The 53,516-nt window shown below is 42.8% G+C and overlaps 2 protein-coding genes across 4 annotated transcripts; one reads left to right on the forward strand and one right to left on the reverse strand.

Moving 5' to 3' along the window:
• Positions 1-1,463: 1,463 nt before the first annotated feature.
• On the forward strand, positions 1,464-28,412 carry LOC106565442 (transmembrane protein 198). Of its 3 annotated transcripts, XM_045691604.1 has the most exons (6): positions 2,680-3,253; positions 6,704-6,799; positions 22,845-23,115; positions 24,655-25,230; positions 25,569-25,717; positions 26,163-28,412. In XM_045691604.1, the coding sequence occupies exons 3-6, from the start codon at positions 22,974-22,976 to the stop codon at positions 26,310-26,312; spliced, it is 1,017 nt and encodes a 338-aa protein (XP_045547560.1). In that variant the 5' UTR covers positions 2,680-3,253; positions 6,704-6,799; positions 22,845-22,973; the 3' UTR covers positions 26,313-28,412. The 3 variants fall into 3 exon arrangements, with proteins under 3 accessions (XP_013988061.1, XP_045547560.1, XP_013988059.1); XM_014132586.2 differs by lacking the exons at positions 2,680-3,253; positions 6,704-6,799 and adding an exon at positions 1,464-1,700; XM_014132584.2 differs by lacking the exon at positions 6,704-6,799 and having other exon boundaries at positions 2,682-3,253.
• LOC106565443 (matrix metalloproteinase-19) lies at positions 28,399-33,439 on the reverse strand. The gene is made up of 9 exons (XM_014132587.2): positions 32,715-33,439; positions 32,305-32,393; positions 31,861-31,991; positions 31,509-31,721; positions 30,881-31,126; positions 30,610-30,729; positions 30,180-30,344; positions 29,842-29,969; positions 28,399-29,609 (listed from the first exon to the last, which is right to left on the reverse strand). The coding sequence occupies exons 1-9, from the start codon at positions 32,808-32,810 to the stop codon at positions 29,379-29,381; spliced, it is 1,419 nt and encodes a 472-aa protein (XP_013988062.1). The 5' UTR covers positions 32,811-33,439; the 3' UTR covers positions 28,399-29,378.
• Between the last annotated feature and the right edge of the window lie 20,077 nt (positions 33,440-53,516).

Below are 53,516 nucleotides of genomic sequence, written 5' to 3' on the forward strand. Positions count from 1 at the left end.
GCAGGGGGACCTTGCGGGCGCTGCAGGATTTCAGTCCTTCACGGCGTAGTGTGTTACCAATTGTTTTCTTGGTGACTATGGTCCCAGCTGCCTCAAAATCATTGACAAGATCCTCCCGTGTAGTTCTGGGCTGATTCCTCACCGTTCTCATGATCATTGCAACTCCACGGGGTGAGATCTTGCATGGAGCCCCAGGCTGAGGGATATTGACAGTTCTTTTGTGTTTCTTCCATTTGCGAATAATCGCACCAAATGTCACCTTCTCACCAAGCTGCTTGGCGATGGTCTTGTAGCCCATTCCAGCCTTGTGTAGGTCTACAATCTTGTCCCTGGCATCCTTGGAGAGCTCTTTGGTCTTGGCTATGGTGGAGAGTTTGGAATCTGATTGATTGATTGCTTCTGTGGACAGGTGTCTTTTTTACAGGTAACAAGCTGCGATCCTAATCTCAGCTCGTTACCTGTATAAAAGACACCTGGGAGCCAGAAATCTTTCTGATTGAGAGGGGGTCAAATACTTATTTCCCTCATTAAAATGCAAATCATTTTATAACATTTCTGGCATGCATTTTTCTGGATTTTTTTGTTGTTGTTATTCTGTCTCTCACTGTTCAAATAAACCTACCATTAAAATTATAGACTGATCCTTTCTTTGTCAGTGGGCAAACGTACAAAATCAGCAGGGGATCAAATACTTTTTTCCCCCACTGTATCTGTGATACCTACTGCAAGCAACCTTCATCCTCCACATACAACACCCGTTCTGCCAGTTACATTCTGTTAAAGATCCCCAAAGCACACACATTCCTGGGCCGCTCCTCTTTTCAGTTCGCTGCAGCTAGCGACTGGGACAAGCTGCAAAAAAACATTCAAACTGGACAGTTTTATCTCCATCTCTACATTCAGACTCAATCATGGACACTCTTAATTACACTTGTGGCTGCTTCACGTGATGTGTTGTCTCTACCTATTTGCACTTTGTTAGGCACAGACAGCACAATGTTTGTACCATGTTTGTGCTGCTACCATGTTGTTTCTACCGTGTTGTCATGTTGTGTTGCTCCCATGTGGCGGTGTTGTCTTAGGTCTCTCTTTATGTAGTGTTATGGTGTCGTGATGTGTGTTTTGTCATACATTTTTATTTTTAATCCCAGCCCCCGTCCCCGCAGGAGGCCTTTTGCCTCTTGGCAGGCTGTCATTGTAGATAAAAATGTGTTCTTAATTGACTTGCCTAGTTAAATAACGTTTTTTTTTTCATGTGTGTATGTCAACCGGTGTCTATAAGAATGTGTAAAGTTATAAAATAGGATATTTTCAAGAAGTCGGGATGTTATCTAGCTGTTTTCTTTCTAGAAGTGTTCTGTTCCCTCATGATCTCATTTACTCTTCAAGTTTACTGAACTTCCCACCTCCCCGTGCAGTACAGAAAAGCTGTTGTTTTATAGGCAGTTCAAAGCCTTTGTACCTCCAGTCAAACAGAATGTCTTGTAAATATGAGCATCAAATCCCCCTTCTTGTGTACCCATATGTGTGCCATGTGTGTAGGCTACAGTACAGAACACCAACCTACTGCTCCAACGTATCGACCCACCATAGACTCTACGTCTGGCCATGCTGCCTGTCTGTAATGGCACTGGAACCCCAGGACTGTACCGCGCTGAGAGAGAAGAATGCAGAATGACATAGCTTCAAGTCAAACCCAGGTGAAGTAAATCCAGCCACAGACCTTTATAAACATTGCAGAACAGAGAGATGAGGGTTTAATATTACAATGACAACACCTACACTGCAATCAAATACTGATCACAGAATGATACTGTACTTCAGCTTCTTGAACAATACGGTACGTCATTGTGTGCAGATGTCCTCTTGAGTTTGATGTTTTATTTAGGAAAATGTAGAAATGACTCAAGGAAATGCGATGTTCTAGGTTTACTTATATTTGTCTTAAAATTGGTTGTGTATAAAGACAATTCAGTTTAAATTATATTGTGTCCTTGAACACTGCTCCCCTAAAAACAAGATAAATATATAGAATCAGAGGACATTTTGGAAAGCAAAAGTTGTAAGGCTTTGTTTCAGTGGGGTGACTGATTTCTAATCAGTTGGTTTTCAGACAGATCAACCCCAGGTCATGAGAAAGGGGTTAAGGGTTAGAGTTCTCAATGTAATAAAGGTACTGGTGATAAGGCTGCTATGGCCAGGTGTAGTAGGAGGGTGGTGGTGGTGGTATAGTTTGGAACAGGGTTGAGGTTTGTCATGAAAAGTGTTAAATTATCTGTTTATTTTTGATGGTTGGGAGGTGGGGTATTTTGCCAATATCTCCCCCCATCCCCACATGTGCAAGCAGGATCCCCTGCCTGTTCCTAATTTATTGTCTTGTCGCTTACATTGTTTGTGTTCAAATCACCCTATTAGAAAATCGGCTCTATTGAAAACGTCCCTCTTACACACACACACACACACACACACACACACACACACACAGTGCAGTAGGTCTACTGTAAATTATTACACATTTATTATATATTATAGCCTATCTATAATCGTTTCTATATTTTCTATAATCTATTCTTTATAATTATTGTTATTATTGTAGAAGACAAACTCAATCCCATCTAAGCCTAGCCTGCCTCCACTTCCCCCTTCGAGTCCCACATTTGAATGCAACAGGCAATTCCAGATGGTCTGTTGGCGTTGGCCGTTGGAGGGGGGAGAGAGCCACTCTCTCGTGGAGAAAAATACTATTTTAAAATAAAGTAGATTAGAGCTCGAGAGAACTAGATCCCCTTGGGTATCGATATACAGTCCACGTCACGTCAGAGAGGGGGAAAGAGGAGGTGTGTAAAGGAAAAGGGGTAAAGGGAGAGACATTTGGCTCGCTGTAGCTAACTTTTTACAGACGTGACTAGCTCGCCAACTGACAAACAGATTGTTAATACAATGCCATGGAATTTATGAATAAACATGATCAACCAAGAGCTCAAGTTCACGCAAGCTCATCCGTTGAGAGTGTAAATAACGCCCGACCGATTTAATTTTGGACACAGTTTTCGAAGAAGACGAGAACGTGGCTGATTCCTTTTGAATAGCCGACTTTTGTTGTAAAAACAGTGAAGTGGGACTTTTTTTTTGTGCTCACTGTATGTGCATAGGAACCTGTTTTTCCACTGCTGCTTCGATGTTCTGTTGTTTTCCGTTGTGTTTATGCCTGACAATTCTCACGGAAACAGACCCACATAACCGTTCGCAGTCGGTAAGTGTTATTTTGTACAGCATAAATAAATTATTGGAAATTACAGCCCATTATTCTTCCACCGCAGACAAGTCAATATATTAACTTTAGGCTCCTTCAAACAGCAGGAGAAAGATCCAATGTAACAGAATCCTACTGTGAAATGTAAGTGTAGTTCCTGTAGAAGAGCTCCTTCTGTTACATTGGATATTTTCCCTGCTGTTTGAAGAAGTCTGCTGGGGGATGCGTATAAACTTGTTTTAGTGACTATACACCCTTCTTAATAAGGTAACAACATGATTTTAATAATTAATTCTATAGAGTAAGTATAGGCTAAACTTGCATTTTTGTTTTATTCATTCAGTAATTTATCATATCCTTTTGATGTCACTCTCCAGTAAATTTATGTCTGGGCTCTGTCTCAAGATAATTTCAGTAGAACCTATTGGGCTATCAGACAGAAGATAACAATGTAAACAACTTGGGCAGTTAGCCTTTGTATGGAGAAAAGCCTGAAATTGATTGCTTGTTATCTTAACCAACTGTTATCATGATCAGATGTGCATTCCTGATCTTATTGACCAGATAAGCATTGTTATGTATTTTCTCCTTGTTAGCTATAGTTACACCTTGCTTTTTTGGGGGGGGTCCCTCGGTGGCAGAGGAGTCACACAGCGTCTCTAGTTACACCCCCCTCAATGCTCTCTCCCACATCCCCCAGCTAGCCCCCCCCTAAAAAAAAAGCCAGTCGACTAGCTAGGGCCAGATGGCTTTGCCTCAACCACTCTGGGAAAATGCAGAGATGGGGCCCTTCCCAGCTCTGGAGAGAGAAAGAGAGAGAGGCAGATCAAAGAGAGGAGGAAAGAGCAGACGGTAAATGTTGGGGTGTGTTACTTAACTCCTAGTCCTTGAAGGCCTGTAGTGTTCTGTGGATGAGCTGTTTTTCCACTCTTACCTTTTAATTAGCGCTGAAGCACTCATCACTCTCTGGGTCCCCCAACCAGCAGCCTAGGGCTTGACCTCAGGAGGGGCCCGTCTCAGCCTCAGCCACCAGGGATGTCCTAATTCTGTCTGGCTAGAAAGAAGACCAAGATGTTCTGAACTACTTTAATTTCCTGATTGTCTACTTTCACTCACCACCACTGATTTGAGAGTACATAGGTGAGATGTATAGCGACTGGAAATCCATCCATGGTTTTCTCCAATAGCCATTTTCACACTGGCATTTTTATCCCAGGGTGAACAGGTTGACAATATTTTCAACCTGCATGGCGTCAGCCCTGCTTAAGGACCAGGGTTGAAACAGGGTCAGATTGGAAAGGAGAGGTAAGAGGAGAGACAAACTTGTCTGGCCTTATTGTAGCCCTGACTCAGTGAAGGCTATGTTATTCATCATAGTCACTGGTCAGTCAGGCCTTATTGTGGAAACTCTTCTACTGGTGGTGTCCATGTGAAGTAAAAAAGTCCTCTACTCTACTGTCTTTACTGACTGTCCACTCCACACCCCCATTATAGACCATCAGCTGTGGTAGCAGAGGTCAACCCTGCCGAGGCTCGTTTGTTCCGGCCAACTACATGAACCGTCAGAGAGTTGAAAGGTCTCAACGTTAGCTTAGCGTCTCTTCATCTGTAGGAGGAGTGAGGAGAGGTGAGGGGGTGGGGAGAGGTCGTGTTTAAATAAGACTGCTGTTGCAAAGCCTGGGAAAGTGGTATACCATCAGGGAGGGGGTTGGAGAGTGCAGCATCCGAGGCACACTCCCTGTCCTGTTGATCTGTAACGCTGTTGGATATCCTGGCCCTTTATGTATGTATGTATGGTTGGCAGTTTTTTATATATATGTATTTTGTACTTTTACCCCTTTTTCACCAGAATATCCAATTGGTAGTTGTCTTATCGCTGCAACTCCCCTACGGATGCGGGAGAGGCGAAGGTCGAGGGTCATGCGTCCTCAGAAACATGACCCTGCCAAGCCGCACTGCTTCTTGACACAATGCTCGCTTAACCCGGAAGCCAGCCGCACCAATGTGTCGGAGGAAACACCGTCCAGCTGGCGACCAAAGTCCGCGTCCCTCCCCTAACCATGACAACGCTGGGCCAATTGTGCGCCGGCTCATGGGTCTCCTGGTCACGGCCGGCTGTGGGATAGAACCCGGGTCTGTAGTGACATCTCAAGCACCGTGATGCAGTGCCTTAGACCACTGCTTCACTCGGGAGGACCTGCCGAGTTGGCAGTTTTGAGATAATGTAGAACTGAAAGTTTGTTGAAGTTGAACTTTCCATGGTCTGACAAGCCTGTTTGTTCTCAGCATCTGGCTATTTCAGGGCTGTGATTGATAGATCCTCTAACTTTTTGTTTCTTATCATGTACAGGGACCTCTCTTCATAGACGTGTTCTGGGTCTGGATACCCCAGTGTTTTGTATCTATATCCGCATTGTAAAATTGGTTACGGTAAAACTGGAAGTAATGACTGCACAGAGCAGACGTCCTTGAATATGCAGACAAGGGCAGTCTCTCACATGATAATGTTTATCACCAGATGCATTTAATTGATTATAATGCCAAGTAACATTCTAAACCGTGTCTCAAGAATCCCAACACTCTCTACTCCTCAATCCGTCTCACTGTCTAGTTTCTTTGTGTCACAGACCTTCAAGTAGCTAGGTCACTGGACAAGAGCTTAGAAAAACAAGGCTAGCTCTGTTTGAAAGCGCAGGCCTTCATAGTACAGTAATATCCTGTCACTGGGCAATGACTTGATCCATGTCTCCATCCTCTGAACCCTTGAATAAAACCCAGATTAGCATTCCTACTCTGGCTGGCCACACGTCTCTGTCTCCTGCTGTTCTACCTCAGTACCTCAGAAGTGTCTGGGATTACCCTTAATTCCTGGTTTAACCCCTCCGCTCGCTCCTTTCACTTTAACCCCTTGCAATTCAGAGAGGGGACACAGTAGTACTGTAATGTGGATTTCAGCTACTTTATCGGCTTGAGTTCTGATAGAGAAAAGCTTCAGTGATACAGTATTTAAGCTAGCAGTCGAGGCTGCAGTGTTCTTGTATGTTATCACACTCTATATGAAGTGTTGACTCCCAGTCACAGTAGGGGAGAGTGGGGTATTTTAAGCAATTTTTTACATTCAGCATCAATGGAAATATATAGTCATCAATATAGTAATCAATGGAAATATAGTGTTCTGGTCACACTTTATTTGGAGAGTCCGGGTTGTCTATCTGTAGATGGTCATACTATCAACAAACTCTCTGTTGATAAGCAACTGCTTGCTAAGGTTATGGTTAGTTTTAGAATAAGGCTAGGGTAAGGGTTAAGTTTAGGGTCAGGTTAGGGCTAGGTTTAGGGTTAGTAGATAGTTGAAATGTTACTGATAGTCTGTAGAGTATCTACAGATGGACTATCCAAATAAAGTGTTACCAGTATTCTTTCTAACAAAGATATCTACATATATTTCAGGATGTTGTGTATCCCTGGAAATAATCACAATTCATGTGAACGTAACAGTTTTGAAAACATAGCTCGTCTCTTGGCACAACTCACTCCGGGAATGGGGTAAGTTAAGCCACCTACACATTTCTTTACTGAATGAAATATTACCGCTACCTTTTTTAAAACCATGTGTATCTTTATTTCCCAAACACAATTCAACAAAATCACAATTGCTTTTTTGTCTTTTAATAATTTTAAGCATCTTTTAACACAGGCTTAAAAACCTAACAAACACTTAGTACTTTTTAAAACACCTTTAACATAGGCCCAGGCCTTGTTGTTACCTCATATTCCAGCGATAATGCCTTGCATTATGCCTGGGAAGAAAACACTTCAATTTGCTCAACTTGCCGTTGGCTCAACCATTGGCTCAACTTACCCCAAGGCAACCATTTTGACTATATTAGCCCACACAGCTACAAGGATGCCTTTTCATGCTAGGTTAAGGACCTCATATTGAAGCTTATCGAGACCCCAACAGATGTATAGAACAATCTTTAAATGATTTACTTTGGTTTAGATACAAGCATCATGAAACCTCTATAAATTCATTTGAGTTGGTGAAAATTGTTTTTTTGGACCTAACTTGCCCCACTTTTTTCATGTTTTTTTTCTTCCTTCGAAGAGTCCATGAAATGATGACCTCTTCCTAAAAATATGGTCAAATTATGAATTTTGTTTGTCCTAATCAAAAATAATTTTAGCAGCAGCATAGTCGTCTAATACAACATAGTCTTCAAATACTGAATGAGTTACAGTCCTGATTTTTGTCATATCCCATGGTTGTGAGGCATTGCTCTACAAGCCAAGGCAATTTTTTATTTTACCTTCATTTAACTAGGCAAGTCAGTTAAGAACAAATTCTTATTTTCAATGACGGCCTAGGAACAGTGCCTTGTTCAGGGGCAGAACGACAGATTTTTACCTTGTCAGCTCATTGATTCGATCTTGCAACCTTCCGGTTACTAGTCCAATGCTCTAACCACTAGGCTACCTGCCTCCCCAGCCAAGGCAAGCCAAAGCCTGGTTTAGGCAATATACTGCCCTGGAGTAGCCTATACTCTACTGTACTGGACTGTGTTGGTTCTGCACTGGCAGAGTGTATTTCTACACTGACCACACTAGGATCTCCCACAAATGAGCCTCTACAGTTAAGAAAGCCTGGAAATAGAGGCTATGTTGAACCCTGTTGGCAGGAGGAGATGCTTGTTGTGGGTTAGGCCGGGAGATGGACAGAGTCTTGTCCTGTAGCGTTAGCCTAGGAGGGGCGGTGGAGAAGTATTTGGGTTTGGAAGAGACCTGTTGTCTCATTAACCGAGCCGACTACCTAAAAGAGGGGTAGCACTGGTTTTTGGAGTCTTGGAGTTCCACTCACACCCATTCATAGACTCAAAGTATTGGGTGATGTTGTTTTCTTTTGGCTAAGAGGATGCCAGAGAAACTTTGTAGTGTACACGAAGGAGGGGTTATGGGAGATATTTTAGGACGGGAGAGACCATAAGGAGGTACAATTATACCCTAGCACCAGACAAACAGACGTTGGGTGGAATAGAAGAGCAGTTCTGCGCTGCTGTAAGTGGCAGAGACCAGAGATACAGAGACGCTTTGTGGGATAGTGAACACTTCAAGGCCCATCACTCCAACTCCACGCTACAGTAGATAAAGTCTAGCTGTTACCGCAAGTAATATGTACACTGAGTGTACCAAATATAAGGAACTCCTGCTCTTTTCATGAGATAGACTGTCCAGGTGAATCAAGGTGAAAGCTATGATCCTTATTGATGTTGCCTATCAAATCCACTTCAATCAGTGTAGATGAAGGGGAGGAAACAGGTTAAAGAAGGATTTTTAAGCCTTGAGACAATTGAGATATGGATTGTGTATGAGTGCCATTCAGAGGGTGAATGGGCAAGACAAAATATTTAAGTGCCTTTGAGCGGGGTATGGTTGTATGTGCCAGGCACACTGGTTTGAGTGTGTCAAGAACTGCAACGCTGCTGGGTTTTTCATGCTCAATATTTTCCCATGTGTATCAAGAATGGTCCACCACCCAAAGGACATCCAGTCAATTTGACACAACTGTGGGTGGTATTGGAGTCAGAATGGGCCAGCATCCCTGTGGAACGCTTTCGACTCCATGTAGAGTCCATGCCCCAACAAATTGAGGCAGTTCTGAGGGCAAAAGGAGTTGCAACTCAGTATCATTTTGATTAAACTCTCAACTCAGATACATTTATACAAGGACCATTCAACTGTTACTTACAGATAGTAGCTTAACAAGCAGGCTAACATTTACAGTGCTGTTAGATTTGAACATTACCTCAGCAGAATATTGTGGACTTGTCCAGACACTTGACAGTTAAAGAGATATATGCAATATTTGAGATGAGCTATTACAATTTAACATTCAAACCTGTGCCTCCCGAGTGGCGCAGTGGTCTAAGGCTGTCCCACTAGAGATTCTGGGTTCGAGTCCAGGCTCTGTCACAGCTGGCTGCGACCTGGAGACCCATGGGGCAACACACAATTGGCCCAGTGTCGTCTGGGTTAAGGGAGGGTTTGGCCGGTAGGGATGTTCTTGTCCCATCGTGCACTAGCGACTCCTGTGGCTGGCCGGGTGCAGTGTGCGCTGACACGGTCGCCAGGTGTACCTCCGATGCATTGGTACGGCTGACTTCCGGGTTAGTTGGGCATTGTGTCAAGAAGCAGTGTGGCTTGGTTGGGTTGTGTTTCGGAGGACGAACGGCTCTCGACCTTTGCCTCTCCCGAATCCGTACGGGAGTTGCAGCGATGAGACAAGACTGTAACTACCATGAAAAAGGGGTGAAAAAATGTTTTTGTAAAAACATTGGAACCTGACTGACCTCAACATTTAGGTGAATATTTTCCACTTGCTGTTGCTAGGCATCCACTCAATGGTTTTTGTGTTCATAGTGACTCCCTCGTACTCCACCTAATCTGGCCTTGTAATGACTCTCTATATCATTATGTCTAAATCCTTTCTAGTCTCGTTGCTGTGTAAACTGTGTGACGTGGAGACCTAATTGTTATGTTGGATGTTTGCTCTCACAAAGACCCCACATCACCCTTTTACTTTAATGATAAGTACACTACATTTACTATCCAAATAATCAGATATTGTTATTATAGCCTATTTCACTTGTAGGCTATTTAACAACTGATTGGAATTATAATGGAGATGGAGGGAATATCTGGCTCTGCTCTACATTCACATTGCCAGTCTGTGGAAAAAGGCTTCCCAGTTTGTATAAACATGGAATTCTTGATGCGCATGGGTGGGGATAATTAGAATATGTGGATTGGAGTTTGTATATTTGCGTGAGTGTGTGGGTGTGTGATGTGTGGGTCTGTTGATGCATATTTTGTGTGTGCGTGTGTGTGCGCGTGTGCGTGCGCCTGCGCCTTGAATCTGCAAGTCTGTCTGGGTGTTAGTGAGAGTTGTGTTGGAACGTGCGTGGAAGTAGGGGTGTGTCTTCTTGTGTGTCCGCGTGTATCATACACACGTGACTCTGCCTCTCGAAAAGGCCTCTCATTGTTTCTCTGTTACTCCTCTTACTGTACGCTTTCCCCCTATTTTATCAGGAGCTCTCTAAGATCAGAGTTGAAAGGCCTTCATTGTCTGGGCTTTTCTCAAAGGCAAGCGTGGAGTGGACGGGCTTGATGGAAAATAGGAACTCTCTCTGAGACTGTTAAACTATTTGAATATTTAAAGGGCTATACAGTATGTTAGACTGTGTTAGACCATGTGTTAAACAGTGGGTTTCCTGGAAACTCATTCAGACGTAGTATAAAAGATGTGTACACCATCAGAGACAGTTTTCACAGGTACTGGCTTGTCTGGAAGTGAAGAAATGTATATGTTACATAGAAGTTGAAAAGTAGATACTTTCTAATTGATGTAGTTCTGTTCTTGTTTATTCATGTTCTGTATTAGGTCATGTTTTATGTTTTTGTGTGGACCCCAGGAAGAATAGCTGCTGCTTTCGCGACAGCTAATGGGGATCCTAATACCAAATGGTTTGGGGTGTTGGATAGTGATGTATGATCTTTTATCATGACTTTACAGAGGTTTGTTATTTTGGAACATCTGCACATGTTTGAAAGGTCAGTGTGTATGGTCTTAGAGTGCATGTCAGTGTTAGGCCTTGTTGTAAACTTACTGCCCCTCAAATGACTTTCTATACATTCTCACTCTGTAATTACTACTTTCTGAAGGGTTTACAGCCTACATTCTCTCGCTCTCTCGTGCTCTCGCTCTCTCTCTCTCTTTGGCGAGCACTATAGGGTCCAGAAAACAGTGGGGACATTCATGGGGAGAGCTCTCTGCTCTCGGCCAAGCCTGGCTGAATGAAGGCTGGAGGCATGTAGGAAGGGGTGCCACGGTGCCAAAATCACTGCAAGGCCCCCCTCTGCCTCATTTACTCTTGAGGAACAAAGTGTTGTTTGAGAGGCACTGGTCAGAGATTTAGGGAGAAGAGAGACAGAGACAGTCTGAGAGAGAGAACGATGGCGAGCTCTCGCTTTATCACCAACTTCAGGAAAAAAAGTCAATGCGAGGATGTGAAAGGAGGTCCTTAGGACTAGTAGGTCATTCATTCCATTCTCGTTTCATGTTCAGATGAATCATTTCCTTCCTTAGTCAGCGTGGATGAGTAAAGGTTATCATAGATCTGTGCTTTACCGTAGGGGTCATCTCATGATACATTTCTGGGGGGGGTGAAAATTCACTTAATAACTTGTAACTTTGGTATTTATATTCCTCCTCAATACAACATAGTATCCATTCTTTGCCTTATAAGAGATAAAAGCGACGCTGTCTGTGGTTGTCTCCCAGTAGACCACTGTCAAACACTGTCAGATCTCATGTGGAGTGCATCTCATTTTCTCCTTGTTTTGGAGATGGAATGATGAACGAGTTTTGTCCCTCCATTTCCTGTCAAATGAGCTCCCAAATGGAACAGCCTGATTAAAAAGCGGGATTTTCATGTTTTCATTCTCTGCTCAAAACAGCTGTTCCACTTGTCAGGACTGCCTCAAGCATTCCTCAAGAACGACAAGATCAATTTAGCCACGACGAGGTCTATTTTGTGCGGCAATTTGACTTTATGAGAACAAAATGGAAGAGGTCTTGGTGCATCATGGATCAACATGTCTTTCATTAGTGGAATTGATTTAATTAAAAATAATTAGTGACCATGTTTCAACATGAAAGTAAAGGTTCGGACAGGTCAGCGAGAGGGGTTATTCAAACTCAGGAGGATTTGTTCATCTACCCAGCGAGCGTATTTTACCTATTTGACCACATAAAAAAAAAAAGGAGGGGACTTTGTTTGTACACAAGTTGTGTTCAAGTTGCGAGCCAGAGAACATTCTCTCATTGTTTCTGCCACTAGGCTGTGAATGTTGATATCAAAGTGTGTCTCAGACATTAGAGCATGAGTGAGTGCATCTGGATCCATGGATGAAAGGCCCATATAAACACAATCATTATCATCAGTTCTGAGATCATTTTGAACATGTGGAGTGTTTTTATTTCAATTGTTTAGAGAACCGACAAATGCAGCTGAACCCATGGTCGACGTGTTGTAATAGCCAAGGCATTCAAAACACTATCGCAGAACTACTATGTGAGTCTGTTATGCTGTGATCCTATTGGAGCTATACCCTATAACCTATTGGATCTACGTTTCTAACCAGCTTCTATCTGCTGGCCGTGGCTAACAACTACTGCTCTCCCTCTCCCACAGACTATCCACACTTGACTTTATGTCCATCCACAGGTCTTTACCCACTCAGACACAACCTACGCTGCTGCTTAAGTGATTATTGATTACATTTATTTCTCCATTACGCTGCTGCCCATTGATTATTGATTGCCAATAACATTATTTATCCTGCTACTGGTCACAATTACTCCTGTATATACAGTATTACCATTAGTATATTATAGAGTGAAAAAGGTGCTATCTAGAACCTAAAAGGGTTCTTCGGGCTATCCCTGTAGTAGAAGCCTTTGAAGAACCCATTTTGGTTCCAGTCAGAACCCGTTCCACAGAGAGTTATACGTCGAACCCAAAATAGTTATCTTATGGGGACAGCCGAAGAACCCGTTCCACAGAGAGTTATACGTCGAACCCAAAATAGTTATCTTATGGGGACAGCCGAAGAACCCGTTCCACAGAGAGTTATACGTCGAACCCAAAATAGTTATCTTATGGGGACAGCCGAAGAACCCGTTTGGAACCCTTTTTTGTTAGTGTATCATAAGTTTTTATATATTCCTGCTACTAGTCACTTTTGGCTGGGCGATTTATCAAATTAATTAATTAATTCATATTTTAGAGGAGTATTCCAAATGCCTTTATGGTAAGATTTTTATTTTTATATATATATATATTATATAAGTAAAAGAGCGTTTATGTCCGCTTGTTCTCATGTCTATTTGGGCTCGTCTCCTTCGCCCCTTCTGCTGTGACTGCACCTTCCCATTTACACACACACACACACACACACACACACACACACACACACACACACACACACACACACACACATCACCAAGCCCCTCGCCCTGCCAACAACAAAGATGAGAGATCACTTCTTCCTCTCTGACAAGCGGTCATATGGACACTGAAAGACATTATTTTACTGTAACAGAGGAGAAGATGCCCTTTCTAACTATACCCTTTTTATGTCTCAACTTCTCAAATTACACGCAGAGCAGACTTCTAAAACAGGAGTATCCATGAACATTGATTCTGGAAAATGAATGCTCAGTTTGTCACCTAGCGCTAGCAGCATTTTAGCCACAGACTGCTATGCTAGCTTTCTAGTCTGTGTTTTATACATGTGCAATAAGCATAAAACACAATTATCTAAGTAATTGTCAACTTGTTCTCCTTCTGAGAAATAAGGTAGGCCACTTGATTTCAGCATCTGAAAAAGGTGGACAGGCATGCTGTTCAAACAGTTGGAGACACACAGAAGGGTGAAATATAAAGATTAGCTGGCTACTCACTAGCAGGGGGCTTTTGTTTGAGGGATTGTTTATGAGACCTGTTATTTATCTATAGTGTCTGCTACCAGAAGTTAGTCAGTATTAGTGGATGTGCATTGTGCGTGGGTCTGGTTACATTTGTAACAAAAAGGACATTTCATAGACGTACTTGAAAGCCAGATCAGGGATTATTGGTTGTGGCCTAGGTATAATTTCACAAGCCCTGAATTCATGAGATTATTGCTGACTGTTTGAAATACAGTGAATTTGACCTTTAATTGTACAACCAAATTTATTTAGAGAAAAAAATCTAGATACTGTATACATCGGGATTTGCCCATAAATTAGAAACAAATTGAGGTAAGACTAAAATAAGTGTGCTTCAGTCAAAACATTGTACATTTAAAAGTCTTGACAGTGGATATCTTTGGCCCTACTATCAGTCACCTTTTATGTATAAACCCTCCTCAACCACTCCAGTAACCCTACACATTGAATAAGGTACTGGTACTGACCTGTATATACAACCACTCCAGTACCCCTACACATTGAATAAGGTACTGGTACTGACCTGTATATACAACCACTCCAGTAACCTTACACATTGAATAAGGTACTGGTACTGACCTGTATATACAACCACTCCAGTAACCCTACACATTGAATACGGTACTGGTACTGACCTGTATATACAACCACTCCAGTAACCCTGCACATTGATTAAGGTACTGGTACTGACCTGTATATACAACCACTCCAGTAACCCTACACATTGAATAAGGTACTGGTACTGACCTGTATATACAACCACTCCAGTACCCCTACACATTGAATAAGGTACTGGTACTGACCTGTATATACAACCACTCCAGTACCCCTACACATTGAATAAGGTACTGGTACTGATATACAACCACTCCAGTACCCCTACACATTGAATAAGGTACTGGTACTGACCTGTATATACAACCACTCCAGTAACCCTGCACATTGAATAAGGTACTGGTACTGACCTGTATATACAACCACTCCAGTACCCCTACACATTGAATAAGGTACTGGTACTGATATACAACCACTCCAGTACCCCTACACATTGAATAAGGTACTGGTACTGACCTGTATATACAACCACTCCAGTACCCCTACACATTGAATAAGGTACTGGTACTGACCTGTATATACAACCACTCCAGTACCCCTACACATTGAATAAGGTACTGGTACTGACCTGTATATACAACCACTCCAGTAACCCTACACATTGAATAAGGTACTGGTACTGACCTGTATATACAACCGCTCCAGTAACCCTACACATTGAATAAGGTACTGGTACTGACCTGTATATACAACCACTCCAGTAACCCTACACATTGACTAAGGTACTGGTACTGACCTGTATATACAACCACTCCAGTACCCCTACACATTGAATAAGGTACTGGTACTGACCTGTATATACAACCACTCCAGTAACCCTGCACATTGAATAAGGTACTGGTACTGACCTGTATATACAACCACTCCAGTAACCCTGCACATTGATTAAGGTACTGGTACTGACCTGTATATACAACCACTCCAGTAACCCTACACATTGAATAAGGTACTGGTACTGACCTGTATATACAACCACTCCAGTACCCCTGCACATTGAATAAGGTACTGGTACTGACCTGTATATACAACCACTCCAGTACCCCTACACATTGAATAAGGTACTGGTACTGATATACAACCACTCCAGTAACCCTGCACATTGGATAAGGTACTGGTACTGACCTGTATATACAACCACTCCAGTAACCCTGCACATTGAATAAGGTACTGGTACTGACCTGTATATACAACCACTCCAGTACCCCTACACATTGAATAAGGTACTGGTACTGATATACAACCACTCCAGTACCCCTACACATTGAATAAGGTACTGGTACTGACCTGTATATACAACCACTCCAGTACCCCTACACATTGAATAAGGTACTGGTACTGACCTGTATATACAACCACTCCAGTACCCCTACACATTGAATAAGGTACTGGTACTGACCTGTATATACAACCACTCCAGTACCCCTACACATTGAATAAGGTACTGGTACTGACCTGTATATACAACCACTCCAGTACCTCTACACATTGAATAAGGTACTGGTACTGACCTGTATATACAGCCACTCCAGTAACCCTACACATTGACTAAGGTACTGGTACTGACCTGTATATACAACCACTCCAGTACCCCTACACATTGAATAAGGTACTGGTACTGACCTGTATATACAACCACTCCAGTAACCCTGCACATTGAATAAGGTACTGGTACTGACCTGTATATACAACCACTCCAGTAACCCTGCACATTGAATAAGGTACTGGTACTGACCTGTATATACAACCACTCCAGTAACCCTACACATTGAATAAGGTACTGGTACTGATATACAACCACTCCAGTAACCCTGCACATTGAATAAGGTACTGGTACTGATATACAACCACTCCAGTAACCCTGCACATTGGATAAGGTACTGGTACTGACCTGTATATACAACCACTCCAGTAACCCTACACATTGAATAAGGTACTGGTACTGACCTGTATATACAACCACTCCAGTAACCCTACACATTGAATAAGGTACTGGTACTGATATACAACCACTCCAGTACCCCTACACATTGAATAAGGTACTGGTACTGACCTGTATATACAACCACTCCAGTAACCCTACACATTGAATAAGGTACTGGTACTGACCTGTATATACAACCACTCCAGTAACCCTACACATTGAATAAGGTACTGGTACTGACCTGTATATACAACCACTCCAGTAACCCTGCACATTGAATAAGGTACTGGTACTGACCTGTATATACAACCACTCCAGTACCCCTACACATTGAATAAGGTACTGGTACTGACCTGTATATACAACCACTCCAGTAACCCTACACATTGAATAAGGTACTGGTACTGACCTGTATATACAACCACTCCAGTAACCCTGCACATTGAATAAGGTACTGGTACTGACCTGTATATACAACCACTCCAGTAACCCTACACATTGAATAAGGTACTGGTACTGACCTGTATATACAACCACTCCAGTACCCCTGCACATTGAATAAGGTACTGGTACTGACCTGTATATACAACCACTCCAGTAACCCTGCACATTGAATAAGGTACTGGTACTGACCTGTATATACAACCACTCCAGTAACCCTGCACATTGAATAAGGTACTGGTACTGACCTGTATATACTTGCATTCTCCTGTTTCTTTAACTCACATCGTAGTTCTTGTGTGGTTTTTATTTTAATTGTAATGTTTTATTCTATTTTCTATAATTATCTTCTATATTATTATTATCACTGCATTGTTGGGAAAGAGCTCTCAAGGTAATCATTTCACTGTACTGTTTTACGGCGAATAAACTTTGAAACTTGAAACTAGATTTAACTAGTCAGATAAGCAGTGTTGGTGTTGACGCTCCAGCCTCCAAATCCAACTCTGCTCTTCCTGCTCTGCTTCCTGCCCTCAGGGAAGGGTCACCTCCAAAACAGCCCTGCCACTGATCTCCACTTCCTCTTCTGGGCTACAGCTTCCTGCCAATGAGAGAGCAGAGGGGGAAGTGGGGTTAGGGGTCAGAGGTTTGAGGTTAAAGTTTCCGGCCTTGTGGGTGGAGGGTCAGGAAACCCAATAACCTAGTCTGGAAAACATATGCATTTATCTATGTTATTTGTTCTTATGGTTTGCTTTAGGGGGCAGCCATGGTCAGGACAATATTCCAACCATGTTAACAAGTATTTATGAATCCATGCATGTTTCTCTACGGCAACCACAGTTGGTACAAGATGGATGCCATGAAGTGTGTTGCTCCCATCATGTCCAGACTGTTCTCCAGTCTTTGGGCAGGACACGGTGGGCACGGTTTTTGGCATTAGTGGTCATGGAGGATTACGTTTATAGCTGCAGCTGTAAAGGGGGGTAGCTGTAGACCCACGGGCATCATGCCCAGTCAGGGGGAGACCATGGCACAGTCACACATACCCCCCCTGTGCCAACCTGTGCCTCCAAACAGCTGGGCTCTAATGTTGAATTCTCAGCTGTTCCCCTGCCTTAAAGCCAGAGCACCTTGGAATCCCCGACCTTTCTCACACCCCAGCAAACCCCTCAGTGGGTAATTAAACACACCCAATTAGCTATGTGGGGAACCCGGGCATGGTCTTGTCTGTCTCTCAGCTGTTGTGGCTTGAGCTAACCCCGTCCCACCCTCCCTCCGTCCCACCCTCCGTCCCTCCCTCCCTGGTGTTTGTCAGACAACATTCTAAAGTAATTTGTTCCAAGGTTATTTCATACCAACATGCTCAGTCATCTATAAGTGTGACTGTGAGGCTTACCGCTAAAACATTTGCTTTTTGTTTATCTCTGTACTCATACAGCACTAGCAGCAAGTCAGTTAAGAACAAATTCTTATTTACAATGACGGCCTAACCCGGCCAACCCCTAACGATGCTGAGCCAATTGTGCGCTGCCCTATGGGACTCCAAATCACGGCCGGTTGTGATACAGCCTGGAATCAAACCAGGGTCTATAGTGACGTCTCTAGCACTGAGATGCAGTGCTAGAGATCAGCAGAGTAGATGAGTTGTATAGCAGCAATACAATAACTAGAATAGGTGGCATCTTATGCGACTGAATGCAATGTAAATAATAGATTTTTTGTTTTTATTTTAAGTACAAAATATACAAGTGATGCTAGATCTTATGTTTTACAAGTAGAAATTTAAAGTTTAAAGTTGTCATGACAATGCCGAGAAATGTTATATTCTAATGAGGTCATTCAATATGTACTTCATCAAAATGTATCGAAGAGAGTATTTCTCAACTTCTACTTCTGCGCCTTGGCCCCCAAGAGCTCCAAGACTAGACATGGAGCCACGTCACTTCCTCCTTATTTTGTGAGAATGGGTGACAATATCAGCAGTCTGGACAGTTACCAGCTAGACCCCATCTACTCCCTTCAACCACCCACATGCTCAATGGAAAACACACACACGTACACACACAGGTACACACACACGTACACACACACACCGCCTCCTTTCCCTTGGTTGCCTCCATCTCTATGTTGTCTGCCCCTCTCTCCCAGCATGCTTTGCTGTGTGTGCCTGTAGAGGTCACGGCTGGGGTCTCGGAGCCTTTGTGCCGCCCCATAATGGCTCCATTATCCCTGAGAGGCAAGGACTCCAGGCCTCTCACACTGGCCACCATTGTGACTCACACAGGGACAGACACACGGACGTGGGAAAGAGTTGGTGTGTGTGTGAATACGAACGTGTGAGGGAATTTGTGTGTGTGAGTGTGTGTATGGTCGGATGCACAAGTCGTTTGTCTTGATTGATTACCCACAACAATCACTTTTGTGACCAGTTATCTCAGTCTCCCCTTGCGTTTAAAACCGTCTCCTACTGTACTCCTTGTTTTGGTCCAGCTGAGAACAGCTTTCCACATGTTTGATTTGAGTTGAGTGGAGTCTAGTGATTAGAGCGTTGGGCCAGTAACCAAAAGGTTGCAAGTTTGAATCCACGACCCGACTAGGTGAATCATCTGTCAATCTGCCCTTGAGCAAAGCACTTAACCCTAATTGCTCCAGGGTTGCAGTCAATAATGGCTGGTCCCTGGCCGTGATCCCACTCTGAGGGTGTTTTGACCTTTTTGGACTATAATCAGATATGGAGATAGAAATTTTGCAAACTATGAAAGATTTCCATCTTTTGACTTGTGCACAGTCAGTGGATGTTTGTTTCGGCTTTATATTTGACATTGTAATAGTGCCATTTCATGGTATAGCATTTAAACCTGGACTAGGGCAGGTTTAAGGTAATGCCATGAAATCTATACGTATTGCCATAACTGAACATGATGAAGAGAAGTCCATAAAAGCCTCAAGGTGAAATGCCCTCATGCTTCCCAATATGGGCGATACTGCACAGCACATTATTTGCTGAACATATTCTCTGTATCATATTTCTGTCTCACTCTAAAGCATTCATAATACTGTCCACGCCCTTTCAGGAGTGCCGCAGACCAGTGGGACTGTGGAACTCTCAGCTGGCCAGATCATTTGTCTTTCCTTTTCCTCTGGCCTTTAGAAAACAAGTGAGACAGAACAGATAGGACTATCTGGCAGAGACAGAGGGGCAGACACGTGAATGCAGCAAGAACTCTCCCTCCAGCTCTGGAAAAAGAGAAGGGACAAGAGAGCTGGGACCTCATTCTTTCCATGTCAAGTCATGGCCAGGTCATAATGTATAGCCATGTGTCTCAGAGACAGAGGGAGATGGGAGGAGGGGTTTAAAAGTAGAAGGAACATTTGGGAGAATGGAGGGAGGGAGATGGTGACACAGAAGACAGATGAGGGGAAAGAGGGGGGAGACTGAGAAGAGAGAGAGAGCAGATGAGGAGAGCAGGCAGCCAGCTGCGTGACTGTTTTTTGTGCTGAGCCTGAGAACGTGAGTTTGCTGTAATCGGATCGGAACTGGGGTGAGATCATAAAGAAGGCCAGGCAGCAGCCCCAGAGAGAGCGGCCCACCCTGAGCCATGAGACCCTACACCTCCTCCCCAATCCCCCGCAACAGGCAGTTTGAGAGGGGGGTTGGGCTGCCTGATTAACCCCTCACTAGCACCACTCGATGTCCGTCGCCCCACCTTTAATGAAGTAATTTACTTTCACCCAGACATTTTTACTACATAGCCTAGTTTAAATGTATGACACTGTCACCTCAAGCCCAATTTAGGAGAGTTGGAGATAAACAATGAAAACATTTACATACATTTACATTTAAGTCATTTAGCAGACGCTCTTATCCAGAGCGACTTACAAAATGGTGCATTCACCTTATGATATCCAGTGGAACAACCACTTTACAATAGTGCATCTAAATCTTTTAAGGGGGGGTTAGAAGGATTACTTTATCCTATCCTAGGTATTCCTTAAAGAGGTGGGGTTTCAGGTGTCTCCGGAAGGTGGTGATTGACTCCGCTGTCCTGGCGTCGTGAGGGAGCTTGTTCCACCATTGGGGTGCCAGAGCAGCGAACAGAAAACAACGCCAACCCCATTAAACTTGAGTGGGTATTTGGTGCTGATATGATATCAGTGCTGAATATGCTCACAGAAAATGAGTCAAGTGTATGCTAAATTGGATGGTAAGTAGATGCCAAACTGGAGTGGACACTGGACATCTGCTGCTATGTAGATTAGAATTGTCATAATTACATGCAGTAGATCAGACAAACACACAGCAATGCCGGCACTCTGCAAAAAGCTATTCTATAAGATGTGCCGATAGTCAGTACTGATGGATTTATGTTGGTACTTTTGGTATTTTTTCCCCCCAGCAAGGTACTACAGGAAGTCCCTGGAGTATTTGGCTGTTCATGTTTATGTGATTCAACCAGACCGTAGTCATGGCAACGGGGTGTATGTGTGGTGGTATACAGTACTGTGTGTTATCATGGGAGGCTTGCAGAGTGTCTGGCAGGCCCCAAATGCATAGCCACCAGGGAGAAGTCACAGTTGGCCGGCAGATTTCACACTTCTCCTGAAGCCTGGAAGAACAGCGGTCTGAAGCAGGGGTGGTGGGGGTGAGGAGGAGGGGGGGTTCTGGAGTGCTCCACGTGCAACATGTTAAACGTTTGAGTCATTCAGCATGAATGGACTCCCGCTGCAACTAACCACTATATAATCCCTGTGTAAGGTCATCTAAGGCAGTGTTTGTAGGTTTACAAAGTTACGTTGAGAGGTCTGCTCTGTTCTCTTTGCCGATTCTCTTTCTCTAGTCCTAACAGAGAGTCCTAACAATAAAGTAATGATCACTTTAACGCATTGTGATGCTCTGTGATGATCTACACTACGTGACCAAAAGTATGTGGACACCTGCTTGGCGAACATCTCATTCCAAAATCATGACCATTTGTATGGAGCTGGTCCCCCCTTTGCTGCTATAACAACCTCCACTAGATGTGGAACACTGCTGCAGGGCCTTGCTTCCATTCAGCCACAAGAGCATTAGTGAGGTTGGGCACTGATGTTGGGTGATTAGGCCTGGCTCACAGCCGGTGTTCCAATTCATCCCAAAGGTGTTCTTCCGCACTGATCTTGACAAACCATATCTGTGTGGACATCACCTTGTGCGCAGGGGCATTGTCATTCTGAAACAGGAAAGGGCTTTCCCCAAACTGTTGCCACAAATTTGGAAGCACGGAATCATCTCGAATATCATTGTATGCTGTAGCGTTAAGATTTCCCTTCACTGGAACTAAGGGGCCTAGCCCGAACCATGAAAAACAATCCCAGACTATTATTCATCCTCTACCAAACTTTACAGTTGGCATTATGCATTGGGACAGGTAGCGTTCTCCTGGCATCCACCAAACCCAGATTCGTCCGTCGGATTGCAAGATGGTGAAGCGTGATTCATTACTCCAGAGAACGCATTGCTATGCTCCAGAATCCAATGGCGGCGAGCTTTACACCACTCCATCATGGTGATCTTAGGCTTGTGTGTGGCTGCTTGGCCATGGAAACCCATTTCATGAAGCTCCCGACAAACAGTTCTTGTGCTGACGTTGCTTCCAGAAGCAGTTTGGAACTCGGTAGTGAGTGTTGCAACCGAGGACAGAAGATTTTTACGCGCTACGTTCTTCAGCACTTGGCGGTCCTTTTCTGTAAGCTTGTGTGGCCTACCACTTCACAGCTGAGCTGTTGTTGCTCCTAGATGTTTCCACTTCACAATAACAGCACTTACAGTTGACCAGGGCAGCTCTATCAGGGCAGAAATCTGACTAACTGACTTGTTGGAAAGGTGGCATCCTATGACCGTGCCACGTTGAAAGTCACTGAGCTCTTCAGTAAGGACAATCTACTGCCAATGTTTGTCTATGGAGATTGTGTGGCTGTGTGCTTGATTTTATACACCTGTCAGCAACGGGTGTGGCTGAAATAGCCGAATCCACTAATTTGAAGGGGTGCATGATTTAATCCGAATTATCTCTTTCATTTTACAGGCACACAAGCTGTTCTGATGGACTCCAGATAACAGCACCACTCCTCATCCTCCAGTCCCAACCTTTAACCCCCACCTCCTCCTCCTCCTTGTCTCCTTGGTGGTCTGGTTGGTCTGTTGGAGCCCCAGGATGACAGACCCTAATGGGTCTGTGGGAGAGGGCTCGGCCGAGGTGGATGCCTGCAGCCTGGAGATCGAGAGGCAGTATGAGGTCATCCCTGCCGTCATCTGCTCCATGTGCTGCCTGTTCGGCATCATCTACTGCTTCTTCGGTAAGGTCACCACGGGGTCAAGGCATACCTCCAATAACGTCACGTCAACGAGTACACTTAAACTTCAGTAACAAGGGCTGCATCCCACATGGCACACTATTCCCTCTGTATTGCACAACTTTTGACCAAGGACTCTAATCGAAACTAGTGCACTGTGTAGGGAATAGGGTGCCATATGGGACAGAACCAAAATGACAGAGCATGGGAATGTGTATTCAGACGTATCATATGTCTGTTAATGTGTTATATAGAAAATGTCCCTAGGTTACCTTATGTCAATGTTCCCCAAGGAAGACTAGGAAATGACATGATATGGGCTACATGATACAGGGAACATGTACTTTCTATCCAGATATACTGTATCATGTGTCTATTGTTCTGTATGCTTCGGTAAAGTCTTTAATACAGTCCCACACTGACGTTATTGCTGATCATGCATCACCTCCACATGTCATCATTCCTCAAGGCAAAACCCCCCATTTTGTCTTTCAGAGTGTTACGTAACTGATTAGAGAGAAATGAAAGACATCTGGTCATTTGGTACCTAATGATAGCATTTCCCACACTAATGTGATGGTGTAGTGTGTGTTAATCACACTGAGCAATCCCTCACACCCAGATGAGAACCATTACCCAGAGAGAGAGAGGGCTCCACCCTCAGCCAAGCAGCCGCCACAATCTATGGGTGGGCGTCGTTTCTCTCACCAAATCCCCCATCACCACCCCAATTAGCCTCAGCACCACCACCTCTCTTATTAGTTTTAATTGTAGGGCCATTTATACGGAATTACATTGCTTACAGTTGATATTCTGTCATTTATACAGTTGGATAGTAGTTGCTGTGTCCTAGCCTCAGCAATTTAACTTTAACTTAATGCCCTCATTTATCACCTGCATATTTCCTTACCGTTAGTTAGATTCCTCAAGCTGTTTAATCTTCCCCATTGAAGTGAATTAAAACCTTTAACTGCAGTGGGCTAAATCAGGGTCACACAGAGTGTTTCTTGGTATTCTTAAACAAATCTACTTTGAAACAAAAGTATACACCTCACACACATGGTTATGGGGTGGCAGGTAGCCTAGTGATTAGAGCGTTGAGCCAGTAACCGAAAGGTTGCTGGCTTGAATCCTCAAGCTGATAAGGTAAAAATCTGTCGTTCTGCCCCTGAACAAGGCAGTTAACCCACTGTTCCCCGGTAGGCCTTCATTGAAAATAAGAATTTGTTCTTAATTGACTTGCCTAGTAAAAGAAATGGGCTTAAAAAAAGAAGAAACCTGTACCATGTCAGATATAGAGCTGAAGTGTATTCAATTTTAAGTTTGCATCCCAATATTACACTTTATATACATCACTGAAGACTGAAATATTTAAAAAATGTTTGACATAGAAGCACCGTTTTTTTTTTTTTTTTTTTACATCATGTTTATTAATTGTGAAAGGGCTACATAAGTATTATTTTATTTTCTTCCCCCTCTATTCACCTCTCTACCCTTCTCTCTCCCTCACCATTCTCTCTCCACTCTCTTTTCCTCTCACAGGCTACCGCTGCTTCAAAGCGGTCATGTTCCTGTCGGGCCTGATGTTTGGCTCGGTCATCATCTTTCTGCTGTGCCACAAGGAGCGGGTGCTGGACACCCAGCTGAGCGTGGAGGCCTCGGCGGGTATTGGCCTGGGCATCGGCCTGCTGTGTGGCCTGGTCACCATGCTGGTGCGCTCCGTGGGCCTCTTCATGACAGGCCTCCTTCTGGGCCTGCTGCTCGCCCTCGCCGCCCTTCTGGTCACCCACCAGTTCTACACCCCCACCACCGTCTGGGTGCCCCTGGGGGCACTGCTGGGCACGGGCATGCTGTTCGCCGTGCTCAACCTGCAGTGGCAGAAGCTCTTCACCGTATTGTCTACGTCCGTGTTCGGGGCAGCCATCATGACAGTCTGCGCCGACTACTTTGTGGAGATGCTGGCGCTTGCCAGCCACGTGTACGAGTGCCTGAGGCTTTCGCCGCCACCGCCACTCTGCTGGTACAGCTGGGTGATCCTGGGTATCTGGCCGACACTCAGCTTTATGGGGGTTCTGGTACAGTGGAAGCTGACGGCTGAAGGCTTCTCACACACTGAGGGTAAGCATCATAGAATTCCATATAGAAGCTGATTTATAGGATCTCTGTGGAAAGAATGAGAGGTAGAGTATGATGCATCTGTATATCTCAATATGGAGTATGGGTTCTATTATGTTCTATTAACTGCGACAAGGGTTTCATGGTTTTAGAGAACATTCTTATGACATTTAAACAAAACAGGGTTTATATTCCATTTTGGGTGATTAAGAATTTCTCATGTGCTCTGCTGAATTACTAAGAAATGACTCAGTGAGTTAACACATCCCTCTCTTTCTCCCTCTCTCGCTCTCTCTCATATCTCTCTCTACCTCCCTTTCCCTCTCTCTTTCTCCTCTCAGTCATCATCAGCAGGAGGCAGAAGCGGGTCCAGTTGATGCGGATCAGGCAGAAAGATGCCAAGAAGCGGCAGCAGAGCGGTGGGCAAGAGGGCACTTACCGTCGCAAGCCTACCCCCGTCAAACGCTACACAGGAGACCTGCTGGCACCGGTCAGTCACACATACACACACACACACACACACACACACACACACACACACAGAATATGTATGTTTTACTATCCTTGTGGGGACCTAAAATGTATTTCCATTCAAAATCCTATTTTCCCTAACCCTAAACTTAATTAACCTTAACTTCAACCCTAAGCCTAAACATTATCCTTAACCCCTAACCCTAATTCTAACCCTAACTCCTAAACCTAAAATAGGTTTGTCTTCGTGGGGACCTGGGAAATGTCCCCACGAGGGAGAATGTTCCTTGATTTACTATGCTTGTGGGATAGTAAAAAACACACACACACATACACACACACACACACACACACACACACACACACACACACACACACTCTATTGTATTTGAATTCCAATGTGTAGAACCCATTCCTAGGTTGATTCTGATTATGTTCCCTCTCTCCTGTATTCCTTCTCTCAGAGTTACCTGCAGAGTCTGAGGGACAGACAGATGGGCACAGGCCATTCCCTCAGCAGCCTGGGCACTGCCAACCACACCATGATTGACTTTGACTACGAGACTGGCTCCACCGTGCCCCTCACCGCCACTACACCAGTCATCAGGGTCTGACGCACCGAGGGACAAGCAGGAGACCAACCACTTGTTTCTTGTCCCTCCTCCACAGTCCTCCTCCCCTACAGACTGCTATTTTAGGGCCTCAGCTCTTATTTAGGCAATGTTCGAGTCTATTGAATAGTGAATCTACCTTCCATTGAGCTGGAATAGGGCCTTGAATGCTGTCCAAGTGAAGATCAATGCACCAATAGTTCCTAGCACAACTCCAGTGTAACTCTCAGCCTATCATTGTTGGACGTTTGGAATGGCCGACTTGAGAGTGATGGAATGGGTCCTCTGTCTGTGAGCTGTTCCCTGAGAGCTGTTGGGAGGGACGTTTGGCCTCCTGTTTGATGTGTGCTGTAACCACTCTGTGTCAATAGACTGTGCCTGTGTGGCCTCTCCCTGTGTTGTCTGCTCTGAGCGTGGGAGGTCCATGTGAAAAGTCGGAAGGCCACTAAAGAGGGAGAGAGGGAGATAGAGAGAGCAGAAATAATCTCATCTGACTTCTTAGGTCATATACTTTTTTTGGTGCCATTATGATTGATTGATTATATATGGGAAAAATCACTTGACTGATGAAAACAGACTATTTTTGCTGTTCAGGAACCAATAATAGGGATGGAAATGGCTATGAATAGCACGAGAGCTACCTCCTCGAGTAATATCAACTTTTACAATTGGAGTTATCTGTGATTTAATGACTTGAAATTAACCAGTGGCATGTAACCTATGGTCACCTGACTTCCTCAAAGAATAGGAGAGCAGCTGTTGTTGAGGATGCACTGTGACTGGACAAAGAAGAGGACAAGTCAAGACACATTTCTCTGATCTGTGTTTGTTGTCTGTGCGAGTGTGTGTGCGTTTGTAATGTTATGGTGTGTGTTGATGTTTACTTGTCCCTTTTTGTAAGTAACTGCCTGTATAGTTGAGTGTAGAAGATTCAGGTCCTGAGAGATACACGGCAGCCATTTTGTGCCTAAATACATTGAAGATTATTACATGGGCAACTGTTACAAGTGAAATTTAAGTTTCTTTTGATAAGAATTACAGTGCCTTTTTTAGAGGTAGCAATACTGCAATACTATATATACAATGTTTCAAACCACACTCGTTATGTCATTTATTTTGGAGCAGTAGCTTGTTTCATGACAACTTATGTGAAGTTTTACCTGTGCAGTACCCGTATTCAGTAATTTATATGATTAATAACGTCGAAGGACTATGCTATGGTAAAATTAGAGTACACATTTGCCAAATTCTAGGTTACTAAAGAATTGTGTTTTTTTGAAAATGGTAATTTACTGTTTTAGAATTTTAGAGGGATAGTACTCTGACTCAGTACTCTTAACTATTCTGAATCTGTACAGAATTGTCAATAGGAAATGTAAAAGATAAACCATTAAATTAGTTTAAAAACAAAAGCTGTTTGAGTCATTCCTCTGGGGATAATAAATGGCTCTATATATTTTCCTCATGGTCACCTAGCAACATCCGCTGCCAAATTCACCCTTAGAATCAGAAACAGAGGGTCTCAAAGGCAACAACGGGGGGTTCCTGCTCCCTGGTGGTTTAAGCAGTGGTGTTGCTGTGGCAGCGCCAAAACTTTATCAGCCCTCAAGTATCATGCATGAAAGCTGCCCCCCCCCCCTTTTGCCCTCAGAACAGCCTCAATTCGTCGGGGCATGGACTCAACAAGGTGTCAAGTGTTCCACAGGGATGCTGGCCCATGTTGACTCCCAATGATTCCCACAGTTGTGTCAAGTTGGCTGGATGTCCTTTGGGTGGTGGACCATTCTTGATACACACGGGAAATCCAGAAGCGTTGCAGTTCGACACAAACCGGTGCGCCTGACACCTACTACCGTACCCCTTCTAAAGGTACTTAAATAATTTGTCTTGCCCATTCACCCTCTGAATGGCACTCCATACACAATCCATGTCTCATTTGTCTCAAGGCTTAAAAATCCTTCTTTTAGCTGTCTGGCATTTAACAAGCGACATCAAGGGATCATAGCTTTCACCTGGTCAGTCTATGTCATGGAAAGAGCAGGTGTTCCTAATGTTTTTTATACTCCGTGTACATCATAAAGGAAACAAGGACTGTTGAAATGGTTTTATTGTTGACTGTCATTACTCATTTGTACAACTACATCTTGGGATGAATTAACAGCAACAACAAAAAAATCACTGCACACATATATAAACATTTCCAAATGGTACACACTATGAAATGTGAATTCCCTTTAGCTTGTAGGAGTCACATGACTATAAAAACATCAATAAACATGAGGTTCAACAGAAACATCAGTACACAATTATAAGCCAGTTATAAAATGTAGACATCATGATGTGAAAGCTGGTGTTGACCTTGGAAGTCTGACGCAACACCAATGATATTCGGCTTCCCTTTATGTGGGAAGTGATAAAATATCCATACTCTAGCCCTAGAAACGCATAACATGGCGACAAGAAACTCACAAATACTTTTTCAGACCCGTCCACAAGCCAAACGTCAAAAGAAAACAAGAAGTTTCAAAGTGCTGGGTGAACACCATTGAAATCAGTACACATACTGAAAAGAGGGCAAACAACAACTGAATAATTCCATCCACATCTGTTGTGAGGGATAGGAAGGGCCCCCCTGGAAGCCCCCCAGAGAGCATAACAAACAGCCTCTCCACACACTCCCTCAGAACTTAGTCTAACACGTTTGGGCTGAGGTCCTGTCTGTGTTACATGGAAACAGAGAACTAGTAGGCCATAACGATGACACTCAATACTCAACCTTATATAAGCACGTAGTCTTACTTCAAATGGCTTTGCCACTACTTACGTTAATAAAGATTCTATCTCACGTTTCGAAGAATTCGTTTGACATAACATTTCAGTTTAATGTACCTTGACTGATAACATGTACTGGTACATGGAAATATGTTATTATATTGGTTTCACAATGTGAACACAATGTGATCACAGAGCGGTTGTTGTTGTGTGGTTCCCTGAACGGTTAATTGTGAACACATCTCACCAGGAGCGTATTGAGGTTAATGGTGTCTGCTGCCCTCTAGTGTCTAGCTCCTAGCAGCGCATCCAGCGTTCACTCATGCTGAGCGGGTAGCCTTTGTCTACACTCAGTAGACTGTTCACACGCCAGTACTTGTCTCCCTTGAAGAAGAAGATGTTTCCGTTGGTCCAGGTAAAGGCAGCATCAGGGTTGGAGGGCACCCCAGTGAACAGATTAGAGAGGGGTTTGGGGTACACGTTGAGGTTACTGTGGCGCAGCTCATCCCACTGCCAGTACCCTGTACCCTGAGGAGAGGGACAACAGAGGGCAAAGATGATAAGTACAAAGAGTTTTTCATGCTGGGTATTTGGCATATTCATCAGATTCAAGTGAGTAAAAATGCTACTGCTTCAAATTCTGTTGTCATTAATCTACTATAACTTACTGAATCCATAATGCTTAGTTGTCATTTGTAACAATTTTGAGTTTACTGGTTAAAAAGTATTGATATAATTGTGCTGTCTTATGTTCGGCTACCTTGAAAAAGACTAGCTTCTTATTCTTCTCTAAGTACAAAGCGGCATCAATATTAGGTGGGAGGCGTTTGAGCTCTTTGGGGTACCCGTAGTCCAGGAGAAAACTGGTGTATCTCCACACTTTATCACCTGTGGTCAGAAACAGTTTTGGTGAGTAGGCTGAAATGAGGAGAGATTAACAGTAACACATTCACACATTCTGGGCCTGATCACTGTCAATTAATCACTTGTCAAGTATTACACAGTTCATACGATCAGTCTATCTTTAAAATCGTCTCACTTTACCTCATTTGTTTGTCAAAAACACAACACATTTTAAAGTTAGAGAAAATATTACACCTTTAAAAAAGTATGTCTTGTTTGTTCTCTGAGAGTAAACGGCTGCGTTCAGGTTCCCGGGTAGTCCCGTCCACAGCCGGTTGATCTTCATGGGTGCATTGTGTCCCATGTCAGACACCGTCCACACATAATCACCACTGAAGGCAAATGTCTTCCTCCAAGGACCTAATAAGGAGGAGCATGAAATAGAACACTGAAGGTCCAATCTCAACCTGTCAAATTTCATTGTAGTCTCAATTCCATTGCGGAGAGAAAACATTTGCTTAGTTAAACCTATCAAGAGTAAAAAATATTGCTACAATCTTGAATAGTGTAAGGCTAAAATTTGTGAGGTAGAAATAACAGCTTCCAAGGGAGATATGTACACTACAGTGAGCATCACCACTTTTGACGGTATATCACTGGTCAGTATTGTGTGCAGACAGCTTACCCAGCATGATGGCATCCAGCTTGGCAGTGCAGGGGTCTGGGATGTCTCCCTCAGCACCAGGGGGGCTGTATGTGGGGAGTGCCACCGTGGGCTCAATTGTAACACTTGTATCACGTTTACCTAAAACAGATTATTGGACAAAGGGTTTGAGGGAGGATAAAGAGCATTAACGGTGACGTGTAATATATAGCTTTCTGATAAGGGTGTATTGTGTTTTGCAAGTGAAAAAGTCCAAAAACGTTGGTACCAGACCTACCCAGGCTCTACTCACCATATATAGCCTGGATGCCTTTCACGTCATCGAAATGCAGACGGAAGTTGTTACGGTACCCGGTGTAGAGAGGGGCCATGAGAGCACTTCTGTACTGGGAGTGGCCCAAGCCCAAGGCATGGCCTATCTCATGGGCAGCGATGATACGCAGGTTAATGCCATAGAACTTGCCCTCTGTCCAAAACTCATCCTCGTCAAAATGAACAATGCCTGACTCTGGGGGTTCAGCATGGGCCAGCACATGACCTACGAAATAAATGGTTTTTTTTAATATTTGTTATTATTCTATGTTTCAATGGCAATTAATAAGTATCAGCAGTGAAACCTGGGGTACTTAACTACTGTATGTTTGTGTGTGTGTGTGTGTGTGTGTGTGTGTGTGCGTGTGTGTTAGGCCGAGATTCAATCCGATTGCGCTTGTAGCCAACCCAGCTTTTAAAGGCAACAATGTGACCGCGTTCATGGAGATTTCATTTAAGGTAACCACTGCAGATGTCAGCTCAATTAGAATTCACCTTTAAAATGTCAAGCATGCTATAATGTGGATCTAGTGAAGATCAGCATTCATCCCGATCCTAAAAGTACAGTAACTCCAACCCAACTGTATCCGACCCATAGGCACACTCACCCCGTCCATCAAAAGGCACGGCACAAGTGGCATCTTTCGCATGGAATGAGATCCTGATGTCAGCTCGTCCATACTCAACCTCGCGGAAGCTCAGGGGAGCCACGTCGCTCCAGTACTTAAAGGCAGAGCGGATCGCCCTCTTTGTCTCACTCTTTGGCATGTCTGGAGTGTAGTTGTAGATTCGCCAGGTCAGGTTTCTCTTGCGCCAGTAACCTAAAGAAGAAAAAACATGCATTTACCATAAACACAGGTCTAGACGAGAAACCACATTGTGTAGGTAAAGATTATTCTTATTAAGTTTTATGTCCCAACCCACCATCTGGGAAACACTGGTTCATCCCACCACACTCACCCAGCAGTCTGTATTTTAGGGTTTTCTGGTTGAAGGTGTCCTCTATGCCACAGCGAGGCTGTCTCATCATCTCTAGGGTGGCCTTGTCAATCACTCCATTGACAGGCAGGCCTGTCACTCTCTGGAAGACCCTGAGGAAAGGAAGGACTGAAATCTCCAATAGCAGATGCAGCATGTGCATACTGTAAATGTAAGGCAAGGAAACATTTCCTGCCAATGGGAAATGTTATGCTAAAGAACTGCATTGACTGTAGTGCATGTGTCAATGTGACTTGCAAAAAGCTGTAGAATAGAGCCGTGTTTGGATCTGTATTCACAAAGGGACATTTAGAGTCAGTATGTTCAGATGTTTTGCTTGTTCAGGTTTGTTGGGGAAGAGGAATCACATGTACTTTGTTGTTGTGTTCATAGACTGTAGGTTGTGTTGCTGAGGATCTACTTTACCTGAGGGCCTCAATGATATTGTCTGTCTGGATGCCCATGTTCTGAGGATCCAGCGGAGTGTGCAGATAGCCATACTTCTTCAGGTATGCCTGGTAACACAATAACCACAGTGGGAATACAAGGGTTACTTTAGAAGTTTCACCTCTTACATTGTGCAGGACAACAGACACACGAGAAACAATGCTGGTTAAGTTGCAGTCAACCAGAAAGACTGTGAAAGCCATATGATAGGTTACACATATGTCCCTTTTCATCACGTATGCCTATATGGGTGGTCCAGTTCATAGGCGTTTCTGATCAAGTTGGTATTATGAGTGTGAACATCCACAATAATGCTGAGTATTCAGAAGTTGCAATGTAATTCAAAGAATGAAGATAGATAATACTTCAAAAAGTTGGAAAATTCCTACCGTTGCTTCAGTCGCCTCCATCCTTCTGTCCATCACTCCGGTCATTACGCACAGCACTAGCACCATGAGCACCGTCAGCTGCAGAAGGAAACCCATTTCGCAAAACTTCTATGCAGGAAAAACTGCTGTAACCGTTACGAAAATCAAGCAAATATGAGGTCCGTAACACACTTTGCAGGACGCTCTTGTCTTAATTACTTATAAAAAATATATACTTATTAAACATTATTTAGGGAAAAAATGTTTTTGTCGTTCATCGTTATCTGTTACTCTCCCAAAACTTTACTCTACTGGTTTTCTTCCGTGTGTTCTGGAGGCTTATAACTCAAGCGCGGAGTGAGTCAGCCCTGAACCACTGTGATGATCCATCTCTGAGGAATGAGCCTGGAGCAACGGCGAAATGGTTTCACTTCGAAACAGTCAAATTCAGTGGTCGACCATTTCCCGAAGCTCTCCAACACCCACACACCACGTGCCTCCTCTGTCTCATGAATAACACATATTGGCGACATATTGGAGACTTCAGCCTATTGGGCTATTTCTCACGGTAACTACGCGCTTCAAACGTCAATGCACGAGAGAAAATCGCAACGTTGCACATGGATTCCTGACACAGTCAGTGCTACCCGGAATCATTGGGCTGTACCTAGCGACAACCCCAATCTTAACCCCCTACTCTTGCCCTAACCTTAACCCTTGCCTTAGCCATTTTAAATGTCTACTTAAATGGGGTAGGAAAATCGCAAGGGTTCCTGTTAGCACTGGACCTTTTTCCCAACAGTGCTCACAAATAGGCACATTTTACCACGTCATTGGCATACAGAAGTTGTAACACTGCACAATTGGTCGCTAAGCAAAGCTTTTCCATAATACAGTTTCCCAAGCCCAACCAACTGTGTCAGCCAGGTGACAGTGTGTGGTGGTTAAAATATAACCTTGCAGTATGTGATGATGATGGCTTAGGCCTATCAAGCACATTCCAAGACTTTGAATATACAATAATGAACAGGGTGAATTCGGGAACGAGTGGGACATTATATAAACTGTGACAGCTTAATCCTGACGTGTTTATTTATTGGTCTGACAAGAGAACATCTAACGTATTATTACCCTTGCAGAGAAACCACATTATCAAAATCACATCACTTTATTGGTGTGACATCATAGAGGAGGGCAGAGCAAGCTTCATCATAGAGGGGGGCAAAGCAAGCTTCAAACAGGAAACTCACCCAGCAAAGCACACAGTAAGATCAGTGACATTTTTTTTTCTGTTTTGATGTAAAGGTTATAAAAATGTCATAAATAATGCACTGTGCCAAATTGTGATCTAATATTATGTTTAAAGGTGCTACAAATATAATTTCTCCACTATGTGGAAGCTAGGTGAATTGCAACAGCAATTCATTCAAAACAAATACACTTGCGCCTTATACTTTCAGTTTTGGTCCAGCAACTTCAAGTAGCTGTAAGAACTATATTTTTTGTTACTAAAAATATATTTCACAGTGATTTAGATCGTACAATGATTCCCTACACACTATTCAGTGATTGTTTTCTAACATAGCAACAGGAAATGAAAGAGCGATTTCTACATCCCAGTGGGATGTAATTAATAGACGAAAATCACAGCCAATCACAACACTGGCGGGTAAGTAATACTGTGAAACACTATCATTCCACTATTACTGCAGATATATTATGGACATTATCTGAAATAACAATGTAAAAATTCAACAACAACAAAATGAATGTGTAGCACCTTTAAGTGTTGAAATTGTCTTATTTTTTGTTGTTGCTTTACCAACCATAGCTAGCTAAAGTAAGATAGCATGGAGCTAAAGTGGAATACTCTAATAGGCTTTTCCAATGGAGGGAAGAGATCCAGTTTACATTAGGGACCCCTGTACTGGGACACTTTTTGAATTTCCCTCTTCTGTGACCTCTTCAGACATCTATTCAACATAACTGCCCAACACATGATACATTTCTGAAATCCTCAGATGTTTCCTAATCACACAAAATGTCATTGTCATTGGGATACAATTATGACTACAATAATGGTGTCCCAGTTTATCTAACCTGCTGTCCCAGTCTACCAAATGCGAACTGAAGATATGGTTTTGACTTAGTGTACACAAATGGGTGTGTCAAGCCTCCTGTGAATATGATATCAACAGAAGTTTTTTTTGTGTGATTAGGAAACATCTTGAGAATTTAATAAATGTATCATTTTGGCTAATACAGTGCATTCGGAAAGTATTCAGACCCCTTCACTTTCCCCCATTTTGTTACGTTACATTCTTATTCTAAAATTGATTTTAAAAAAATATCATTAATCTACACACAATACCCCATAAGCACATAGCAAAAAACGTAGAAATACCTTATTTACATAAGTATTCAGACCCTTTGCTATGAGACTCAAAATTGAGCTCAGGTGCATCCTGTTTCCATTGATCATCCTTCAGATGTTTCTACAACTTGATTGGAGTCCACCTGTGGTAAATTCAATTGATGGTACATGATTTGGAAAGGCACACACCTGTCTATAGAAGGTCCCACAGTTGAGAGTACATAACAGAGCAAAAACAAGCCATGAGGTCAAAGGAATTGTCCGTAGAGCTCTGAGACAGGATTGTGTCGAGGCACAGATCTGGGGAAGGGTAAGAAAACATATCTGCAGCATTGAAGGTCCCCAAGAACACATTGGCCTCCATCATTGTTAAATGGAAGAAGTTTGGAACCACCAAGACTCTTCCTAGATCTGGCCGCCTGGCCAAACTGAGCAATCGGGGAAGAAGTGCTTTGGTCAGGGAGGTGACCAAGAACCCGATGGTCACTCTGACAGAGCTCCAGAGTTCTACTGTGCAGATGGGAGAACCTTCCATAAGGACAACCATCTCTGCAGCACTCCACCAATCAGGCCTTTATGGTAGAGTGGCCAGATGGAACCCACTCCTCAGTAAAAGGCACATGACAGCCCGCTTGGAGTTTGCCAAAAGACACCTAAAAGACTCAGACCATGAGAAACAAGATTCGACCCCACAATGGTTAAAACAATATCAAAACTCACACAATGTATCTAGGCTTGGTACCTGAAATGCATCTCCTTACTTCTCTTCCCCTTGTGTATGTGTGGTAGTTACAGTGAGGGAAAAAAGTATTTGATCCCCTGCTGATTTTGTACCTTTGCCCACTGACAAAGAAATGATCAGTCTATAATTTTAATGGTAGGTTTATTTGAACAGTGAGAGACAGAATAACAACAAAATAATCCAGAAAAACACATGTCAAAAATGTTATAAAATGATTAGCATTTTAATGAGGGAAATAAGTATTTGACCCCTCTGCAAAACATGACTTAGTACTTGGTGGCAAAACCCTTGTTGGCAATCACAGAGGTCAGACGTTTCTTGTAGTTGGCCACCAGGTTTGCACACATCTCAGGAGGGATTTTGTCCCACTCCTCTTTGCAGATCTTCTCCAAGTCATTAAGGTTTCGAGGCTGACGTTTGGCAACTCGAACCTTCAGCTCCCTCCTTCTTCTTGAGCCACACCTTTGTTGCCTTGCCCGTGTGTTTTGGGTCATTGTCATGCTGGAATACCCATCCACGACCCATTTTCAATGCCCCGGCTGAGGGAAGGAGGTTCTCACCCAAGATTTGACGGTACATGGCCCCGTCCATCGTCCCTTTGATGCAGTGAAGTTGTACTGTCCCCTTAGCAGAAAAACACCCCCAAAGCATAATGTTTCTACCTCCATGTTTGACGGTGGAGATGGTGTTCTTGGAGTCATAGGCAACATTCCTCCTCCTCCAAACACGGCGAGTTGAGTTGATGCCAAAGAGGTCCATTTTGGTCTCATCTGACCACAACACTCTCACCCAGTTGTCCTCTGAATCATTCAGATGTTCATTGGCAAACTTCAGACGGGCATGTCTATGTGCTTTCTTGAGCAGGGGGACCTTGCGGGCGCTGCAGTATTTCAGTCCTTCACGGCGTAGTGTGTTACCAATTGTTTTCTTGGTGACTATGGTCCCAGCTGCCTTGGGATCATTGACAAGATCCTCCCGTGTAGTTCTGGGCCGATTCCTCACTGTTCTCATGATCATTGCAACTCCACGAGGTGAGATCTTGCATGGAGCCCCAGGCCGATTAGACCACATTAAAGTGCTCCTTTCAAGTGGCCGTGCAAGCAAGCCCGTATTCAAGTCTAATCGTTTGACCTCTGCAAGGGTAGTATGTTTTCCATTAGCCATTATAACTGCTTATATTTTGTGTTAAGGTTTGATACATTTATCAAATCAAATTGTATTGGTCACATACACATAGTTAGCAGATGTTATTGCCAGTGTAGCGAAATGGTTGTGCTTCTACGTAGTTCTGACAGTGCAGCAATATCTAACATGTAATCTAACTATTCCACAACAACTTCATAATACACACACATCTAAGTAAAGGAATGGTAGAAGAATATATACATATACATGTATGGATGAGCAATGACAGAGCGGCATAGGCAAGATGTAGTAGATGGTATAAAATACAGTATATACATTACATATATACATTTATGTTAGTAAGGTCATGGTCAATGTTTTCCTGCATTGATTTTTACACAGTCCTGGGGTCCTGAGGGCTTAAAGAGACACTGGAGAAATGCTGAAGTGAAGTACACAGCATAGTTTCACTGCACAGCTGCACATTCCTCAGCAGGCAACAAGGTGCCAATAGATACTAATGACCAAACCACAGAACTATCTCAGGGACAGAAATGCAGTGCGCTGGTTTGAAGCCAGAGTGTGAGAATACCATTAACGTGCTGCTGATATACAATAAGTGGAAAAGCAAAAACCATAGTCTTAGTTAGTTTATCATTCTGAATTGACAGCTTTGGATATCTTTTTTTTTGTGTAGCTTTACATCCTCCTCCAACTTGCCAACATTATGAGGGCATGCTACAATAATGTTCAAAACCTCACACACTTTTCAAGGACGTACTCAGGTTAGCATTTCAGAAATCAGTTCTGCAGCTTAACAAAGAGATTCATCCACAATGTATTCGTTTGGTCAGCCTGCAGGCTTTCCAAGAAAAAGAGTCTGAACTTGAACTTGAATTCATTCTTCTTGAGTATGTACAGTGTGCATGTACAGTAAGTACAATTTCAGCAACTAAATCATGATAACATTCCACAGCGGTTTGTAGGGAAACCTCAGTGGTTTATATCTTATTCTTTGCTTCCTCTTTTCTGATCATTAAAGCTATAGACAGGTTGGTTGTTTAGCAACAAAACCGACTTGTGCGCAACTATGGGGAAAAACAGACGGGGTTGGCTTAGAATAGATTGTTGACAACATGTAAACAATATTTAGTCTCCAATATTTATTTAAACCATAAATACATTTGGACAATGAGCAATTGTTGTCTCTCAAAAACATTGTTACAGTTGTTGGTTTGCTAGCTAGCGAATTATTTTGCCATATTAGCATAGAAGTGACAACAGTCAAAACACCTCAAAAACAAGACATGGTATCAAGAACAACCTAGAAGTAGCTGAAATGAGCCATCTACGATTCCCCACATGGCAGCTTCTTGTCACTGTTGCTACTTATCCAGAATCACAACAACGCAGGAACTTCTGCCCCATTGAAGCGTGCGCACCGTTTTCGTGACATTGTCAGCTAGCCCGTCTATAGCCCTCTCCATTTCTTTACACCTAACATCATCCAGTCCCTGATGACATCCTACCATCAGAAATGTTCACCCATATCTTAATAACCTCCAGAGGTCTTGGGGTTGGGATTTTTGAAAGACTCTTTCATCCTTTGAACGAACGCAGCCACATGCTGCAGAACTGTATCTGTTTCATGTTTCTGGGGGTTCTGTGTGGATGTCCATCCATCATATTATTAACCAGGACTTGAATATGATTGAATCAGAAGGTTTGCTTTCTCAGGAACCAAATAAACATATTTCATTTATTTGCCTTCGACCCCACTATGGTTGAAACAACATCAAAACTCACACAATGTATCTAGGCTTGGTACCTGAAATGCATCTCCTTGCTTCTCTTCCCCTTGTGTATGTGTGGTAGTTATAGCGATATGGTGATTATTATGTCAACACAAGGGTATGTCAGAGCTGGCACACACTGATAGTACAACAGCTGTTCTCCGTCCTTTCACAGTCCAGGGCAGCGAGAGGGTGTGGAAGATAAAGAGAAGCCATTTTCTGGATTGTGCAGCTGGTGTTGGCAGCAGGTTCCCTCAGCCTAACCGCAAGCGCCGCTGGGTAGTATGAGTAGTGGTAACTGACTCCCACATCTATTTACTTAAGCAAACATCAAACAGTTGCACAATAGCCTAATCAAATCAAATCAAATTGTATTGGTCACATGTTAATGCGAGTGTGGCGAAATGCTTGTGCTTCTAGTTCCAACCGTGCAGTAATATCTAACAAGTAATCTAACAATTTCACAACAACTACCTTATACACACAAGTGTAAAGGAATGAAGGAGAATATGTACATATAAATATATGGATGAGCGATGGCTGAATGGCATAGGCAAGATGCAGTCGATAGTATAGAGTACAGTATATACATATGAAATGAGTAATGTAGGGTATGTAAACATTATATCAAGTTGCATTGTTTAAAGTGACTAGTGATAAATGTATTACATCCAATTTTTAATTATTAAAGTGGCTGGAGATTTGAGTCAGTATGTTGGCAGCAACCACTCAATGTTAGTGATGGCTGTTTAACAGTCTGATGGCCTTGAGATAGAAGCTGTTTTTCAGTCTCTCGGTTCCAGCTTTGATGCACCTGTACTGACCTCGCCTTCTGGATGTTAGCGGGGTGAACAGGCAGTGGCTCGGGTGGTTGTTGTCCTTGATGATCTTTTTGGCCTACCTGTGACATCGGGTGGTGTAGGTGTCCTGGAGGGCAGATAGTTTGCCCCCGTTGATGCGTTGTGCAGACCTCACTACCCTCTGGAGAGCCTTACGGTTGTGGGCGGAGCAGCTGCCGTTCCAGGCGGTGATACAGCCCGACAGGATGCTCTCGATTGTGCATCTGTAAAAGTTTGTGAGTGTTTTTGGTGACAAGTCACATTTCTTCAGCCTCCTGAGGTTGAAGAGGCGCTGTTGTGCCTTCTTCACCACGCTGCCTGTGTGGGTGGACCATTTCAGTTTGCCCGTGATGTGTACGTCGAGGAACTTAAAACTTTCCACCTTCTCCACTGCTGTCCCGTGTGGCTCAGTTGGTAGAGCATGGTGTTTGCAACGCCAGGGTTCTGGGTTCGATTCCCACGGGGGACCAGTATGGAGAAAAAATGTATGAAATGTATGCATTCACTACTGTAAGTCGCTCTGGATAAGAGCGTCTGCTAAATGACTAAAATGTAAATATCCCTCTGAAGTCCACGATCATCTCCTTTGTTTTGTTGAGTGTGAGGTTATTTTCCTGACACCACACTTCGAGGGCCCTCACCTCCTCCCTGTAGTCCGTCTCGTCGTTGTTGGTAATCAAGCCTACCACTGTAGTGTCGTCTGCAAACTTGATGATTGAGTTGGAGGCGTGCATGGCCACGCAGTCATGGGTGAACAGGGAGTACAGAAGAGGACTGAGAATGCACCCTTGTGGGGCCCCAGTGTTGGGGATCAGCGGGGTGGAGATGTTGTTTCCTACCCTCACCACCTGGGGGCAGCCCGTCAGGAAGTCCAGGGTCTCGAGCTTAATGACGAGTTTGGAGGGTTCTATGGTATTAAATGCTGAGCTGTAATCGATGAACAGCATTCTTACATAGGTATTCCTCTTGTCCAGATGGGTTAGGGCAGTGTGCAGTGTGATTGCGATTACGTCGTCTGTGGACCTATTGGGGTGGTAAGCAAATTGGAGTGGGTCTAGGGTGTCAGGTAGGGTGGAGATGATATGATCCTTGACTAGTCTCTCAAAGCACTTCATGATGACGGAAGTGAGTGCTACGGGGCGATTAGTCGTTTAGCTCAGTTACCTTAGCTTTCTTGGGAACAGGAACAATGGTGGCCCTCTTGAAGCATGTGGGAACAGGGCGAGGGAGGGCTTTGTATGCGTTGTGGAAGTTAGAGTAGCAATGATCCAGAATTTTGCCAGCCCGGGTCGCGCATTCGATATGCTGATACAATTTAGGGAGCCTTGTTCTCAGATTAGCCTTGTTAAAATCCCCAGCTACAATAAATGCAGCCTCAGGACAAGACAGAGGTGTGAAAACAATGCTTGTGGGGATGGGAAGTGGCATGCCAGTCTGCCTTATTGTCATGTGCCATGCTGTAATAAAAGACCAATGGTGCCAGTGGATTTATGGGGTGGCACAGGTATAATGGGTCTGGCTGGGATTGTGCAGTTGTCAGCCATCATTAAGGTCCACTCTAACACATACCTCTTCTAAATCACTGTCATCAGCCTTACAAAGTGCAGACAGCGTAGAAACTCTGGGGGTGGAGAGGAGGCTTTGTGTGGTTTTGTCATGGTCCAGTCTTCACTGGGATTTTTTTTTTTTTGTGATGTGAATACGTGGTGTCATGCAAGCAGCACAGCTACTCCTTTCCATAAAAATTTTGAGTAATCTCATCCACCACCTGTCTCTCCCTAGCAATTGAGCCTGACAACGAGGTTAGATTCATGGTGAAGGTGTTTGATGGTGAATGTTTTGTCTGGAGCTTAGTTTGCAACAGCCATTGAAGTGTAAGAGTTAGAGGAAATGGTCCACAACCAGATTGCCCCAAATCATACAGATATAAAAAATAAAAAAATAGCATGTGCAAAAACGTGCAGATTTGTGTTCTGTATCTGATAAATATAATAATGATTTTGTTCTGCCAGCACAATTCCTGGGTAGTGCTACATAGACTGTACCACAGACTCTGCCAAAACCTCAAACCACATACTGCAAAGGTTTCCTTCTTAAGTCTGTACTGTCATATGCCTGAGCTAGTGTTTATTGTTCATGGGCGACTGACAATTTCCAGATATTATTTCTGGGGCTCAGCCTAAGACACTGGATGAAGTAAATATTTGACTTTGAATTAGATGCAATATTGTCACAGTGGTATTCCTCAGGTGCCTTAGACTCTCTTTTGCTATATTTTCCTCAGTTTGATCTTTCCAGTCCTGTATCTTTATAAGTATAAGTTCTCTCTCACTGATTCATACTAGTGGTAATGTAAGTGTATCATGCCGTGTGAGTAAACGTCCACAGCCCGGAAATCCCTGTACACTCTCTGAGAAAAAAACATAAATCAAATGACTTTTTCTCAGAACCTTAAGGTTCTGTTTACTTACAGTGCTTGTAAATGAAGGACTAGTAAGGCAATGTTTGTAGTATTCACCTTCTCTCTCCGACTCATCCCAGATCTAGTAAGCTTTGGGGAAGAGAAAGATTGCGCACAGGGTCACAGCTACAGATTCTGCATTGAACAGAATTCAGAGGGGTTGGGTTAAAGGCGGAAGTGACATTTTGGTTGAGTGCATTCAGTTGTGCAACTGACTAGGTATCCCCTTTCCCTTCCCTTCCCTATATTATAGCAGTTTGAAGGGAATATGGATGTCTGCCAATGGGATTTCACAGCAAAACATACTCCTTGAGTCTCTAGGGAATTCCAGAAGAACAGATACTTATCAAGTGAAAATCCAGGTGTAGCAGAAAAAATTTTGGACCTCTATTTGATATAGAGTACATGCACAACAGTGTTACTAAGAAGATCCCTTTTAGCATTATTAACTGATGATAAGCAATTTGTGAGGCAGAGGGTGAGATGGAATGTGGATCAGGTTGTAACATGATTGACTGGCCAATAATCTGGTTTGGATTTAAATACCATACAAGAGCAAGGTATCTGAGGTGCCCCCCCCCCCCCGTCTTTCTCTGTCTGTCTGTCTGTCTGTCTGTCTGTCTGTCTGTCTGTCTGTCTGTCTGTCTGTCTGTCTGTCTGTCTGTCTGTCTGTCTGTCTGTCTGTCTGTCTGTCTGTCTGTCTGTCTGTCTGTCTGTCTGTCTTTTTTTCTGTCCGTCTGTCTGTCTGTTTAGCTAAGCCTAGGGTATGGCAAAGTGGGGTGTGTTCCTCCAAGGAATTCTTTGGAAGTTGAAGCTCATTTACTGCATTTCTACACAATTAAAACACTTTAAAAAGCTAATTGGAGAACAGCAAAAACAAACAAAAATGGCCCCAGCCATTAATTATCGCCACAATATTAGGTTTGAAGGTCTGTAGAATGGCATATACAATGTCAACCACTACTCAACCTCATCATACAGTAAATTAACTCATTTACATGTGGAATGGCCCATACAGAGAAACATGAAAAATATCCATAATACCCACTATCATGTCACAACAAGGCTGACTTTAAATGCTGACATCCATAGGCGGTGCATTAGTTTCAAGTTTGGGGAAGCAATTTTTTTCACCATAAAATAACATGCATTTATTATTGCATTTGCAGACTAATGTAAGATAGGCTAATGTGATGAGTAAATTGCATAGTCTTAACCTGTCTGGGCTAGGGGGCAGTATTTTCACGGCCGGATGAAAAACGTACCCAATTTAAACAGGTTACTACTCTGGCCCAGAAACTAGAATATGCATATTATTAGTAGATTTGGATAGAAACCACTCTGAAGTTTCTAAAACTGTTTGAATGGTGTCTGTGAGTATAACAGAACTCATATGGCAGGCAAAAACCTGAGAAAAATCTAAGCAGGAAGCGGAAAGTCTGAGAATTGTAGTTCTTCTTTTGATTCTCTATCGAAGTTATAGTGTCTGTGGGGGACGTTGCACTTCCTAAGGCTCCCATTGGCTGTCTGAAGCCTTCAGAAAGTGGTTTGAGCATTTTCCTGTCACTGGGCAGATTATAGGAGCTCATTCACTGAGTGGTCTGCCTGGCAACAAAGGGATTGGATATGCTCGGTCCCGCGAGTGCGCCCCTCCTTCTTTTTCTTCTTGAATGAATACGCTATTGTCCGGTTGGAATATTATCGCAATTTTACGTTAAAAATACCATAAAGATTGATTTTAAACAGCGTTTGACATGCTTCTAAGTACGATAATGGAACATTTGGACTTTTCGTCTCTCGTTCCGCGCTCGCGCGTTATGCCTTTGGATAAGTGATCTGTACGCACGAACAAAACGGAGGTATTTGTACATAAATATGGATTATTTTGAACAAAAACAACATTTCTAGTGGAAGTAGCAGTCCTGGGAGTGCATTCTGACGAAGATCAGCAAAGGTAAGAGAATATTTCTAATACTAATTCTGAGTTTAGGTTGCCCCGAACTTGGCGGGTGTCTGAATAGCTCACCGTGATGGCTGAGCTATGTACTCAGAATATTGAAAAATGTGCTTTCTCCGTAAAGCTATTTTAAAATCTGACACAGCGGTTGCATCCAGGGGTAGTCTATCTATAATTATTTTAATAATTGTTATATATTTTGTCAACGTTTATGATGAGTATTTTTGTAAATTGATGTGCACATTCACCGGACGTTTTGGTGGGAATACATTTTCTGAACATCACGCGCCAATGTAAAATGCTGTTTTGGATATAAATATGAACTTTATTGAACAAAACATACATGTATTGTGTAACATAATGTCCTAGGAGTGTCATCTGATGAAGATCGTCAAAGGTTAGTGCTTCATTTAGCTGTGTTTTGGGTTTTATTGACAGATGTCCTTGCTTGGAAAATGGCTGTGTGATTATTTTTGTCTATGTACTCTCCTAACATAATCTAATGTTTTGCTTTTGCTGTAAAGCCTTTTTGAAATCGGACAATGTGGTTACATCAAGGAGAAATGTATCTTTAAAAAGGTGTAAAATAGTTGTATGTTTGAGAAAGTTGAATTATGACATTTTGTTGTTTTGGAATTTGCCGCCCTGATATTTCACTGGCTGTGTGTCCCACCTAGCCCATATAAGTTATTTTAGGATAATAATATAACTCAATCACTGTTAGCAAACAGAGTTCTGAACCATTCTTGCCTGAGCGTGTAGCGAGATAGAGTAGGCCTAATCAGAGACGTTTCTTCTCCTTTCTTTGCATGGGAAAAATGTGGCCTTTTATAAACACATTTCATGCAATTCTACTACACTTTATATGACTGGAGACATAAGCAACATATTTTTTTTAATACAACACTAATTAGTAGCCTACTCTGCTGACACTGACAAACAGATCAGTAAAAACGACCTTGTCTTGCATACAACCAATTAATCTAGGCCTACGAAAAGGGGAGACACAATTTGTACAATATGACGTCCATCTAGCCTGGAGAAGGAAATGATTTCCTCCCCCCAATAATTCCAGTAGTACTGATCCAATGATAAAGACAGTGAATATGCGCACACTGTACAACCCATTATGCATCGTAGCAAATGTGCAATTGAACTGAACACACCCCAGAACTGACTAACCAAGCGTGGTTACTTTCTGAACTCATAGAGTTAGACCAACAGTTTAAAGTAATACTAAAATTATTGTATTTCAGTTGTGGTTGGGATATATTGACCACAGTGGAGGCTGGTGAGGGGAGGACAGCTCATAATATCGGCTGGAATGGGAATGGAATGGCATCAAACACATGGAAACCACGTGTTTCATGTATTTCATACCATTCCACCTATTCCGCTCCAGCCATTACCATAAGCCCGTCCTCCCCAATTAAGGTGCCACCAACCTCCTGCGATTGACCAAATTATCAGGAAAGTTTTGGATGTATTTTCCCTTAAAAATTCACCAGAAACAACCCTAGAACCCATTGACCCGGATCCGCCCAATATGCAACACAAAGTTACTGTAACATGCGTCGTTGTAGGTAGACCAAAATGCAGCGGGTATATTTATCATCTTCTTTTATTGAAGGAAAAACAAAACACTTACACAAAACAAACGACGAAAACAGTCCCATAAGGTGCACAGACTAAACAGGAAACAACCACCCACAAACACAAGTGAAAACACACACAACTAAATATGGCCTCCAATCAGAGATAACAAGAAACAGCTGCCTCTGATTGGAGGTCATTGACAAAACTAACATAGACATAGAAAAACTAGAAAAACCACAGAAATAGAAAACATAGAACATAAACCAAAAACCCCGAAACACACTAAACAAACACCCCCTGCCACGCCCTGACCAAACTACAATAACAACCCCTTTTACTGGTCAGGACGTGACAGTTACCCCATTGATTAGCAAAGGTATTAAAGTTACACAAGCTACTGTAGAAAAGTTAACTTAGAACCAACCAGGGTTCATTTTATCTATATCATGGAAGTCATTATATGAGGTTTAAAGAAATTGGCACTGAAAACATTGATCATTCCCTAGGGAGTTGCTTCTTGCTTGTACCTCAGTGATGGCTCATTGCAGTCAAGCAAAAAAACTATTGAGATTTAAAGCTACAGCAATATTTTTTTGCAACAGGCTGTAAAAACTCAATAAAACTTGTCTAAACAATAAGGAAAGTGTCTGTACATTTCTGCTGTTTCAAACACATTGCTTTGCTATTACATTTTTTTTGTAAGAGTGTTGGCTTCAACGAGACAATTCTGTTTCCATATGCAGTATATGTGTAGTCGAGGGTAATTTTGCAAAAAGCCTAGTAAGTGTGAAGACCGTCTTATTTGTGTCGGGTGGGTGGGAAGAATGTGCTCTGTCAGAAAATGTCAGTCTGGCATCTCGCCATGTCACTCAGACACCTGCATGGTTCTGTCTGGGTGCCCTATCTCTCTCCTCTCAGCCAACTCTCCCTAGATGTATCCTTTGTTTCCATTTATTATCACAGAGGTTGACTTTGGCTCTGACTTCATGACAGAAGAGCGAACTCAGAGATTATCTACAGATTCCCCAGGTCATGTTCTCTAAAGTTAATTTATGTTGGAATGAGTCCCTGGTTTTATAGAGTAGGAGGGCTATAACATATAGTCTGGTCACACACTGAGTTTGTTGTCTTTAACATCATAAACCTACATTATTTCTCTCTGCTGTCTACCCCTCTCTCACTCCGTTTTTCTTTTCATCCCTTCGTTTATCTTTCTTCTTTCTTGTTCGATTCCTCACAACTTCTGTCTTCCTCTCTCTATTTCGCTCTCTCTCCACCCTGTTTCTCTCTCGCCCTCCTTCTTCCTCCCTCTCTCTTTTGCCAGCTGGAATAACCTTGTTGTTTCCAGGAAACTGTCTAGGCCAATTTACATCCTTGTAAAACCAACGTCACCACATCTGTGCATCATTGAGTTCAGCGTGCAGAACAAACGTCTGGGGTGTCTCTTTACAACAGAAATTAAACCAAACAAGTCAAAACTATTGTTAATAGATGATGCTGAGTTCATTCTATACTTGAAGAGGCTATTTAAACCAAACTGCTCAAATAGTCTCTAATCAATTCAATAGTTTCACAACATATGGATATATTACTGCTTGTTGTGAGAGGCCAGTGACTATCCTTACAATATGTCTCATTATATTAAGAGTAGGGTAGCAATATCCCGGGAACTTCCAATAATTTCCGTGGTTTTTCGGAAATCATGGATGGAGGCTACAGAATTTCATGCTTTTTCCCTCCTGATTAGAAATTAAGGGAATTTATTGAAGGTTCCTGGAATTTTGCAACCCTAGTTAAGCTATTACACATTACAAATTGATAATATGGTGAGCTTACAAAAGTCAGTGACCTGTAAAACAAACAAAACGTCACTTGTTGACGTTCAAGTTTGGTTTCCTTCTGCACTCTCTGACCAGTAAGTGGGGGAGTGTGGTTTAATAAGTTATTGTTCATCCTATAAACTCGTAACAGCCTCCGTCCTCTCTCTGACTGTGCTTTGGTCATCCCTGTTAGCACACATATACAGGAAGTCATAATTCATTCTGTCACATTGTTTTCTTCCTATTAGTCATTTTGCATAATGAAAGGAAGCTCACCCACAGCGTATGCTGTTGTTTAATTCAAGCTGCACAACAAATCTGTACTGCATTTTTGGCAAAGCACTGTTGTTAAAGTTTGGGATGTGCATATCACCAACTTACTAACTATTAGTCACTTGTGTGTTTGTATCTCAGTGGTGGCGAGACAGTGGTCTAGTTGAGATCTTAGACTTGACCTATATTTTGTTGTTAGTCATCAAACGCCTGTCTGGTCATGGCAGTATGGGAGGAAGCCTGTGTGGTTGGACACATGGCTTAACTAGGATTGGAGCAGCCAAAGGGTGACCGCGTGTGAATTTACTGTACGTGAATGCCATTAAGGATAATGAACTGGTACAGATGAAGTCGAAGGTTTACATACACTTAGGTTGGAGTCATTAAAACTCGTTTTTCAACCACTCCACAAATTTCTTGTTAACAAACTATAGTTTTGTCAAGTCTGTTAGGACATCTACTTTGTGCATGACACAAGTAATTGTTCCAATAATTGTTTACAGACAGATTATCACAATTTCAGTAGGTCAGAAGTTTACATACACTAAGTTGACTGTGCATTTAAACAGCTTAGAAAATTCCAGAAAATGATGTCAAGGCTTTAGAAGCTTCTGATAGGCTAATTGACATCATTTGAGTCAATTGGAGGTGTACCTGTGGATGTATTTCAAGGCCATCCTTCAAACTCAGTGCCTCTGCTTGATATCATGGGAAAATCAATAGAAATCAGCCAAGACCTCAGAAAAAAAATTATAGACCTCCACAAATCTGGTTCATCCTTGGGAGCAATTTCCAAACGCCTGAAGGAACCACGTTCATCTGTACAAACAATAGTACGCAAGTATAAACACCATGGGACCACGCAGCCGTCATACCGCTCAGGAAGGAGACGTGTTCTGTCTCCTAGAGATGAACGTACTTTGGTGCGAAAAGTGCAAATCAGGACCTTGTGAAGTGCTGGAGGAAACAGGTACAAAAGTATCTATATCCACAGTAAAACGAGTCCTATATCAACATAACCTGAAAGGCCACTCAGCAAGGAAGAATCCACTGCTCCAAAACTGCCATAAAAAAGCCAGACTACGGTTTGCAACTGCACATGGGGACAAATATCGTACTTTTTGGAGAAATGTCCTCTGGTCTGATGAAACAAAAATAGAACTGTTTGTCTATAATGACCATCATTATGTTTGGAGGAAAAAGGGGGATGCTTGCAAGCCGAAGAACACCATCCCAACCGTGAAGCATGGGGGTGGCAGCATCATGTTGTGGGGGTGCTTTGCTGCAGGAGGGACTGGTGCACTTCACAAAATGGATGGCGTCATGAGGAAGGGAAAATGATGTGGCTATATTGAAGCAACATCTCAAGACATCAGTCAGGAAGTTAAAGCTTGGTCGCAAATGGCTCTTCCAAATGGACAATGACCCCAAGCATACTTCCAATGTTGTGGCAAAATGGCTTAAGGACAACAAAGTCAAGGTATTGGAGTGGCCATCACAAAGTCCTGACCTCAATCCTATAGAACATTTGTGGGCAGAACTGAAAAAGCGTGTGCGAGCTTCAAGGCCTTCAAACCTGACTCAGTTACACCAGCTCTGTCAGGAGGAATGGGCCAAAATTCACCCAATTTATTGTGGGAAGCTTGTGGGAGGCTACCCGAAACGTTTGACCCAAGTTAAACAATTTAAAGGCAATGCTACCAAATACTAATTGAGTGTATGTAAACTTCTGACCCACTGGGAATGTGATGAAAGAAATAAAATCTGAAATAAATCATTCTCTCTTCTATTATTCTGACATTTCACATTCTTAAAATAAAGTGGTGATCCTAACTGACCTAAGACAGGGAATTTTTACTAGGATTAAATGTCAGGAATTGTGAAAAACTGAGTTTAAGTGTATGCAAAGTTACGACTTCAACTGTATATGTGCTGTTTTACAGAGAAATAATGCACAAACCAGCAAAAGGCCTAGGGATGAAATGGCAGCTTTTTAAAAATGTAACCTTTTTTAACTAGGCAAGTCAGATAAGAACAAATTCTTATTTACAATGACGGCCTACACAGGCCAAACCCGGACGACGCTGGGCCAATTGTGCGCCGACCTATGGAACTCCCAATCACAGCCGGTTGTGATACAGCCTGGAATCGAACCAGGGTGTCTGTAGTAACGCCTCAAGCACTGAGATCAAATCAAATCAAATCAAATTTATTTTTATATAGCCCTTCGTACATCAGCTGATATCTCAAAGTGCTGTACAGAAACCCAGCCTAAAACCCCAAACAGCAAGCAAAGCATGTGAAAGAAGCACAGTGGCTAGGAAAAACTCCCTAGGAAAAACTCCCTAGAAAGGCCAAAAACCTAGGAAGAAACCTAGAGAGGAACCAGGCTATGAGGGGTGGCCAGTCCTCTTCTGGCTGTGCAGGGTGGATATTATAACAGAACATGGTCAAGATGTTAAAATGTTCATAAATGACCAGCATGGTCAAATAATAATAATCATAGTAGTTGTCGAGGGTGCAACAAGCACGTCCGGTGAACAGGTCAGGGTTCCATAGCCGCAGGCAGAACAGCTGAAACTGGAGCAGCAACACGGCCAGGTGGACTGGGGACAGCAAGGAGTCATCATACCAGGTAGTCCTGAGGCATGGTCCTAGGGCTCAGGTCCTCCGAGAGAAAGACAGAAAGAGAGAAGAGAGAATTAGAGAGAGCATATTTAAATTCACACAGGACACCGGATAAGACAAGAGAAATACTCCAGATGTAACAGACTGACCCTAGCCCCCCGACACATAAACTACTGCAGCATAAATACTGGAGGCTGAGACAGGAGGGATCAGAAGACACTGTGGCCCCATCCGATGATACCCCCGGACAGGGCCAAACAGGCAGGATATAACCCCACCCACTTTGCCAAAGCACAGCCCCCACACCACTAGAGGGATGTCTCCAACCACCAACTTACCGTCCTAAGACAAGGCCGAGTATAGCCCACAGCGATCTCCGCCGAGATGCAGTGCCTTAGACTGCTGCGCCACTCGGGAGCCCAGGTGTGCCAAGCTTGTAGCGTCATACCCAAGAAGACTTGAGGCTGTAATCACTGCAAAAGGTGCTTCAACAAAGTACTGAGTAAAGGTTCTGTATACTTATGTAAGTAAGTGATTTCAGTTTTATATTTGTAATACATTTGCAAAAATGTTTAAAAAAACTGTTTTTCCTTTGTCATTATGGGGTATTGTGTGTAGATCGAGGAATAACAACAATTTTATCCATTTTAGAATAAGCCTGTAACGTAACTAAATGTGCAAAAAGTCAAGGGGTCTGAATACTTTCCGAATTTTCTCTCTGTGTGTGTGTGTGTGTGTGTGTGTGTGTGTGTGTGTGTGTGTGTGTGTGTGTGTGTGTGTGTGTGTGTGTGTGTGTGTGTGTGTGTGTGTGTGTGTGTGTGTGTGTGTGTGTGTGTGTGTGTGTGTGTGTGTGTGTGTGTGTGTGTGTGTGTGTACACAGTAGGCTACTAAATAAACTTTACAATGGCACTGACTTCAAAATACAATCACAAGAAATACGTAGTTTGGAAAGCAAACGCCTACTGCTGAAAAGAGGAGACTAATCTTTTCTTGATTTAGTAGCCTACTGTAACCTATAATATACAGTGGCTATAGAAAGTCTACACCCCCGTTGATTTCTTCACATTTTATTGTTACAAATTGGGATTAAAATGGATTTGTCATTTTTGTCAACAATCTACACAAAATACTCTGTGAAAGAGGAAGTTTTTTTTTTTTTAAATACATTTTTTGGTAAGCAACTCTGGTGTAGATTTGGCTTTGTGTAGTAGGTTATTATCCTGCTGAAAGGTGATTTCCCCTCCCAGTGTCTGGTGTAAAGCAGACTGAAGCAGGTTTTCCTCTAGGATTTTGCCTGTGCTTAGCTCCCTCCCGGTTTCTTTTTTTATCCTAAAATCTCCCGTCTTTGTTGATGTCAAGCATACCCATACAGTACCATGATGCAGCCACCACTATGCTTGAAAATAAGGAGGCAGTTACTTAGTGATGCGTTGTGTTGGATTTGTAACATAAGGCTTTGTATTTAGGCCAAAAAGTATATTCCTTTGCAGTCTTACTTTAGTGTCTTGTTGCATACATATGCATGTTTTGGAATATTTCCTGTATATTTTTATTCTTTTCACTGTCATTTAGGTTATTGTAGAGTCACTACAATGTTGTAGATCCATCCTCTCACAGCCATTGAACTCTGTAGCTGTTTTAAATTCACCAATGGCCTCATGTTGACATCCCTAAGCAGTTTCCTTCCTGTCCTGCAGCTCAGTTCAGGGCGACTGCATCTTTGATGTGTCTGTGTGGTTTAATACATCATCCACATCATAATTATTCCTTTGACCATGCTTAAAGATATATTCAATGTCTGATTTGTTGTTGTTACCCATCTACTAATCACTGCTTTTCTTTGTGGCTTTCAAAAAGCTCCCTGGTCTTTGTAGTTGAATCTGTGTGAAATTCAATACTTGACTGAGGAACCTTACAGAGGTTGTATGTATGGGGGACAGACGAAGGTGTAGTCATTTAAACATGTCAACCTCTATTATTTCACACAGTGAGTCCATATAACTTCTGTGATATGTTAAGCAAATGTTTATTCCTGAATTTATTTTGGCTTGACATAACAAAGGGGTTGAATACTTTGACTCGGGGCATTTCAGCTTTTAATTTAGAAAGTAGATGGCGATAGCATTGGTTTTAGTGACAGGCTAGTTTTAGTGACAGGCTGCTGCAGGGCTGCATATCCAGATATTGGCTACACAGGGTCAACTACCTCAGCACAACTACCACCTCCCCAGAAATACCTTGGTTAAATGGTAAAACAAAGCAAAGCAAGCAGTAAGTAAACCTAACAAACTGAATGCATTTTGTTAACCCAATTCCTGTGATGCTGATCAACTTATGAATATCCAAATATCTAAATTTGATCAGATATCATCATAGAAATGTAAAATGGGTATCTTTCGGTTTCAATAATAACCAACCTAATGAGCAAAATAATGACTAGATGTTAAAGCCTAGATGTTATTTTCTTGTAACATGTCATGGGGGTAGGTATTGGGGGCCACTTCCCTATAGGCATAAAAGTATACAAACACTGCCAATTATTTTCTCAAAAGACACAGAACTAGCCTGGTCCCAGAACGGTTTGAGTTTTTGCCTAATCCATGACTGTCATAGAGGGAATTCGATGAATGCCCCGAGTGAACAGGGTTAGCGTTGATTGCATTCGATTTGGAACCGGGTGCCCCGTTCTGGCCGACGGCGAAATCGGCTCAAAGCAAAAGTGACGTAGGTTATGCACATGAGTAATACGTAGGATTCTGTGTTTTTGAGTGCAAAGGTGATTGATTTTGATAAAAACGCTTCATCTGCCTTCACAATGAAAACCGGTTTGAAAATGCAAACATATTTTAAGGACGAGATGATGTATGTTTCTAAACGATGCATCACGATGCCTTGTTGAAACATGACCGAGCTGCACAGATTCGATTTGAGAAAGGGCACTCCTCCCTCACCGATTTTGCCCGTTCACTTCACGGGTCATAGCCAGGTGCACATAGTCAAACTCCCTCACTGGCAAACAATTTTAGTTTGGCATGACAATTCCACATAGAGTTGGCAAGGCAGAAACAGACTGGCACCCAGGCTAACACAGAACGTTTGATTGAAGTTTAACAGAAAGTTCCACAATAAGGAGATAAGAGGGTTTGTGGAAGCCATAAAACGATTTATGAATTTATGAACTGCAACTACAAGTGTTTCAACTCAAGCGTTATGAG

Source organism: Salmo salar, chromosome ssa12 (assembly GCF_905237065.1).
Source record: "Salmo salar chromosome ssa12, Ssal_v3.1, whole genome shotgun sequence".
NCBI lineage: Eukaryota > Metazoa > Chordata > Actinopteri > Salmoniformes > Salmonidae > Salmo > Salmo salar.

Bases quoted from the DNA above. Each gene is read 5' to 3' on its own strand.
- LOC106565442 (XM_014132586.2), top strand. From the start codon at position 22,974: ATGACAGACCCTAATGGGTCTGTGGGAGAGGGCTCGGCCGAGGTGGAT. The intron at 23,116-24,654 runs GTAAGGTCACCA...TTCCTCTCACAG, and splicing joins CATCATCTACTGCTTCTTCG to GCTACCGCTGCTTCAAAGCG. The intron at 25,231-25,568 runs GTAAGCATCATA...TTCTCCTCTCAG, and splicing joins AGGCTTCTCACACACTGAGG to TCATCATCAGCAGGAGGCAG.
- LOC106565443 (XM_014132587.2), bottom strand. From the start codon at position 32,810: ATGGGTTTCCTTCTGCAGCTGACGGTGCTCATGGTGCTAGTGCTGTGC. The intron at 32,394-32,714 runs GTAGGAATTTTC...TTGTGTTACCAG, and splicing joins TGGAGGCGACTGAAGCAACG to GCATACCTGAAGAAGTATGG. The intron at 30,345-30,609 runs GTAAGCTGTCTG...CCTCCTTATTAG, and splicing joins GCTGGATGCCATCATGCTGG to GTCCTTGGAGGAAGACATTT.